The sequence below is a fragment of the Quercus robur genome, chromosome 6, assembly GCF_932294415.1.
Source record: "Quercus robur chromosome 6, dhQueRobu3.1, whole genome shotgun sequence".
Classification (NCBI taxonomy): domain Eukaryota; kingdom Viridiplantae; phylum Streptophyta; class Magnoliopsida; order Fagales; family Fagaceae; genus Quercus; species Quercus robur.
In genome coordinates, this window is record NC_065539.1 from 9009903 (window position 1) to 9081991 (window position 72089).

Sequence of the window (72089 nt, forward strand, 5' to 3'; positions counted from 1 at the left end):
TGTTTACTCAAGAAAATATCATACTCAAATGATGTTGAATTTCATTTGATAATGGAATCACTTAGATGTATTCCATGCTCTCTTGCAATTTAATTATGGTCATTGAGTTGTTCTGTTACAGGTCCCTTATTTGTCGATTAGAAGAAGTAGATCCTAGGATGTTGAGTCATGAAGAGAAGCTAGCATTCTGGATTAACATACACAATGCGTTGGTGATGCATGTAATGATTCTTATCAGTAGATATATTAACTGTACAGTGTTAATTCCTGCCTATATCTTTATTTCCGATGCAAATGAAATTTAATCAGCTTTTTGCTTTCCGATAGGCATATTTGGCTTATGGGATTCCACAAAACAATGTAAAGAGAGTTTTTCTACTCTTAAAGGTGGGATGTTCCTCATTGTTCCTTTAGGAGAATAGCTAATGTTTTACGTGGTTATTTGTCTTCTTACACTTTTCCACTATCCAGGCAGCATATAACATTGGGGGTCACATCATCAGTGCAGACACTATACAGAGTTCTGTCCTAGGTTGCAGAATGTCTCGTCCTGGGCAGGTGTGCCTAAGCCTTTTCTTTTTTAAAAGTTATCTTGAGGGTATATGAGATTAGTGTTGATATCTTTAGTAAAATTTATGCATTTAAAGTTATGTGAAATGATGTTGGGCTTAAATTCAATTACTGGCCTTGAAAGTGTTAGAACAATAGTTAAGTAATTAAATTCACTCTTTCCCATTAGCTTAAACTTTTGCTATAAGCGGTAGTTTAACATGGTGTTAGGGATGGTGATCCTTAGTTCTAATTCTTTCTCCACTCCACCTCCCATTTAAAGTTAAAAAATTCTAATAATGATTTAAGTGATTAAATTTATCATTTCCGATTAGTCCATATCAGAAAGTTTTTCTTTGGTAGACACAAGACCATCTCTTGCTGCACAGCAGAAAATTTTAAGCCTATCCTCTTATTTACTCTTACTCTTCTCAGTAGGAGGTCAAACTTATGATTCCCAAAGACACATTATCAATTTTTTTTTTTTGACTTAATTATCTAAATTAATTCTCACTAGAAACAACAAAGCTATTTTTTCCTTTTAGTTTGTTATTTACCTGGTGAGCCTCATCCAAATTCATGTTTCTAGTGGGGCTGATAAAAGCTTGTTTCTGTGTGTAGTGGCTTCGCTTGTTACTTTCTCAAAGGACGAAATTCAAGCCTGGAGATGAACGGCAAGCATATGCAATTGACAATCCAGAACCCCTATTGCACTTTGCGCTCTGTTCGGGAAGCCATTCTGATCCAGCGGTACTTCTTTATTCTTTATCTGTTTTTAGCTTCATTTATTATCCCATGGCTGCTTAAAAATGCAGTGTAGAGACTCTGCATTAATGTCTAATATTGGTTGAGAATGCTCTTCTGAAATGGTAGAACAGTCTTACCATTAAAAAAGAAAAATAGAAGAAGAAAAAAGAATTGATGAAAGTAATTATATTACAAGACTCATTTCCCTTTGATGGGGTAAATCCATTGAGACTTACTATTACATTTACATGCAATATCTTTTCTATTCATACTGCTTGACAGTATTATAGGAGACTAATATTCAGAAACCGGTTTAATTTATGGCTCACTTCTTCACTTTCCCAGTTTGTTAACTCAAGTCTTTGTTCTTCACATACGTTTTGTCTTGAAATTGAGTTCCTACAAAATATAGGTGATACATATTCACCGCAGGAATTGGCTTCAAAAGAGTTTCATAACTTCATAAGAGTCAAGCAAGTTTGTTGTGTTTAATAAAGCTAAATGTGCTGATCCATTAAGTTAATTCCTAGCAGTCAAGTTATATTGCGGTTGTAGGAAGCTAACGTTTTGGAGATATCTTCAAATGCTTATGATGGAAGTCTTTCACTGTTCAGTTTCTCTTTAATATGTGCTATGATGGAGCAAGAGGGCAATTTTGCTAATGCGGCTAGCAAGCAACAAAAGGAAGTGAAAAAAAAAAATGTAAATTTAAAAAATTTATGGAGGAGGGATCCGTCAGATTGGTGTAAAACCAGTAAAAACTAGTTTTTGTAGGATTTGTAATTAGAAAAATCTGCTATTTGATTTCATTTCCTTGTTCTGTTATATTTGCCAAAATGAAAATCCCTTTCAGATATTTCTGAAAATTAGTTTAATTTATACAAATTTATAGGAGTTTATAGATTGGATTGCAATTGACAATAGATTGATTTGATATTTGAATTACACGATGGGTATGAAGAAAGTATTTGATCCAACAGAAGGTTTAGAACAAATATGGATCCTAAAAGAAGTTATATAGTGGTGTAAAACTAGGCAAGCTAGATGTAAATATAATTCCTAACTCATAAACAGCTCAAAGAAAGAAATTCAAACAGGATGAAAGATATAACCTTAAAGAGTAACATGTCTTGGTACCTGATGGGATATATTTTAATCTTTTATTCTTTTGGTCTTGTTCAGGTTCGAGTGTACACGCCCAAGAGAGTATTTCAAGAGCTGGAATCTGCAAAAGAAGAGTACATTCGAGCTACCTTTGGTGTACGTAAGGATCATATAATCCTTTTACCGAAAATCGTTCAGTCATTCGTGAAGGATTCCGATTTGTGTCCAGCTGGAGTGATGGAGATGATCCAACAGTCTTTGCCTGAATCTCTGAAGAAGAGTCTTAAGAAATGTCAGCTAGGAAAATCTCGCAAGAGCATCGAATACGTTCCTCACAACTTTGCCTTCCGGTATTTAATTTCTAAAGAGCTCGTAAAATGACTGCTTGCATTGGCCGCTAGTTAATACTTGAGATAGATTGCATTGCTCCTAGGAGTTTTATACTAGGAGAGTCTATATTTTTTTTTGTACAAAGTAGGATATGAAGCCGGAAAAGGGAGGATAGGAGAGTGATCTATGGCATTTTGTACTCATTATGTGATATCCATGTTGCTATGTTTCCCTACAGAAAGTATCTATTGTTGCTGTAGTGTTGTGAAAATTCAAGAATCTGCATTGAGCTATGTAAATAAATCTGTTGCATTCTCAATCTAGAATACTCTAATTACTCTCTAACCATGATTGCTCTCTACTCTGCATTTTATAAAATTTAGCCTTGATAACTAACTCACTTGACAGATTGGTTCATAAAATAGGTGCTTAAATGTACATACATGTGACCACCTGCAAAAAAAATGTGGTGATTAATCGCCCACAATAAAGCTTGCTTCACTTAAATTGCTGACAGTGCCAGCCTTATTATGAGGACAATCTTTATTATGCATGGTGTTAGAAAACAGAAAACCTAACCAAGATCTAGGGGGGTGCCAATAGCAAAAAAGATCAAAGCAAACACTAAGAAGGTTGCAGATTCACGAATTTTTTTCCAGTGGGTGTTTGTTGTGAGGGGGGGGGGGGGGGGTTTTCGCTAAACCTATTGCTCAAGCACCTATTTATCCACTTGCTTAGGCAACTGTGCCTCAAACTTCCTCCTCCAGTATGTCTGCCAAGTCCGAAGAGAAGTTTAGCCCAGAAAAGTTTAGGGGGCTGTTTGGATTTTGATTTTCTATAACTCATAACTCAAAAATGGTAGGACTCATGGCTGAGAAGTTTGTTTGGATTTTCATAACTTTGTTTTCAGTTTTTGTTTCCATCACTCAATTCTCTGATTTTTGAGTGATGAGTTATGAAAACTGAAAACACATTTTAGCTGTTTTCAGTTTCCATAACTCTATTTTCAATGACATTTTCGTAAATATATTGACATGGTAGCCCCCATTTACTGTATCCTGTCTCATCCTTCAAACTATCTCTCTATTTTTTTTTTTCCTCTTCCTCTTCTCTTCCCAAGCCTCTCTCTTCTCTCCATACCCATTTGCCATTAGCACAGCCCATCCTTCAAACCATCTCTTTTCCTGTAACTCATCACGATTTTTTTTTCTTCGTTGTAAGCTTTTTTTTTTTTTTTTTTTTTTTTTTCTCAGCTCTACAGTTCTTTATTTCTTTTTCTTTTTTTTTTTTTTTTAAATATTTTTGGTCTGAAGCTACACTTCATGACTAGGTAAGGATGGGTTTGGATGTGGATTTGGGGTTTCAAAAACCCACATGAATGAGTTTCAAAATACCCATTCCTTGAACACAGCAGTTGGGGTTTCGACGTGGTGTCCCAGCCGAGACCGTGGACGAAGATCTTGTAGTGGGTCGGGTCCTCATCCGCCACCTTTCAGATCTGATCCGCCACATCACGGTGCTTATCCACTTGTCGTCACTGTATCGGTTATGTATTGGCTCGTTGTCTCATCGTCGCGCGGTTGAGGTGGAGGTGGAATTAGCTGTCTGATTGGCCACATTTTATTGTTGTTGTTGCTGTTTTTGTTATTGTGGTTGAAGCTGGGTTCAGGTTTGTGTTTTGGGAGAGTAACAAGGGTGAAGGAGGGGAAATGAGAAAAGAGAAAATGGTGGGGCCCACAAAACAGCATTGCTCTGACCAAATGATAGGTATAGGGTCCACAAACAGTTGAAAAATATTGAGTGATGACAAGTGAGTGATGGTGCCAAATGAGGTGGGGTATTTTAAGTGATGAGTGATGAGTAATGAGTGATGAGTGATGAAAATTGAATGATGAGTGATGAGTGATGAAAAAAAAAATCCAAACAAGGCCTTATTCTCCATGGACTTAAGAAAAAAGATTTGATTTCCTTATTGAAGCAGTCCCTTCAGGATGATGAAGAAAGATGATTCAAATGACGAGTCCATGGCATCCTCCAAAGCCTTTTTTGCTAATGATGATAACCCCTATTATCCCTATGATGAGACTTTGTTTGGGCATGACCCAATTGCTACTCCAAATTTAGCTGGGTCTAATTTCCTGCTTCAGCTCTATAATTGCAAAAATACTATTGTTAGTACATACAGAAAAAATTGCTAAAGTCATTGCTTATATCACTACTGTCGGCATATACTGATGAAATTGCTGAAGCCATTTTTTACATCACTACTATTGACATGTACTGACAAAGCTGTTGAAGACCTGCTGTCAATAGTAAAAGAGTCAAATTTACTATTCATTATGATAGTTTTTAGACCCCTTAAACAATTGATTAAACCTAGGTAATTAGCCAAGTTGTTACTTAATCCAATTAAACAAGTCTAGGTTATCTCAATAATAAAAATCAAATCATGCAAAGCAGCGGAAAATAAATAACACACGATATGATCACCCAGGAAACCAAATCGGTAAAAACCTAGGGAGGATTTGACTTAGCTATCCTCAAGGTAAACTTAAATCCACTATCAGAAAGAATCGAAGTTCATACAAAAGGACTTACAAGCACCCCCGCTCGACTTCCTAATGCTACCAACCAGTAGAACTTACTGACACGACCACGTGCAAGCTTCGAATCCACGAACTTCTTCTTTCTTTGGATTCCCACCAGCTACAAGCACCCCCGCTTGTGTATTCTTTAAGTTTTAATGGCAGCAACTGTTTTGATCATCAAGGTGTAGAGAATATCTCCTCCTTGAAAACCCTAAGTTTGTGTAAAGGAAAACTCCTCTAGATCTCACAAGAGATTTACACAAACCGCAATATGAGCAACACTAAAACGTGGCTAGGGTTTGCTTTTTATACTTAGGACAAATAAGAAACCCTAAAAACGTTTTAAAACAACTAGGGCTGAGTTGGAAAATTCTGCAGAAAAGCAATCTGCCCGACGTTCGATCGGTCGAGCCTAAGCTTCGATCGATCGAGCCAGGCTGAAAGCCACACTGCTTTCTGCTTTACACTCGATTCCAACTTTACATCGACATAAAACTTTGAGCTAGCTTTAAATACTTCTAAACACATTGTTTTGATCATGGTTTGCCAACAATACAAATTAGAGTTCTAAATACATAAAGTGCTACACTTTAGAACCTAACACATTATTCAAATAGTGCCTAATTTTTCCTATAAAAGCGCTGCTTCCCTTCAGTTATATTCAGAACTTAATTTTTAGCTTTCATATTCTCTCTAACTTCTCCTTACCTTCCCAGTTATCTAATCTTGTAATCTTCCTTCTTTCCTGCTTGAAAAAACTTGTTTATACCTCTATTTCTTGTAAGTGCCGACAATAGTGATGTAAGCAATGGCTTTAGCAATTTCGTGTATATATATATATATATATATAAATTTCATCAAGTCAGTTTTATGTAATTCAAGATAAATATTTTCTTTCATTAAAAATCATGTGCAATATAACGCCTGTATTATTAAAACCAATTTCTTTCATTCAAGTTATGTAGATCAACAACCAATTTCTTTCATTCAAGTTTTAATGCATTTTCCTTTCAACCAAAAAAAAAAAAAATGCTACAAATTCTAAACTAATATAATAATTTAAACTTAATGTAATATGTTACATGTGTTCCATAGAATGGGAGTGTACATTTTTTTTTTTAATATTCTCCATTTATATATAAAAAATATTATAATTCTGTAGTTTTAATTTTTTTTTATTAAATTAAGTTTTTCATATATCACTATGTAGTGTTATTATTGAATCTAGAATACATTATATGTTCCATTACATAAAATTTTTAAATAACACATGTACTATTTAACGAACAATTTTTATATTATATTCTTATAAAATAATTATATTATGCTTTCCTATGTTACTTTTATATGCCTAGACATATCCAATATAATATGAGAGAAATACAATAATAACAATATACAAAATGAAAAAATAAAATAAAAATTTATGGATGATAAAGTAGGACATGTCCCAAAATTTTAACCATAAAGTTATTGCATATTTTTCTTCTAATGGGGAATAAAACATCCATGCATTTGTGTACCCCTAACTCTCTAAATACAAATTTCTCAAAATGTAAAAGAAAACAAATTCTCTAAATACAAAATAAAAAAGAGTTTGTTTTTGAAAAGTAAAAGGATATTTTATTAAAGAGATATTTTATATAATTTTAAAAGCGTATGTTTTAAATATTATTTGTAAGGACACACTTTAGGTCCATAGCCCAAAAAATAAATGAGCTTAGATTCGAAAAGCCCAATACAATGAATTTGTAGAGAGTGGGTTGGAAACTGAGTTTTAATGAATTAGACAACAAGTAAAGTGGATTCAGATGACAAGAAAATGAAGATAGACTGGTTTAATCTAAAGAAAATCATCCTTGGCATAGTCCGAAGAGATCAGTTCATATATATTTCTCTCAAGTTTGATTACAAGTTCAATTTTTAATTGCTATAGTGTTTTTCTCTTAATTTCTCGATCACCTCCTTTTTGGGTCTTTTTTCTATTTCATACTATCCTCCTCCTTCATCTTTACCCTCCACGTGTAGACTAAATTGTTGGTATTGATCCTTGTCCCATTAGCACCTTCTTGAAGTCTTTGAGGAGTAGCTGTAAGGCTGAAAGATACTGTTTAGGTATCACTTCTTCATTAATACGGCTAGAGAGTTAGCTGCAGAACATTTAATACGGTAGTAGCAGTTTTCCCTTTAGATATTTCATGGCCTCCCTTTGTCTTGTTCCTTCTTGATACTTATCCTCATCAGTGGCATCGTCCGGAATGTTACTTTTGATTTCAGACCACATCTTCTAACCTCGGCTTTGCCTAGGTGAGGAAGCATTCATCCTCGGATCACTTCCCCGGAACATAATGCCTAAATCCCTTGCTTTATTTATTAGTGCTAACCTCTATCCCATGTTTATCCATCCTCGGACTTATGAGGTGTCTTCGGATTGGGCCCCCGGCCCAATACATTCTATTGGGCCTAATATCCCTACAATAACCCCTCGAAATTCCCCTCTTTTGCTCCTCGAGCAAAAAGAAGGATTTTGATATCGCCACAACCATTCTGCCCTTATCATACATTAATCCTGATTGCGCAGATGCCTTTTTAACTGCCCAAGGCCCGCTCCTGATGCTTCGGCATACGAGACGCACCCTCATTAATTTTTTATAGCTCCATGTTTCCTTTGTTCTACGGCGTGAGGCAGATCCAACGGCTAAGGATTTTGTTGGAACTCGAGTGGGAATTTTCCCACTTGTAACTTTCTTTTTGATATAAATGCTGCCCAAATCAATCATTCATCTCACTTTAGCATTCATACGTTGAACCTTTGCACCCATAAATTGAACCCTTGCAGTCATAAATACCAAGAGCTTGTCCAAGGAAAGTTTCCCATTTCACGTAAGTCTTCATAAATCTTTTTATTTATCTTTTCCTCTACTTTTCTTTTTTGTCTTTTTCTCCTCGGCTCTTCTTCCTTCTCTTTATCTTCTTAGTATCTCCAAAACTCTCTTAGAAATGGGTAGATTCGCCTATTTGGTAGACTCCGCGGAGAATATGGAGAATTTTAGAGCTCAGTATAGGATTCTATCAAGAGTGTCAATTAGATATTGTAAGGAAGGGGAGTGGCATAAGAGAAGGCAGGAGGGAGAGGTGGTAATCCTGATGATTGCCTTTGTAGAGGGAGGGATGAGAATCCCTATGGGCACTGTCACTAGGGATTACCTTAGGGCTCACAGGTTAGTTTCCATCCAATGTGCCCTGAACATGTTTAGGATCTTGCGGAGTATAGATGCCCTTAATGAGAAAATGGGCTTAGGGCTTACCCACCATGATGTTAACTAGGTTTACAACCTCCATCATCTAAAAGGGCAAGGGTATTACCTAAAGTCTAGGTACCCTGAGGTTAGGCTCATCCAATGCCTCCCTGATTCCAACAAAGGTCTAAATAAGGATTTCCTAATCATCTAAGGGGAGTGGCACGATGGCCTCCTCTGCCCGACGAGAGAGGGGACACCAGGTGGGGCTTTAGGTCTAGGTTGATCATTTCAAAATCATCTCCTTCGCCTTTTCTTTTGTTTGTATTTGTATATGAGTTTTTCTTTGACTCGCTCTATTTTTTGCTAATGATGTTTTTCTATTTTTTCCAATGGTTTTGCAGATAAGAACGATATTGTGCCCAATTTCAACCTCGTCAATCAGCCGAGCCTAGACAAAATACTAAAGGCCGAGGTGTTCATCCATAGTGATGATCAGCTCAGAGCAGCACACCTCATCCTCAGCTATACCCCCATCTCCAAAAGCTACCAGGTACCAAAGCGCGTCATCAAAGCAAAGGACCCTCGTCTACATCGAATAAGTATTGTTGCTCTGGGTTTTCTTACCACTGGTCCTATCCCAAAAGGCATGCTCACCACCGATCCTATACCAGAAGGCATACCAAAGGTAGCCCTGCCACTACAGTATACAACCGGAGAGAACACTCCTTCTCATCCTGCCATCACAAAGGAAGAAGAAGTAAAGGAAGAAGAAGTGGTTGAAGTGTCTGACTCTGAAGACGAGTTCGAAGTCTTTAATCAACTTTTGTCCCCAGAAGCCCCAACTGGTGACCTCGACCATCCTTTCTAAGCCCAATCCAGTCAACACCGAGGAGTTACTCCCATACCATACGATATGGGAATCCAATGTAAGCCAAGGTCCACCTTGCAAGAATTACTGGAGTCCTAACTAGGGGGGAACGCGCCTGGGAAGGCAGCCCAGACTAGGCTTCCCACCCCTTCACCCATTTAGCCCCTTCGACTAGAATCCGTTGATCTCAAAAGGAAAAGGGAGCAGAAGGGTAAGAAGGTGGTGGAAGGAGGAAAAACCCACCCCTTCCAAGACGGTGAGGCCCAAAGAAGGGCCAAACAAGCTAGAGTGAGGCAAATAGGCACTAACCAGAGGAGTGATTCTCAAGTCACACCTTCGTTCTGGACCCCCACTCCAAGCTGGTTGGAGCTCCTCTGCCCGCCAATGCCGCAATCAGGGACTTTCGAGGAGGGAAGGCCAGCTATGTGGCTGACGTGGTGGAGCAGGCACTGTTACTCCCTGAAGACATGGCCGATCTAAGGTCCCTGAGGAGGCATGAGGTCTTCCTTAGTCTGAAAAGGGACCTCGCGATGGTAAGTCTTTCAATTTGCCCTTTTTTTTACAAGTTTCTTCCCCTTTCTTCCCTTTACTATTCCCCTTTCTTCACCTTTACCATGTTTCTTTCCTCGACAGGCCGTTCAAGCCGCATTTCGGGCAGAGGAGATAACAAATTTTTGCCACCGCCAGATGAAGGAAGAAGAAAGGAGGAGCAATGCCGCGGTGGAGGCCTTTAATCTAGCCGAAAAAAGAATAAGTGAAATGAAAAATAAACTGTCCAAGGTAGAAAGGGACAAAAAGAGTGCAGAGGCCACCTTGGACAATGTTGAAAGGCAGGCTGAAGGTCAGCAGGTGCTACTTCGTCAAGCTGAGGATCAGTTGGTTGCCTCCAAAGGGCAGACCACCGCCTTAAAGAAGAAATTGGAGGAGGCCGAGAAGGCAAGGGACCTAGCCGAGCAAGAAGGCTATGATGTGGGGGTAGCAGAGACCGAAGAGGCTCTCAAGGCTGAGGTCTCGGGGGTATGTAGAAACTACTGCCTCTAAGTGTGGAATAAGGCCCTTAACCAGGTTGGGATTGAGGCCTTTTCTGCACTTAGGAAAGCAGAGAGTGTATACTACCCTTCTGCTATCTGCGCACTAGGCCCAGCCAGTTCCAAGGCTGACACCTCCTCCGAGGTGGTAGAACTTAGGAAGGGCAGCCCGGCCAAGGCCCCTCCTTCTTCTGGCAGCCAGTCTGAGAAGACTCAACAACAAGGGGTTACTAAAAAAGAAGTTGATATTAACAAGAGAGTGGCCCTTGATGCCACCAAGCCTTCAACTGTTCCTCACGATCCACCTAAAGAGAAAGAGGTGCCTTCTACAATGGAGATAGTTCTAGCAACTCTCCCATTGCCTACCTAGGGCGACCTCAAAAGCAAAGACTCAGGATCTTCAGAGGCAACACTCTCCCAAACTACCAAGGGTCCACCAAAAGAGAAAATTGTAATAAAGAAGAAGTAGTTTAGAGTAATAGTTTTTAGTTTTTTATTTTATTTTTAATATCCAGAACTTGTAATTCAGTTTGATCTTTTGTAAGCAATTTGGCCTTTTTCTAAGGCTAGGATCAATGATAATTATGAGTTTTTCCTTCATATTTATGATATTGATATTGATCTAACCATAGTTTTTGTTCTATTTAACACTTAACTGACATGGAAATAAGATATAGCTCCATTTAGTTATCTGCATAAGTGATAGCACAGTTATTGCATCCCACATGATTAGCAACAGAATTAGTTAAACCTGCTAAGTCCATAATCCTAGCAAAGTGTAACCTTAATCTCAAAAACATACATAATTGCAGAGCATTTGTTCATATCAGGCTCCACTTAGTTTTCCATTTATCAATAAGTCTAAGGAATTGGGGATGATAATCAATGTTCAGACTAAATCATAGACATACTTTCAAATGCTTTAAGTGATGCTCATGAGTGTTCATTTGATCATGTTATTATAACAAAGATTTTTGCCACTTAGCATGGCCGGTTCTACTTGATACTTAGATAAATAACAGAAAGTATGAACTTGCCCAATGTATATGGTCCAAGGAACTAAGTATAACTAGGGTTCTGTTTAACATTTAGAAAATTAGCTTAAAATACCAATTTACCCAAGGTATATGGTTCGAGGAGCCAGGCATGACTAAGGTTCTGTTTGATACTTATGAAAATAATAGGAAGTATTAATTTACTCAAAGCTTGTGGTTCGAGGAGCTAGACATAAATAAGGTTCAGTTTAATACTTAGATAGATGTCAAGAAGTATTAATTTATCCAAAGCATGTGGTCTGAGGAGCCAAGCATAGCTAAGGTTCTGTTTAACACTTAGAAAAATAGCTTAAAATATCAATTTACCCTACGTATGTGGTCCGAGGAGCCAGGTATGACTAAGGTTCTGTTTGATACTTAGGAAAATAGCCTAAAGTATCAATTTACTCAAGGTATGTGGTTCGGGGAGTCAGGCATGATTAAGGTTCTATTTGATACTTAGGAGAAAAATTTTAAATATAAATTTACCTAAGGTATGTGATCCAAGGAGTTAGGCATGACCAAGATTCTGTTTGATACTTAGGAAAATAATAGAAAGTATTAATTTACCCAAAGCATGTGGTCTGAGGAGTCAGGCATAGTTAAGGTTCTATTTAACATTTAGAAAAATAGCTTAAAATATCAATTTACCCTAGGTATGTGGTCCGAGAATCTAGGCATGACCAAGATTCTGTTTGATACTTAGGAAAATAGCCTAAAGTATTAATTTACCTAAGGTATGTGGTTCGGGGAGCCAGGCATGACCAAGGGTTTGTTTGATACTTAGGAGAATAGCTTTAAATATCAATTTACCCAAGGTATGTAGTCCGAGGAGTCAGGCATAACCAATGTTCTGTTTGATACTTAGGAGAATAGCTTTAAATATCAATTTACCCAAGGTATGTGATTCGAGAAGCCAGACATGACCAATGTTTTGTTTGATACTTAGGAAAATAATAGGAAGTATTAATTTACTCAAAACATGTGGTCCGAGGAGCCAGACATAGATAAGGTTCTATTTAACACTTGGATAGATGTCAGAAAGTATTAATTTACTTAAAGCATGTGGTCTGAGGAGCCAGGCATAGCTAAGGTTCTATTTAACACTTAAAAAAATAGCTTAAAATATCAATTTACCCAAGGTATGTAGTCTGAGGAGTCAGGCATGACCAAGGTTCTGTTTGATATTCAAACAAATAGTAGGACGCATGACGCATAATATAATAAACCCAAATATGGTAAAGAAAGCTTTCATTAATAATAATATCTTCTCAGGTTGTTTACATTCTAGGGGCGTGGTACAACCTTTTCATCTAGATCTTCAAGATAATATGTGCCTATTCCAGCCACTGATGTGATATGATATAGCCCTTCTTAGTTGGGCCCGAACTTTTTCCCATGTTGGGTTCTTTGTAGTATCTAAAATCTTTCTTAATACCAAGTCTCCAGGTCCTAATGGCCTTAGCTTCACGTTGACATCATACCCTTACTTGAGCTTGTGTTGATAATAGGACAATTGGACCATGACATTTTCTCTTCTTTCTTCAATTAAGTCTAAGCTCTTCCCTAACAACCCATCATTGTTGCTCGGAGTGAAAAAACTTGTTTTCAATGTTGGGAATCCAGTCTCCATAGGAATAACAGCCTCGACACCATAAGTCCTTAAAAATGGTGTCTCCCCTATTGACCTACGAGGCGTATGATATGTCCAAAGGATGTGTGACAACTTTTCCACCCATTTTTCCTTTGCATCGTCTAATCTCTTCTTGAGTCCACTCACTGTAACCTTGTTGATAGCCTTGGCCTGTCCATTCCCTTGTAGGTAAGCTGGGGTGGAATACCTATTCATAATTCCCAGATCATAACAATACCTCTTGAAGGTTTTGCTATTAAAGTAAAGACTGTTATCAGAGATGAGGGTGTGAGGGATCCCAAACCAAGTGACAATATTTTTCCAAACAAATCTCTTGGCATCCATGTCCTTGATATTCGCCAATGGTTCATTTTCAACCTATATGGTGAAGTAATTCTTGCTGACTAGCAACCACCTCTTATTCCCTGCTGCCTTAGGGAAAGGTCCAACAATATCCAAACCCCATTGAGCAAAGAGCCAAGGGCTGGACATAGGATTTAGGACTCCTTCTAGTTTATGAATGTTTTGGGCAAATCTTTGGCATTGGTTACACTTCTTCACATATTCTTGTGCTTCCTTTTGCATGTTCGGCCACCAATATCTCTGTGTAGGGGCTCTGTGAGACAAAGATCTGTTTCCTGTGCGGCTTCTACAAATCCCTTCATATAACTTTTCTAGAAGTAGCTCTGATGCCTTAGGGTGTATGCATTGGCAACACAGCAAGTACGGCCCAGAAAAAGAGTGCTTATAATACTTTTGGTCCTCGGACAGCCAAAACTGAGGAGCCTTTCTTCGCACCTTGTCAGCCTCTGACTTCTCTTTGGGTAAGATATCCTCCTTAAGGAACAATATTATAGAGTCCATCCAGCTAGGTCTCACCCTAATTTGATGGATATAGACTACCTCATTCTTCATCTCAGTAGGCTTACACAGATCTTCAACAAGGATAACCCGAGGCAGACTCTGTGCTGAGGAGGTTGCGAGCGTGGCCAGAGAATTGGCATGGGTATTTCCACTTCTAGGAATGTGTTGTAAATTGAAAGACTCAAACCCTGACTGTAAACGCCTAACTTGACTTAAGTACTCTTGCATTCTTACGTCCCTGGCCTTCAACTCTCCCTGAACTTAGCCCACAACCAGTCTTGAATTTGAGAATATCTCCACTACTTTTCCACTCATTTTCTGAACCATGGTCATTCCTACCAACAGAGTTTTATACTCAGTTTCATTGTTTGTGGCCGAAAAGCCCAATTTCAAGTATTTCTCAATTATGATCCTCTCCGGAGATATTAGAACTAGCCCCACTCCAGATCCTCTGTGATTCGCTGCACCATCAACGTATACCCTCTAGGACAAAGGTTCTTGTAAGAAGACTAACCCAACCGATTTTCCATCCATGTCCTGCTTCTTAATTCTCTCTTCTAATGGGGATTTAGCAAACTTGGCTACCAAATCAGCAAGGACTCAACCCTTGACAAAGGTGCGAGGCATGTACTTGATATCAAAAGCCCCTAAGATCGTACTCCACCTGGCAATCCTCCTTGTATAATCAACACTTCGGAGTAGAGATCTGAGCGGAAGTTGGGTTAGGACAACAATTGTGTGTGATTGGAAGTTGTGGGGGAGCTTACGTGTAACCTGCACCACTGCCAAAATGGCATTCTCCAGTGGTAGATAATGGACCTCAGCCTCATGTAGTGACTTGCTCACGTAGTAAACTGGCCTATGCACACCACTATCAACCCGTACCAGCACCAAGCTCACCGAGTGGAAGGTCACTGCAATATAAGCAAACAAAACCTCATCCACCTTGGGTCTGGACATAATAGGTGGTCGAGAAAGGTATTCCCTCAACTGCTAGAAGGCCAAGACACACTCCTCGGTCCATTCAAATCCCTTCCACTTATTCAACAACTGAAAGAAAGGCCTACACTTGTTTGCTGACCGAGAGATGAATCGGTTTAAGGCAGCAATCATTCCTATCGACTTCTAGACCTCTTTGGGGTTCCGAGATGGCTGTAAATTGTTAATTGCTCTAATTTGGTTAGGATTGACTTCAATTCCACGGTGAGTAACCATGTATCCCAAGAACTTCACTGATCCGACACTACAAGAGCATTTAGAAGTATTAAGTCGCAGCTTGTGTCTCCTCAAGATCTTAAAGATATTCTCAAGGTCGTTAACATGCTCGGATTCTAACTTACTCTTGACCACCACGTCGCCTATATAAATCTCAATGTTTTTTCTAGCTGTGGCTCAAATATTCTGGTCATCATCCTCTGGTAGGTAGCCCCCGCATTCTTTAAACCAAAAGGCATCACTTTGTAGTGGTAATTTTTAGTGGGAATGACAAAAGTTGTCTTCTCTTGATCACTCAAAGCCAATGGTATTTGATGGTATCCCTGGAAGGCATCCAAAAAGCTCATCCAATGATGGCCTATAGTTGCATCCACTAGCTGATCAATCCGAGGCATGAGGAAAGGGTCCTTTGGTTAGGCATTGTTCAAGTCTGTGAAATCCACACATACTCGCCACTTTCCACTTTTCTTCTTTACTACTATTGTATTGGCCAACCATTCAGGGTAGAAAACTTCCTTAATAGCCTTAACCTGCTTAAGCTTGTTCACCTCTTCCTTGATAACATCAAAATGTTTTTTAGATGAGTGCCGAGATGGTTGCTTCTTAGGGAGGATAGTTAGGTTGACATTCGGATGATGGAAAATGAAATCTGGATCCACCCCAGGAGATTTATAAACATTCCATGCAAACACATCAACGTTCTCTCTAAGAAACACTATCAACATTCTCTCTAAGAAACACTATCAACTTTTCCTTCTCTTGAGGAGGCAGCTGAATTCCGACCTAAAAGAATTTCTCTAGATCACCATCTATAACAATTTCTTCCAGCTTCTCACACTTTGCCCATTTCGACACCGCATCCATAGAGAGGACCGAAATCCTTGATTGCTATGAGCCCCCCTCAGCAGAAGCCGATGACTCAGCTTCAGGCTGGTGCATAATTGCAGCCACCAGGCACTGCCTAGCCATGGATTGACTCCTAACAAGCTCTTCAATCTGGTTCTTGGACGGATATTTTACCTTCAAATGCAGGGTGGAAGAAACAGCCCTCAGGGCATGGAGCTAGGGTCTTCCACAATGGCCGTGTAGGGAGAATAAACATCCACTACAATGAAGTCCACCTCCACTATCTCTGAACCTGCTTGCACGGGCAGTCTAATCTGATCCTTTGGAATGACAACTTTTCCATTAAAACTTACCAAAGATGAATCATAGGATGTCAAATCCTTAGGCTTTAGGTTTAGCCCTTTGTATAGGTCAGGGTACATAATCTCTGTACCACTACCCTAATCCACTAGGACTCTCTTTACATCATACCCTCCTATCCTGAGCGTGACCACTTAAGCATCATCGTGTGGCTGTATGGTTCCAACCTTGTCCTCATTCGAAAAGCTCAACGTCGGTTGGACCTCCACTTTAGCCCTCTTCGGCTCAGGATTAGGGTCCTCGGTGGGTGGCTGAGCTACATACATCACCTTGGAGGGCTACGAGCTAGTTCTCCTAGGAGCAGCAAAGATGACATTAATTGTACCCAAATGGGACCTTGAAGAAGCGTTCCTCTAAGCCCTTGACCCTGCTTGGTCTTCGTGCCCATTGGGCCGATACAAAAACTATTTCAAACTTCCATCTTTGACCAATTGCTCTAGGTGATTCCATAGAGTTCTATAGTCCTCGGTGGTGTGTCCTCGTTCTTGGTGGTACTGGCAATGAAGACTTTGGTTGAGCCTCATGAGGTCTTCTCCCATCTTGTTTGGCTATTTGAAGTATGACTTATTCTTGATTTTCTCCAAGACTTGATATACTGGCTCTCGAAACACCGTGTACTGGCTCTCGAAACACCGTGTTAACCACCTGAGGAGATATAGACCTAGATTGCCCAGCAAAATCCCTTCGGGGTCTGTTATTATTGTAGCGGACCAACCTGAAATCCCTCATCTCCTGAGGGATAACCTTACCCTTCCTCTTGCCTTGTTGTTGGTCCTTTTCGACTCGCTTATACTTATCAATTTGATCCATGAGTTGACGTACATTGCTAGCAGGTTTCCTAGTCAAGGACTTCCTCAAACCATGCTTGGCAGGTAGGCCGACCTTGAAAGTCCTTATGGCCACATCATCAAAATCACCATCTATCTCATTGAACATTTTCCAGTATCTATCTAAGTACGTTTTCAGGGTTTCCCCTTCTTTCATGGATATAGACAATAAGGAATCTAAGGGCCGAGGAACCCTACTGCACGTAATAAAGCAAGATCCAAACGCCCGAGTGAGTTCTTTGAAGGAATCAATGGAACTTGCTCTTAGGCCATCAAACCACCTCATTGCCACAGGCCCCAAACTGGATGTGAATACTTTACACATCAGAGCCTTATTCTTAGAATGCATTGCCATCCTCTGGTTGAAGTGGCTTACATGCTCCACAGGGTCTATTCGACCATTGTACATGGCGAACGTGGGCTAAGTGAACCACCGAGGGAGTTTTCCTCCCTCAATTCTTTGTGTGAAAGGTGATCTGGAAATTTGGTTGAGCGCTTTGCTCATTGCATAATTTCCCAAGCCTCTGGAAGATGAGCTCCTATTTCTGCCCTCAATGTGATAGTCCTTATCATACGAGAATGACTCACTAGGAGGTATCCTTGACCTAGGTCTATAACTACAATCCTCCTCATCGTCAAAAGAGAAGTCAGAGTTAGAGGGAGTTTGCCTTCATCGTTCGTGGCACAGCTTTCTCTTCAAATGATCAATCTCCAGTTGTAGGGCTTTGGTATCCTTCTCATGAGAAAGGTGGCTCCCATTTCGGGATTAACTCCTACTAGTAGGTGTGGTATGCACACTAACCTCCTGATTCCTTCTGCGCTTAAGATTAACAAAATGATCTTGATGTTGGGACCCCATAGATTCCTCCAAATTTGGACCTGAACCTACCATGGTTGGACGTAAAAATCACTACAGCACTAGAATTTCCCACAGACAGCGCCAATTGTAAGGATGCAATTTAGGTCTCTAGCTCAAAGAATAAATGAACTTAGGCCCAAAAAGCCCAATACAATGATTTTGTAGAGAGTGTGTTGGAAAATTGGGATTTAATGAATCAGACAAAAAGTAAAGTGGATTCAGATGACAAGAAAATGAAGATAGACTGGTTTAATCTAAAGAAAATCGTCCTCGGCATAGTTCGAGAATATCAGTTTTTATATATTTCTCTCAAGTTTGATTACAAGTTCAATTCTTGATTACTACAGTATTTTTCTCTTAATTTCTTGATCACCTCCCCTTAGGGTCTTTTTTCCATTTTATACTATTCTCCTCCTTCATCTTTCCTCTCCACGTGTAGACTAGATTGCCGGTGTTGATCCTTGTCCCATCAACATCTTCTTGAAATCTTCGAGAAATAGATGTAAGGCTGAAAGATACTATTCAGGTATCACTTCTTCATTAATGCGGTCAGAGAGTTAACTGCAAAACATTTAATGCAGTAGTAGTAGCTTTCCCTTTAGATATTTCATGACCTCCCTTTGTCTTGTTCCTTATTAATACTTATTCTCATCAATGCAATCGTCCGGAACGTTGCTCTTGATTTCAGACTGCATCTTCTGACCTCAGCTTTGCCTAGGCGAGGAAGCATTCATCCTCGAATCACTTCCTTGGAACATAACACCTAAATCCCTTTATTTATTAGTGTTGACCTCTATCCCATGTCTATTCATCCTTGAACTGAGCCCCCGGCCCAATACATTCTACCGGGCCTAATATCCCTATATTATTAAACTTAAGTGAGTTATAAATGGCACCAAAAAAAAAGAATATTAAAAGAAGAAAAAATGAGTCATTAATACTTTTTATTTTATTTTATGAACATTAGTACTTTAAAAATGGGTGTTTGTAATTTTGTATAAAATTTTAAAATATTAAGAAAAAATTTACTAAAATATTCACCTAATAAAAAAAAATTGTACAAAAATTGAAGGGGAAGGGGAAGGACTAAGACTAGGTTCACGAACTTGTTACAGTTATATTATGATGGCTCACAAGAGTTACAAAGATATCGTTACCCTATACATCATTCTATTACTTACTTTATTTGTGTGTGGGAAATTACAATAATTTAAAGTGTATTCAAATAAAAAAAAAATATCTCCAATGATTAACATCTACTATAATATTAGTGAGATCTATGTTGGCACACAAAAGTACGAGGCTGAAGTCGTGGGTGCGAACTATATTCCCATCAATGATTTTGTTTAAAAACCATTGGTATCTGATGTCGGTCGCTTGAAAGAGAACGAATTGGATGTGATATCTGTATAGGATGTGATGATATACAGGGTGCACATGTATAGAGAGGTCACAGTGGCGGCGCCACATAGAGGTCAGGGTGGTCCCAGGACCACCCTGACCTGAAAAAAAAAAAAATTATATGTAATAATTAAACATTTTTTTATTTATCTACCCTTAAAAAAAAAAATAGGAACACCCTCAAAAAAATTAGGAACACCCTCAAAATTTTTTTATGCCAATAAAATTAAAGAGAGATGCTATGTCCACAATATTTTTACAATATTTTCATAACAAATCACAGATGGTTAGTTGTTATTAGTTCAAATTTGAACCTAGCACTAAGATTATTTTTTTATGACAACAATAATAACCAGTAAAAACCTATCACTTAGGATTTGTTGTAAAAATGTTATGAAAATGCCATGGACATATCATTTCTCAAAATTAAATTTTGGTGGATTATTTGTTACATTTCGGCCGGTACCAGTTTTTAGAAGAAAAAAAGAAAAATCCCTAAACGGACAAACTCATCAGCACAGCATGTCATTACTTGCGTCAAATGCCTAAAAAACAAATCCAACCATCGCAAAGGTCGCCCCTACTTCTTCTTCTTCCTTTTCTTCTTCTTCTTATTGTACTATTTTTGGTTGTTGTTTTTTATTATTTAATTACATATTTATGTTTTAATATTATAAAACAGTAATTGTTATGTAATAACTAAATGATCTAAGTGTCAAAAAAGAAAAACTAAATGATTTGTTTTATTTGAGGTTTACTTATTTGGATCAATAATTTTATGTTGTATAAGAAAATATAAATATAAATATATATTATTTTTAATATTTTTTAGAAACCCCGAAATACCCTGAAATGGTACGTCGAAATAGATCAGTATCAAAATATTCCGTTCTACTAAACAAATCGAAACAATGTCCAAAACAGTATTCATAACATTGCTTTCAAGCAAAAAGAAAAAGCTAAAAAAAAAAATTGAACTAAAATCTAAAAAAGAAAAAATTGTAATAGAGAATCTAAAGAAAAAAAAATTGTAACAGAGTAATCCCACCCAGGAACACCCTAAAAAATATTCCTAGAGTCGCCACTGAGAGGTCACCCACTACTTATGCGGGATCTATGATGCTTCATAGATGAGAGTTAACATGTGGCCTAGTTTAGTATCAATGTGTTATGCTAATTTATAGTTTGTCACCTATTGTTATTTTATGATGAAGTGGGAGATGTTGGAATTAGAGGGGTGGAATCACACATAACATTGGTGCACCTTCTCACATTAGATTTCCTACTTTGTCTCTTAGATCCGTTTGGTTGGAGGAATAGAAAAGTGGAAGAATAGAAATGAGGAAGGAATAGAAAAGTAGAAGGATAGATTGTAGAAGAAATTTAGGGTATGTTTGACATTTGTTTTTTCCCCTTATTTTTTGTTTTCAAAAACAATTTTTTAATTTTGAAACTAAAAAACTTATTTGGTAACTCAAAATGGACTGAAAATAGATCCGTTTGGTTGGAAAGATAGAAAAGTGGAAGAATAGAAATGAGGAATGAATAGAAAAGTAGAAGGACAGATTGTAGAAGAAATTTAGGGTATGTTTGACATTTGCTTTTTCCCCTTATTTTTTGTTTTCAAAAACAATTTTTTATTTTTGAAACTAAAAAACTTATTTGGTAACTCAAAATGGACTGAAAATAAAAATTGTTTTCAAAACTCAATTTGTGAAGAAAATTGAAAATTTACAAAATGCTGTTTTTAGTTTTTAGTTTTCAAAAGTTAAAGAAAAAATTAATTTAATTTAATGAATCTATCTCATTTAATAAGTTAGCATTAGAGTTCAAATCCTAATAACAACATATTTTAGTATTTTTTATTTCCTTTCTTCAAAAAATTATTTTTTTAATTTCAACTAACCAAACATGTTTTTGATTTCAAAAATGCAAAAAAATTTTTTTTTTCTTTATATTCCCAAAAGCAAGTTTTTAAAAATAGAAAATAAAAATTGTTACCAAACATAACCTTAGTTTTCTTTCATATATTTGGTTGAGAGGGTAGAAAAGTGGAGGGAAGAAAGTTTTTTTGTTTGGTTGAGAAAAAAGAAATGAGATGATAGAAAATAAATTTGTATAAATTTACCATTATGTCTCAATTTGGTAAAACAAATAATAATAATAATACATTACATCTTTATTAAAAAATTATTTATGAATGATTACTTCATTTAAATAAATTTAAAAAGGGGATAAGAAGTTCAAGAACCCAAAATTTTTTTCTCAAAGAAAAAAAAAACCAAAACTGTTGAGAAAAGAAAGAATGAGCACAAAAGAAAAGAATTAAAAAAAAAAAAAAAAGAAGAAGAAGAAGAAGAAGAAAAAAAAAAAAGAAGGATAAGCATGAAAGAAAAAAAAATTGAAGAAAAGTACTAAAGAATAAAACAAAACCAAGAAGGACAGAAGAAGACAAATAAAGAAAGAAGAAAAAGACAGAAAGGTTCAGAATAAAATATCGACATTGAGCTGGGACAATTTCGTCCAAAACATAGGCGCTGGTTTTCACTTGAGTTTTTCTGATACACATTTTTTATCATTTTTTCTTCCCAATCTATCCTTCCTATTTCACCCCAATCAAATGGGCTCTTAGAGAAGTGGTGATAACTTTTTATGTAAGTTAGTGAAAATATGACTTGTTAGAAATGAAGATAAATTAGGAAAAGTGTCAACCGAAATATACTGCAATACACTTCCCAATTTCAGCCTTTTGTTATGTGGCCTTCAAGAATAAAATTCAGCCCTTAATGCTATATCACTCCTTTAATTACATTTCATTGCTTTAGCACATCTCTTAGACTCATGATTGTCAAAGTTCCGATTTGGATCTTACGATATTACGATATTACGATCCTATCTGCTTAGAATGATCTGAATCTTTCAAGGATATTTGTGATTGTACGATTCTGACAATCTCAAACGATCCTAATTTCTTGTAATCTTTTTCAACTTGACAAAAGACCCAATTAGACCCAAATGAAAGATAACATCTTAATAGACTAAGTTTTGCTATTTTAATGTAGAGAAATAAAGTGTCGATTGAACCCAAATGAAAAATAACATCCCAATAGTGTCATGTTTTTATATTTTTAGCATCTTTAAATGATGTTTACAAATGAATTTAATGATGTATAGTAATTACATCAAATGAATGCAATTTTTTGGTGTTTTTTTTCTTTTTTAAATATTAACATACCAATTTTTTTTCCTCAAATAATATAGGATTTTACAATTTACGATCCATAATCTTACGTAGGATCTCAATTTTGACAACCTTGCTTAAACCCAACCAACCTATTAAATATAAATGAAAGCTTTGTTGTAAAGAGATATATAGTATTCAATAGCAAAACTAGTAATTGTATCTTTCGGCAATATGAAAGAGTGGATGACCACTTGAGATATATATTAAATACATACTCTCATGTTCATATCTATTGTTCTCGTCCCTTATTTCATTTATATTAATAATAGCTCTACATCGGTTTATATTTGTTGATGGTTACAACTCTTCTAAAGAGTGCAACTATCAACTATATATGAAAGGGTGTCTATAAATAGATCCCAGGTCTTTGAGGGCATTTCATCATTTTTTTTTCCCTTTTAGTAATAGAGAAACTCTCTCCATTTGATTTCTGGCCTCATGAATTCAATCATGGGAACACCTTTTCCTTTTTTGGTTGGGGATCACACACTTGTTTTCAGTAACTGAATCCTGTGAAACCCAAAAAAAGGAAGAAGAAAAAAAAGAACATTGTTTGAGATATAGTAATTTTTTTCAAAATTTTTTACTTTTAAGTTGGAAGTTATGATTAAAACATCACTTTTATATAAGTCTATTAGTGAAACAATATAAATTTTACATCAATTGCAACAAAAGTAAGTTAACAATTGTGAAAAAGTGTAAAAAAAATTGAATGTGCTAGACCTACTCAACAGAAAATGAGGTTTGTTCTTGCCCCGTGAGGGTTTGTTCTAGATACAAACAATTATTATCATATCATCTGCCCGTGTGTGATGGCCCGGCTACTGGATTCAATTATTATCTGTACCTGTGTCTGATGGCTGGCAGTCTAATGAGGACAGCATGGTTTTTTGTTTACATTTGTCGGTGAAGTTATATATGTACAACAAAATGTCAATTTGTTAAGGCTCATTTATAGTCACACAAAGTTTGTGCACTAGTGTCGTATAACTCAAATTCATGAATAAACAACATTTCAGCGATTTCATTCTACTTAAATCACAATCCAAACAAAAACAGTGAAGAAAGATTTTTTGAGCAATTGTTATCAGTGCTAACAGATCAAAGATTTATTTGACATAGCTAGAGGTTACACAAAAGAACAAGAACAAGAAGAAGAAAAAAAGGGTCTAAATACTCTAATAAGGGCTCTCCCCTATTATATTCCCAGGAGGATCATAGAAACAAATGGTTAAACTAGAGGAGTCTGCACACGAAGCTTGAGCACAACCCAACTGCAAAGAATTCTTCCACACCACTTGAGTGTAAACACCACACCTGTGATCCGGCAAGCAAGAGTTGTCAGTGTGATTATAGTACTTCTTCTCTCCCACCCATGTATCAACCACCATGCGCGGTGTCACGGCTTGACCACTAGCCCACATCTGGTTTGCACCGTACTTGCTGCTGCTCAAGTTTGCAAATTTGCAACCCATTTTGTTCCTTTGGTACCTCACAAGTCTGCTTGTGGCATTGGCTAGCTGCTCGCTCCAACTCAGAGGACCAACCCCAACTTCTGCTCTTGCTTGGTTGTGTCCATCCAGGTACTCTTTGGCTGCTGCACTAGGCTGCTGTGAAGGTCCTGAACCTTGTGCTGAACCTTGACATATGGCTAGAGCCATGAGTACAACTACAAGCAAAGCACAGGCCATGTTTTTTTTGGATCTAAAATGTGGTTATCAATGGTGGAGTTCAATTTATTTAAAGTATTTAAAGACATGCTTGATGCATTGGCTAGGTAGGTGGATATGGATCATGATAATTTTACTAGTTTGTCCTTGGTTTTTAAGGAAATTCATTATGGGATGAAGGGTTATTTGGTCAAAAATAGATATGGACATAGGCATGGGAGTTGAGAGTCAAAGGGTTGGGACAGTGCTAACCCATATTTGGGGTGCGGATATTCTGGGTTTTGGTGCTATATTATTGATGAAATCGGTAGGATTTATTATTTCCTGCATCAGAAGCACGATAGATTGTTGACTTTTATCAATAAAAAAAGAGTCAGCCCCATGTGACATGCATTTATAATTTTTGCATGCACAAAATAATGCGTGCGAGTGTGGACTGAAGGTTACGTTTTGTTTGTTTTATGGTTCGTGCTGGACTAATAAAGGTCTTAACTTAAGTATAACACGTTAAAAATAGAGTAATTTTGGGCCCAAAATGAGCTGAAGTTAGGCCCAAAATGAGCTGAAGTTAGGTCCGGCCTTGTGGTTGCAATTGGCTGTGCTAGCGAGATTTCGCTGTAATAACATCATCACCTATAAATGCAATGCTTAGGTGAATTTTTTTTTTTTTTTTTTTAAATTTCCTCCTCTTTTTTAAAAGTTGACAAGAATATAGTAGATCATTTTTTTTTTTTTTTTTTTTGGCTGAATAAGAACTTTATTGCTCAACCCGAACAAGGGGAGAAACAAAAGAACGGGGCCAAATTCCATCTCTATCTGAAGCCCGCAAAATCGAAGAAGGCAGATAACAGATGGAAACCGGCCCTGTCCAACTTACAAGGGCTGCCCATTGGGCCAAAAGGTGGGTAGACACATTGCCCTCTCTACAAACAAAAGAAAATTTTACATTGTTAAAAAACTTTACAAAATACAGAATATCATCACATAAAGCTTTAATGCTCCAATGGGGATCAACATCAGCATTACGAATTGGCTCAATAACATTCCAAGCATCGCCTTCTAGAATGATATTCTCATAACCTTCATTAGCAGCAAGTATCATGGCACTCCAAGCTGCTCTAGCTTCCCCCACCAATGGACTACTGGAAATGAAGTGGTCAGACCAAGCTTTCAAGGTATTACCCATAGAATCTCTGCTAACCACTGCTATTGTGGTTTTTTCTTCCCTACATGCAGCATCAAAGTTCAATTTAATCCAATTGGGAGGAGGCGGTGACCAGGATACATCTTTTTCTTTCCTAACTGACTGCACCTTCCAAGCTTGCTTGTGTTCTTGAAAAACCCGTAGGATCTGTCTTGCAAGCTCTGTTGGATTACTATTAATCCCTTCCACTCTTGCCTTATTTCTTGCCCACCATAATTGATCACAAGATATTGCTGCATATAACTGAAACTCCCAAGCCAAATCATCATCTAGACCAAGTTTAGAGCTGGGATAAATAATAGCTTTGATCCAGTCCACAATCGAAACGTTTGCTAAATTGTGGGTGACAAGAGGCCAAGGAGCCATAAGCCAAATCTGGGCAGCCCACTCACAATGCAGAAAAAGATGCTCCAATGATTCAGGGGCATTACTACATAAAGGGCAGTCCAAAGAAGGAAGGGCAAACCGATTATTAAGGACAGAGCAAGTGGGGAGAATATTCCAGCTCATTTTCCACAAAAGATTCTTGAGTCTAGCATTAATTTTGAGTTTCCACAACTCTTTCCAATCTTTACTTGACATATGGGGATGCTTGGAATAACTAGAGCATCTAATGGCCTTATAAGCTGACTTCACTGAGAATTCACCTGAATGAGAAAGACACCAATAGATTTGATCTTGTTGGATATGGATAGGGAGATGAATGTTTAGAATATTTGTCACCGATGAGGGTTCAAATAAGGTAGACAACTTACCTCTGTCCCATTGTCTAGTGTCTCTGTCAAGTAAGTCAGCAACCAGATGAACATCCATAGAGACTCCACATCTAACCTTTGGAATAAAGTCAGATTCATTGGGAACCCACGGGTCTTCCAATATCCAAGTGTTAAGACCATTGCTGATCCGGTGACACATCCCTTTTTTGATTACCTCCCTGCACTGGAAGATGCTGTGAGCAGCCCATGAAGCTCCTCTAGGAGTGTGCATTTTCATAAAGTTTCTATTTCGAACATACTTTTTCTTAGCCAGAAGCCTAGGCCGAGAAAGATATAATGCTTGAGTGGCTTTTGTTAATCCTTGATAAGTTACTTGACTCACTTGGAAATCCTAAAAATCCTAATTTTATATGCTACATGTTCATTGCTTTCTCTGACTTTTTGAGTTTATATCATATTTTTTATTAGGTGACTTACTTTTCATTGATGTTCACACTTCACATGTAATTCAAGAATATCTAGTAATTGCTCATAGTTTTGACATAATTCATTATAATAATTTTTTTTTTCACCAAGAAGGTAGAACCCTAACCAACTCAAACTTTGAACTTTACCTTAAAAAATGGTTAAGAGATTAAGACTACTTATTCACTTGAGCCAGTTCTTCTGTTATATTTTTTTCCCTCAAAAAAATCATTTATCCCTTAATTTTGAAATTTTAGGGGATCTGTATCTAATGTGGGGCTTGCAATCTAAGAAAAATAAAAGGAAATAAGAGTTCGTTTATTTGTATGGGGAAAAGAGTTAGACTTTAGGTTTTCAATGGAGAATTTATCAATATAACCATTAAGATTCTTTAATTGCTCAAGTTCATATTAGGTAAAAATGGCATTTATTTAAATTGGTTAAATGCGGTCAACTTGTCTTAACAAGAATAATTAATCGGATAATTTTAATTAGATTGCAAGATAAGAAAGTCAAACAGGAAGGAGTTTATTTATTAATTGTGTCGAGTTGACTCACTTTAATATGAATCCATTTACACCAAATACTAACTTGTAGAAAACTGTTTTTTTGTTTGCAAGTTGTGTTAAATATTACCATCCTCAAATTATAATTGACTATAAAGTTTGAGGCATGGTTGCCCTTAATCAAACGGGAAAAGTGCCCTAAAAAATTTCTTAAATAAACAACAATTTTTCGAAAGAACCAGGGGATTATATGAATCAAAAGAAGCAAATGGGCCCAGTCTATCTTTCCCCTCTTGGTTGTATACATATATCCAAGAGGCCAAGACATAGATAGCAAGACAAAACCCAGCTGGCTACAAAATTTGACTGCCTACGTCAAAATAAAATAAAAAATCTCAACGCACAAAAGTAACTGTTTGATGTTAGCAATGAGGTCTTGAATTCATCAATGCACACCTACGAAGTCCTCCTTCAGAGCTTTGATAATATTAAGACCACGTCATGTTTAATAGACTGTAATAAACATTTTAATATAATAGATATTCCTATGATATAACTATTCGATTATTTAGTTATGTTTTTATTATAATGAATAGTTATTTTTTATGAATAGCCATTCTTCAAAATAAGAAATAATTATTCTTTATAAAAAAAAAGTACTGAATATCTAATCCTTCACCTTATGTAATAAATTTTTTTTAAAATTTCCTAAAAAGTCATTAGTTGCCACTTCTTCAAAATAAAAGAAAATAAATTTTCTTTGTTGTTAATTATTAGCTCTATTTTAAACATCCTAAAAAAAGTGTATTTTAGGAAATTTGACTTAAAAATGATTTAATTACACATTCTTTTTATACTCTACTAAATTGTGGATGCATATTTAGGATTTTATTTTTAAATGATCAACAAACTAATAAATAGTAATACTTATTACATTCCAACTTAATATATTCCTTGTAATACTTATTCCTATTTCCATGTAATAATCATTATAGTATACCAAATGTGCCCTAAGTGGGTCTCTTTCTAAACACACACATACCTATGAGGCCAGGGGCGGAGGGAGGGGGGGGGGCAGGTGCCCCCCCTGAACTTCCGAAATTTTTACTAATAATGGCAGTATATTGCATTGAAATGTACTATTTGCCCCTCTACACAAAAGCCAAAAAACTTTTCCTTAACTAGAACTCTGAGACTACTATAACTCTAATATAGAACTATGGGTCCCACCTAGTAACCATTAAAAAAAAAAAAAAAAAAAAAACCCTATGCTAATGATATATGCCTATACGGAATAGGAACCACAGCAGCCTAATACTAATAGAACTCAAAAAAAAAAAGTGTATATATGGTACGGTATAAATCATGCCTCCCATATTAAAAAAAAAAAAAAAAAGTTTTTGAATGTTTTTAAAATTAAGTAAAGGGAGGAAAATAATTAGCTTTTTAAAAAAAGAAATTTTAAATTTGGTAATTCATTTGGTTAAATATTTCTATGCTCTATTCTTTCTCCATATTTCTCTAATTTAGAGAAATTAAAAATGAGGGGTTAGAAGTAATTAAAATCCCTCCAAATCCCTCTCTTTTCTCTCTTAAAAAAATTCAAATAAGGTAATTTATCTTACTTTCCCTCGCTTTACTCTACTCCCCTCTATTCAAACAAACAATTAGAGTTTCTGTTGAGTTTTTAAAAGCATTCAAGTTGAGTTTTTTAAAGAATTCAAGTCATTGAGTCACGTTTATATAGTCACAGGTATATTGCATACTCTTAATATTCACGTTTAAATTTTTTTAGATTAGTTTTTGACTTTCAATCTTGTCTTTTAATCTTGCCCCCCTTGACCTAAATTCTTGGCTCCGCCACTGTATGAGGCTATGACCATTCAGCATGGCTAAATTGAATTCTAGCCATGCAATTCTAGTTTCAGTCCATACGGGGACACCAGGGGCTTCAATGTTTGTATGCACTTGAAGCAAAACTCCATCACCTTTACAAACACAAGTTGCATCAAAATTCCACTTAAACCATCCTAGTTCGGATGGGATCCGCAGAAACTGCTTGGCAGGACTAGAGTTAACTATTTTCCAAGCTTTAAAATGATCTTCATAACTTCTATTGATCATGATGTATAATTGTATTAGATTTTGTAAAAATTATCTCTATCGTTTTCATCGAGTCCTGATCCTCTCTATTAAGTGAAATGAAGAGAGTCCATTTCATAGTTCACAATATAGTACTATTACATTATTTAAAATTGGCACTAAATATATGTTAAAATTTAAAATATTTAATCGGGACTATGAAATCGACCCATTTCAAATGGAAGATGATCATGATCCATACAGATAGAACATTGAAATTATACTTCCAAAAAAAAGACAAAGCAAAAGGAAAATACAATCATGCAAACTCCCAATTCCAAGTATATTAAGAATCCATTTGGATACTGATGAAAAGTGCGTGCCTGCGTTTCACTTTTTTTTTTTTTTAAAGAGCATTTTATGTGCATTGTTCACAAAACCCACAAACCTCTCAGCAAAACTTTCATTAAAAATGGGTCTCATGACACTATTTACACATTTAAAAATTATTTTGCTACAGTATTTTCAGTTTTCAGTGTAATAAGCGGTATCCAAATACACTCAAACTATGAATGTTTACGCAGAAGCGCAAGTTGCAAATTTGAGGCGTGCCCATGTGGAAATTCAGATTGGGTGTACCAATGGATTTCGATTTGGGCAGTTTCTGGAGTAAACCATTAGGTATTGGGTACACTTTCACAATCACGACATTTCATACATACATTTCCTGCCACAAGGTGAAGTGAACCTTTGGTGTTAACAGCATACAAACATGTGACTGTGGCTCAAATGTCATCAAGACAAGACTCAAGAGGTGTCCCACGAACGTCGGTGGCCTCCCTAATCCATTGGTTTGGAATTTGGATAGGCCCTTGATATTGAATATTAATATTATTTTTCAGAATCTAAACCCTTTGCTTATGCAAAAATTTGCAAGCTACACAATTACATCACATAAACAGATAAACCGCCTCTTTCACACAGACAAGTTCTGGATTGATTACTACCATGATTGGCGTGCATGGTATATAGTTGCTATTGCATTACCAATTGCACCTATTCTCAAATCTCACCCACATTGCAATTTCTAGTGTTTCCAATATAATGGTGCTTTTAATTTCTTAGTACTACAGCAGCATAAATCCTAGAACTAGATACTCAGAGTTGTTGCACTTGCACTATTGGCTATAGTCAGGTAAATTTTGGGTCTAGTGCTCCTTGGCCTTGCAGACACATAACAAGTGTTTGACATCTATCCATATCTTGACGGGTTTAATACACAAAGAACAATGGACCCAAGTCACCCAAGGCACTAACTATCCTGTTTGCAATTAAAATGTACTAAAAAATACGCTGTACCATACTGTATTATATAAAAGCAGCAGCAGGTGCACCAAATTTTATATGAAATCCAACAGTCCAACTAGCTATAGCTATACCTCCCTCACATTTCTATGGACTAGTAAAACTTTCTTCGGAGAAAGTGATGTGACTAAACAAATCAAATGCGTTCACTGACTCTCTAAACCAACCTTGGCAATGCCACATTCGTATTGACAATTAAAAATAGAGAACAAAAGAGCCTTGATTTGAAGTACCTGGTTAGATTTTCTGGGAAAATGAAGTTCTAATAATAAGGAGTAATTGATTGAGGAAAAGTCAAAGGTCAACATCGTTGGCACTAAGAGCAGAGCTGGCTTTTATAGCAAAAGTACACAAGTCAGGGAGTGAGAGAGGCTGATGGGCCCGAGACAATGGCATGAGGAAGTAAATATGGCCTGGTTGTAGGTCCTCATCGTCGGGCACTTGGGGTGCGCACGTGCCAATGGATAAGGACTCGGAGCTGCAGAGGAAGCAGTTTGGGTTCTGGGAAGTGACTGCTTTGGCTTGGATTGGTTGCTTCAATTCTTGGACCCAACCATCCATGTCCATGTGAATCACCTTTGTTGTCTTGCTCTTGTTCTTGGTGGATGATAACTCATCCTCTTGTTTGTTGCAGTCTGCTTGTACTTGTTTTCCTTGTCCACCAATACTGCTTTTACTTGTCTTTGTTTTTGGAGATGAAACACAGCCACCCATGTCTATCACTATGATTCTCAGCTGTGTGTGTGTGGCTGTGAGAGTTTTGAGGTTTTGGATAGAGTTGTGGTTTAGCTGGGTGTGGGGGCTCATATTTTTATTGAAATAAATTCTGTAGGTTCAATTAAATTTGTGGGTTATGATCTTTACTGGGGGAGTTTATATTTGCCGAAATTTGTGGTCAAGCCTCTGGAACAGACTTGTTTGTACTTTTGGCCAATAGAAGGAATTTGTTGACAAAAGGAAACAAAGATATAATTTTACAAGTTTAGAAATTAAGGAATTAAGATTCTTTAGGACACTCAATTGAATTGAATGAAGTTTCTCAAAAAAAAAAAAAAAAAAAAAAAATTGAATTGAATGAAGGCTGCAGTAGAAATAATAATCAGGTAATGGAATAATTATTTTTATCCATAAGTTTGGTAGTAAAGTATTATTTGCACCATATGGAAAGATTTAAATATTTTTTTATAAAAAATAATAGTTTTAAAAGTGGTTACACCTATTAGTACTAAGAAATAAGTGTAATGTGGGTTCCAGTTAACTTAACTGATAAAGTTTTTTATGGTTACATAAAAAATCTGGGGCAATTCTCGCCTACACCAAAAATCGATTGATCTCTTGGTTTGATAATAAAAAACTATCATCAGGAGCGAATGCCATAGGTTGAAACTTAAAAAAAAAAAAAAAAAGTGTAATAACTAATAACTATGAAATTTTTATTATCTTATATTCAAATTGATCGAATTTTGTTACATTATGAATACTTCAATATATATCAGAAGGGCAGAGCGAAATTTTTTTTTTCAGGGGGCCAAGTTAAATATTAAAAAAAAAAAATTATTAAGGAACTATCCTAAACCATAATAAATACACAATGTATATAACTTGTGTTTTGGACTAATTCAAAAGAATTGAGGAGTTAAAAGGCCTAAATTCTAAAATATGAGGGAGGCCAATTACTACATTTTTCTATAATTTGTAATTTTTTATGATTTGAATAATATATATAATTGAAAATTGAAAAAGATAGGGGCTTGGACCCCCTAGCTTTGCCTATGGATATAGTCAATATTTGTTTAAATATTAATAATGTGATGAAATTTTTTACTGATTTATTTTGTTTAAATTATTTAACTTACATTAAAAAATTTGTAACTGTATCTAAAATCTAAAAAACAAGCTAAGTTATTTATAATTTTAATCTTGACCAACAGGCATTATGATCTAGTTGTAACTTTCATGGAATTTTAAATTCTAAGTCCATATTTGATAGTAGGAGAGAAAATATAAAAGAAATTTCTACACATATATGGCCAAGACTTTTTCCCCCATGAATCTACACGTAGCCAAAGTTGGGTCTTCCTTCACTCAATAACTAGGTAAACTAAATTATCAAGTTTGGAGAATGTCAATTCTTTTTGACTAAAATGCTTTTTTGCATTTGTCTTCTTTGTTGTATTTATATTCCCAAAATACCAAAACCGTGTTGCATGATGTGTACATCGTTACTTTGGGAGGACATCCATTTGTAACCAAAATAAAATTGACACGACACTCGTGTTAAAAACCTAATGCAACCAGATTTTTTGTATATTAAAAAATATATATTTGAATAGAATTGGAAAAATTAGATTTGGCCTTCTTTGCAAATGCTAGAAACTGAGTTTTGTAAATTTTGGGAGCACTATGTAATGTATGCCCCTACATTTCAATCTTTTGAAGAAAATGCGATAAATCTTTTGAACTATTTTTAGGATTCACATCTCGAACAGCTCTTTTGTGCCGTTCTCTTTTTCTATAATTGCGGGACAGATGGCCTCACGTTCTCATTTGGACCGACACCACCGCCCATTCACGTCAGCAATATTAATTAAAAAAATAGTAAACGTAGAAGATTGAAGTTTTTGTTGAGGATCTTAAACCATCTTCTTTTCTTTTTTGTTTTTGTTTTTTTTGTTTTTTGTTTTTTTTTTTCTTTTTTTGATAAGAAGACTTAAACTTATTATTAAGAGTATAATGAACTTATTACATCATGGATAAGAGCTTGCTCTAAAAAGCAAGGATTCTCTTCAATCTAAGCAGTGAAGTCAGCAACATTTGAAGTATGTTTTGCTAGTAGATGGGCAGGTCTATTACCTTGTCTCCTAACATGAGAAAATTGAACCCCACGGAAATCCTTACATAGGTCCTGTATCCCTTGTACTACTGCAGCAACAGAGGGAGGTGGAATAGATGCTTCGCATAAGGCCTGGTGGATAACAAGTGAGTCCCCTTCTACAATAAAATCTTGAATGCCGATGTCCTTTGCAAACAATAACCCAGCTTCATAAGCCATAGCCTCTGCCTCAACAGCCCCCAATGGAGCTTTTATCTTCTTGCTCAGTGCAGCCTCAAGCTGACCCATGTCATCGCGGATAATCACACCAACACCTGCTGTTTTTTGACCCTTGAAAACCGCCCCATCAACATTCACTTTGAACCCGTGTACTGGTGGTGGCACCTATAACGCTTTGACCTCATCCTGTGTTGTCGTGGTCCCCATGCACTCATTGGCTGCCTTGTACTCCTCCAAATATAGAGAAGCGCAATTCACTAGCTCCTTACCATTCCTTTTCTTCCCACCATTTCGGACTTCATTCCTGTTATGCCACAAAGCCCATGCAATGCAAACAACCTTTGTTGTCACGTCCTCATCAAAGTGTTCCCCCACCACCATGTCCCACAACATGTCCTAGAATGAAAGCACTCCTTTATGACACGGCTTCATCACTATTTTCGAGCAAGACCATACCTCTTGGGCTCTTGGGCACGTCCAAAACAAATGGCCAGTCGTCTCAAACTCCATCTTGCACTCATCACAAAACTGATCTTTTACCACGTTACGACGCATTAGGTTGACCTTCGTAGGGAGAATATCTCTGCATGCCCACCATGCAAAATGGCGAACTTTGTGTGGCAAAGATAAATCCCAGATTCTCTTCCAAAACAGCCGTAGTTGAGTCCTATCTGAACTTGTTCCTTAGTCGGCAGATTTGGACAGTTGCAAAGCCACCCTATAAGCACTCCTTACACTAAACTTTCCATTAGGTTCCTCTGCCCATATCAACTTATCTGCAGGAAGACGAGAGCTAAGCGGGATTCCTTTTATAACATCGGCTTCATGGGGTAAAAATAATGCATCAAGGACGTCTGTCTTCCAGCTTGCTATAGCTTGATCAATCAGCTCACTTACCCTTGTATCTTGGTGCAAAAATTGTCTAGGTGAGGCAACTCTGTATGTGGAAGGTGAGGGTAGCCATTTATCACTCCAGATTCGGATATTGGTACCATTACCAACTCTCCACTGTATACCCTCTCTAACCAAATTTTGGGCAACCATGATACTACGCCAAGAAAAGGACGGGTTGTTGCCAAGGGATGCCTCAACGAACTCACACTTCGGAAAATATTTCGCCTTAAGAACCCTGTAAGCCAAAGAATCTTGTTTTGTTTGAAGCCTCCAACCCTGCTTAGCTATGAGAGCCAAATTAAATTGTTTAAGTTGCTTGAAACCCATCCCTCCATTACTTTTTGGCTCACACATTTTCTCCTAACTAAGCCATGCTATCTTCTTGTCTTCTTCCTTCTGGCCCCACCAAAAATTCCTTATCATGCTTGTCAATTCATCACATAGTGCATCCGGCAATTTGAAGCAACTCATTGTGTATGTAGGTATAGCTTGTGCCACTGCCTTGATTAGCACCTCCCAACCCGCCTTAGACAACATCTTTTCCTTCCAACCCATCAACTTTTTACAAAGCTTCTCCTTTATCTCATTGAAAGTGTTTCTTTTTTTCCTCCCCACCAACGAAGGCAATCCCAAATATTTCTCATGTTGCTTTATGACTTGGGCACCAAATCTTCGCTAAATCTCCTCTTGGATCGCATTTGGAGTGTTGCTACTGAAAAATAATGATGTCTTGGCCCTATTTAATTGTTTTCCAGAAGCTTGCTCATAAACTTTCAAGATGCTTTGGAGAACATCACAATCTGCCAGAGAGGCCTTGCAAAAAATCAAGCTGTCATATGCAAAGAAGAGGTGTGATAATTTTGGGTCACCACGAAAAACCGCAATTCCTTCCATCTCCCCATTTGCCACTGCAGCTTTAATCATTTATGAGAGTCCTTCTGCACATAAAATAAACAGATAATGCGATAAGGGGTCTCCTTGACGGATTCCCCTCGATGGGATAATATTACCCCTAGGGCTCCCATTAATCTTTATAGAGTAAGTGACAGTAGTAACACATTGCATAATAAGATTCCTCCACTTTTCATCAAAACCCAATTTTTCCATTATTTTTTCTAAACACACCCATTCCACCCTATCATAGGCCTTCTTATGTCAAGCTTCAAAGCCATCTCCCCAACCTTACCCCCTTTTTTCTGACTAATATGATGCATAGTCTCAAAAGCCACAAGTACATTATCAGTAATTAATCTACCATGCACAAAGGCACTTTGAGTGTCACTAATAATGGAAGGTAGGATTTTCTTTAACCTATTGGCAATGGTTTTAGAGGCAAGCTTATACAATACATTGCACAAGCTAATGGGCCTATAATCAGTAACCTTTTTAGGACTCTTTACTTTAGGGATTAAAACAATGTGGGTTTTATTGAAATCAGGAGGACAAATACCATTGTTAAGGAAATCCAATACCGTTGCTATGACCACCTCACCACATATCGACCAAAAGTGCTAGAAGAATAAAGGAGGCATGCCATCTGGACCTGACGCCTTCAAAGGGTACATCTGCTTTAAAGCCACTTTGAACTCTGCTGCACTGAAGTCTTTGGTAAGTAATTGGTTCATGGAATTCGTCATCTTTGGTTGGACTGTTTGGACCATCTCTGAAAACTCTGTTGGTTGACTCGTAGTGAACAATTCCTTATAATAGTCCACTAACACTTCCTCCACCTTACCATCATCTACATGCCACACCTCATTTGCATCCATGATACCCTCTATGGAATTCTTCTTATGCCTGGTCGAGGCTTTTGCATGAAAAAAGCTTGTGTTTCTAACCCTTGATTGGAGGCAGTTAAGCCTTGACCGTTGCCTCCACATGTCAGCCTCTTTTTCCAACCAGCAATTTAGTTCGACACGAGTTCTTTTTAGCTCTTGGTTGATCGCAGGAGATGGAGGTTGGAGTTCAATCCATTCAAGCCGTTTTTGCACCTTAGCTACCCTTCTTCCAACATGCCTTAACTCCATCTTATTCCATGTTTCCAATCTGGACTGACATTTTTCTAAGCAACTCCCTAGCATACACCCTGAGCTTGTCAACTTTCCTTCCTCCCTTGCATTCTGTACTACCTCTTCACACCTTTGGTTTCTCAACCACATTGCTTCAAATCTAAAAATTTTCTGAGTCTTCTTATTCCTCAGCTTTCGCACCAATCGAAGAGCCAGAGGCGAATGGTTTGAAACCGAGGATGTAAGATGAAAGAGTTTTTCCTCAGGGAATATATTAATCCACCCCTGAGTTGCCATTGCTCTGTCCAACCGCTCCCGAATCTGCATCCCATCCGCACGCTGGTATATCCACGTAAACTTTGGGCCAATGAAACCCAAATCCCAAAGACCATAGAAGTTAATGGCTTCAATAAAATTCTTCATCTGCTGCCTTGGTCTATCGCTACCCCCCTCCTTCTCCAAAGCGCCTGTTATTTCGTTAAAATCACCAATTGTGAGCCAAGGTAAGGTAGAGGTACCTTTCAAGTGTTTAAGTTTTGCCCACGACTCGGGCCATTTAGTTGTATCTGGATTGCCATAAAACCCTGTGAGATGCCACCACCCTATCCCAGCTCCACCGTCTACTAAAGCATCAATATGAGTTTGAGAGTACGTCTGGACCTCCACTGTTACCCCTTCCTTTCAAAGCAAAGCTAAGCCACCACTCTTCCCTTCACTTGGTACTATCAGGCCATGTTTCATATTACAATTATCCTTAATATTGCTCATCCCCTCTCTGCTCAACTTCGTCTCCATAAGGAAGACGATAATGGGATCTTCGTTATTAATCACCTTCTCCAAGGCTTTAACTGACTGGAGGTTCCCAAGCCCTCGACAATTCCAACTTATAAGACTCATTGGTCTCGGCGGAGTTGCTCAGTAGCCTCCGCCAATTTGGAGTGTGTTGCCAGAAGAATGCTTAAATTTTTTGTTTCCACGTCCAACCTCTACTTTTTTTCGATGCACGTACTCTCAGTAATGCGACCATCATGTTTTCTCTTTGGGCCACCTTCCGACTCTAACACCTCCATCCTATCCTGAACTTTTGGACCCACATGAAGTCTAGTCCAACTTCCAAGTTTCGAGCCTTCCTTAGTCTCCCATTTATTTTCTCCATTTCCTATAGCTGGCCCATGTTGGTGTTTATCATTGTTTTTACCCTTCCCCGTACTTCTTTTGGGCCCATTTTTATTTGCTTTTCCTTCCACAGGAACACCAACTCGGCCCATTTCAAACTTAACTTCCGTAGGGGATATTCCAGAATTTCGAGATGTCAACTCATCTTCCTCCTTTTTCAAGATTTGTATGGGAGATCCCAGATCTTTAGTTATGCTTCCGTTACTCCCAAAATTAAGATCCTCACCAATTATAGCTACTGATGATTCTGAATTATCAGCTTTTGAATTTGAAAAAACCGGCTCCGGGATTTGATTTAGTGCGCCAGCTGTGTCAGTTTCAGGCACGTGTCCATCTTCTATCCGACCCCCGTCGTTGCTCATCTCCGCCATCATCGTCGGCTTTACAGGAATAGACTGAAGCTTTTCGGCGGCACTTGAAATAGCAACCCTAGCCAGATCGGTGACATTTAAGGTGACTGGTTGTTGGGTCAGACAGCAGTCTGCTGTACCCCTTAGCGGATTCCGGTGAGAACCCAGACTTTCGAAACCTTGCACTTTGATGATGCCGAAAATAATACCACCAGTGAGTCAGTTCGGTTGACAAAGTCGTCAAGGTCGCTTGATACTCGTCCCTTGAGAGCATTCATCATAACCTCCATTTGTTCCTTCATGGCTTGCATCTCCGCGATAACAAGTGGCGGAGTGGTTTCTGTGAGGGAGGGGATGCTTGTGTTCTGTCGTTCTGGTTTGCTCGGGGCGTTGCTGGCCTGGGGTCCTTCCTGGTTTCTTCTGTCGGCGCTGGTTCCTTCTTGATCTGCTCCTTGGTTGTTGGGAGCTGCATTTTTCTGTTTCAGTTGCTCTTCTAGGTCGTGGTTTTGTTTGGTGAGGCGCTCCACGGCAGTGGCGAGTGTCCTCACCTGTCTTTCAAGCGCAGTCGTAGGGGCTTCTTCTTCTTGAACGTCGTTGGTGGTCGCCATTGAGCGAGTGAGTACCATGTAACTCTTTTGTCTAGGAAGCGAGAATGTGCTACGACTTCCCACAGACGGCGCCAACTGATGATGCCGAAAATAATACCACCAGTGAGTCACACGTTCCTCGTACGATCGCAAATGGAACCTGCACAACGAAAAGGAATAACCTAGCAGAGAGTACCGGTGTGGTACCGGCCAAACACCCTCCGAAGGTCAAGTTAGAACTATTCTCACTGCTCTAAAGTGCTAGAGGGTAAATTAGGCGTACCTTGGTTTGTGAGGGTGCTTGGGTTTTTATAGTAGCGAGGGCTGCCCCTCTTTTCCTTGGAGTAGAAGTCTTTTCCTTATAGGAGTTCTTTTGGGCGTATTTTGCAGGATTCTTTCCATATAGGAGTCCTCAGATTTCGTGAGGCGTGGGGAGCAAGTTGTTTATTTATACACGCAAACGTGGCGATCACGCATTCCATGGCTGACGCCGTCAGTATACGTTGTTTCGTCAGGTCCGGCACCGTCAGCTTCAGGATGTCCAGCGTCACGGCACTTTACATGTGTAGTTTCTTCACTCTATTTCACCGTCAGCCCTTCAGGAATGCTGACAGTAAAAACCATCCCGTCACCCATGTCCAAAACTTGTCCCGTCACTTTTGTCCACTTATTTTATCCTCATCACACTTCAACTATCGTTTTCCTCATCGGATTAAACTGGGGAGCTTTGAGCCACGGGCCATACTGTTGTTCCTCTTCCGTAAGTTTACCTTTACTACTGAGCCACACTTCACACTCTTTATCGTCGTGCGAGAGGTGGCCGCACCGGTAGCAAATATTTGGCAGCCGTTCGTACATAAACGACACCTACCCTTCTATTTCGTGATCCCAAGTGATCATTCTACCCCTACACAGTGGCTTTGTAACGTCCACTGCTACACGGACCCGCATGAAGTTACCGCCTCTCATTTCTGCAACGTCCTTTGGTTTCGCAACGACACCCAAAGACTCCCCAAGGCTGACCGCAGCTTCCACCGTCATTAAAGAAAATGGCAGATTATGAATCTGAACCTAGAAGTTTGCTTTGTCAAAACTGAGTTCTTGGACCGGCACAGACCCATCAAACCGTTGCAAGGCTACCAAGTGTCTATCAAAGACCCATGGTTCCCCTTGAAGGACCTTCTCTATATCGGTCTCCAACTCAAACTCGAACAGGAGAATACTGTCACCCACCTGGCTAACCTCAAACTTACGCTTTGTACGCCATATTGGTCTAAACGTCCTTGCCACAGCCTCTATGTTAACTGGTCTCCGTGTGAAGAACTTCACAGCAAGCACATGCTGTAGTTGTTTTTTATCCTTTGATAAGTCACATTTCTTTCCTTCCACTTCAGATAATGACAACTTCTTCCACCGTGAAGCCAAATCTTCCATGTCGCACCAGTGATGGTCACCACACTACCCTCCACACGAAACACCAGACAAAATAGAGCCCTCCTAGTAATATAGATTACTAGAGGGAACGGTACGTCCTTCTCACAGAGAAGGGAAATCTATGCTACAGAGAGAGGATTATGAATCTGAACCTAGAAGTTTGCTTTGTCAAAACTGAGTTCTTGGACCGGCACAGACCCATCAAACCGTTGCAAGGCTACCAAGTGTCTATCAAAGACCCATGGTTCCCCTTGAAGGACCTTCTCTATATCGGTCTCCAACTCAAACTCGAACAGGAGAATACTGTCACCCACCTGGCTAACCTCAAACTTACGCTTTGTACGCCATATTGGTCTAAACGTCCTTGCCACAGCCTCTATGTTAACTGGTCTCCGTGTGAAGAACTTCACAGCAAGCACATGCTGTAGTTGTTTTTTATCCTTTGATAAGTCACATTTCTTTCCTTCCACTTCAGATAATGACAACTTCTTCCACCGTGAAGCCAAATCTTCCATGTCGCACCAGTGATGGTCACCACACTACCCTCCACACGAAACACCAGACAAAATAGAGCCCTCCTAGTAATATAGATTACTAGAGGGAACGGTACGTCCTTCTCACAGAGAAGGGAAATCTATGCTACAGAGAGAGGAGAAGGAAACCAACCCGCCTCACTAAGAATTGGAGATTTTATGATGACTTAAATTTTTTTTTTTTTTTTTTGATTGGATACCATCTTAAATTTTATTATTGTTTTAACGGATGTACTTTACATTACTTTTATGTGAAATAGAAAAAATTATCAAAAATTAATTTTTTATTTCTCATAAAAATTCTCCTAAATTAGTTTATTAATAAATATTCTTATGACATCATATTATATATATATATATATATATATATATATAATCTTTTTTGGGAGGGGAAGGTGGGATTAAACTCATGAGTTGTGACTTTGCAAAAAGGAAAAGGGGAATATGCCATCATTAAAAAAACAATCAAATGAATAAATAAACATTACTTTTAAGTTAGGCTTGTTAGCAAGTGCTCTTAGAGCATTCGTTAACTTTTCCCTTTTAAATTATAGTTAAAAGTTATAGTATTCTTAACATTGCTCAAAGTTGAACCCATCCCAATGACATGATGACATGAATAGAGTGAGGATTATTGTTTTTTTTTTGGGGGGTGGGGGGTGGGGGGGATTATACTAAGAGTACAAAACTCTAATTTTTGTGGGGTGAGAAAGGTAATGGTACGTACTATGTAGCCTTATCCCTAGTTTTAAATATATATGCTTTAAAAAAAAAAAAAAAAAGTCTAGTTAACGGTGCTCTTAGGTATTTGTTAATAGACCAATTTAAAATAGTTTTAGTCCCACTTTTATGAAAAATATAAAAAATTGTCAAAACAATTAATTGCATTTTATTTTTTCATAAATAGTTTTTAAAAATATTTTATAAATCAATGTCTTAGGACATCCCAATTAATAGAAATAATTATTAATTTTTTTATTAAATTAAATTATAAGGTTGGGTCAAATTCTGTGTAATCGGTAGTATATCTTCCAAATTGTCCACACTAACAATTAAAAAAAAAAGAGTGAATGTACATTTGCTCGAAACAGTTCTCCAATAATTGTTTTAGCATGAATTGATCCAGAACAGGGACAGACCCAGGAGGGGGCCTGGGCCCCCCCGGTCCAAAAAAAAAATAAATTGTCAGCTATAACCCACTGACCTAGGCTTACTATTGACCAACTGACCCACTAGACCAACCGATCTACCCAGTGACTGACTCAGAGTTCACGCACGCCTCTCACATCGGCCTCTACTGTCTCTAGCCTCCATCCTGAATCCGATCTGCTCCAAGTGTGTGTGTTTTTTCTTTTTCTTTTTTCTTTTTTCTCTCCTTCAAGTTCAAAACCTAACATTTATTTTGATATGATTTTTCTCTCTCTACTCCATATGTTTTATAATGTTTGTGATTTGTGAATCTGTTATGTGATTGTGGTTTTTTTTAGCTGGGGTTATTGTGAATTAAATTTGAATATGTGAATAAAGATTGTGTTTGTGAGTCTCTATTTTATTTGTTTTTGCAGTGTCTGAGACAGTGAAAACTGAGTTGAGTTGTGATTTTTGAATAAAATTAAATTATAGAGAGAGAGTTTGTAGAGAACATATAATACCGTTCGATATTTGGGACTTTGACTATGTGCAAAAATAGGTAAAGGTAAAAAAAGTAGTGCATTATAAAATTGGGGTAGTGGGTGATTGACAAAGATAAAGAGACATAAACAAATACATAATATGATAAAAATGTCACACAAATGTAACAAAATAAAATTTTGACTTCGCTCATATTGCTAACTCATAATGCTATAAGTAATATCTTTAAATTAGATAAATTTATAATTGAAAACTAGTAAATCTATAAATTGAGAAATATTAAATTTATAATTAATGCATCATGCATATTACCTGGATTCTAGCCTTTGCCTTTACTTAGTAACAACAATTAATGCTTTTGTGAAATAATATATGTAAGGGCTAATTACAACTTACTCACCTGTGGTTTGGCTTAAATTTAAGTTGCCTACCTGTGATTCGAAATTTGACATTTTACCCACCTAAGGTTAGCTCAGTTAGGGTTCCGTGTTACCCACCTCTATTAAAAATGAGGCTAAATATATATTTTTCTCTCTTTTACATCTCTCTCCTCTTAAAACATTAAAAAAACAAAAAAAACAAAAAACATGAAAGAATAAGGAAAAACAAGATAAAAAAGTGAGGGTTTTATAAAAATTATGAACAAACATTACCACCACCACCATAGAAGCTTTTGTCAAGAATCATCTCTAGCAAAAACTGTTGGGTTAAAATGAATTAACCCCTTGCAAATTAATTAATTACCTAAGTTAATTAATTAGTCAAATTACCAATTATACTAAATGCAACGGAAAATAAATTTGACAGAGGTGATTTGTTTATGAATGGGGAAAACCACCGAGACAAAACCCCACCGGGTGAATTTAAGGTTACCACTCATGAGAATCCACTATTATCAATCACAAGCATTTACAAGTATAAGAAATCTTACCAAACCTTGTGGCCTATCCCGAAATACCAACCTACAGTTGAACCCTTACCCCAATACCCAATTGGACTTGTATTGTAGCGGCAATCTCTTCGTTCAATGCACGAATCCTAGTACTTGACTAAACAATGATGCACGGATCTCAGTACGTGACTAATTCACCAACTTGAAGAAGATGTTGATTGCAAAGTTCTTCAGTTTATCAACAATGAAGATCAGGAAGCTCATTGGTCACAAAACCCTTGACATAAAGACGCAGTAACTTCTACAGAGAGAATAATGAACTAGGTCACTTTTTGCATTTGGTCACACAATGCATGTATTGTTCTTGCATCACATTGTGACGACCCTTAAAATAATCCTTATATATGTCTAGGGTTGTGAGAAAAGAAACCCTATACAAATACATAGGAATATGCGTGTAATCAGATTTGAAAAGTCTAATTTCGTAATTCTCGACATATACAATTTGTGTCGAGCTTCAACATTAAATCTCAATAGAAAGGATTCTGTCGAGACTTTTGTCGAGTTTTAATGAACAACACTTCCTTCACTTGTTTCTTGGTTAGACTTGCATGGCTTCAATACTTAACTTGAATACTTGTTTCTTAAATTGCTAAACCTATTCTAGATCTACCCAGTTACAAGTAAAGTGCGTTTTGTCAAAAGATTAGCCAATTACATAAACATGTCCCTAACAAAAACAAATTCCTTCATCCATTTCTAAGCAACCAATGAAGCCATAGCATCTAACGCTAAAATCAAACCAAAAAAAACCCACACACAGAAAAAAAAAAAAAAAAATCAAGTTTATAAGGATTATATCAGAATTGGGACATCCCACCCTTCAATCTATATATTCCACTAATAAATAATAAACTTTAGCACTAACCAATTTCATTGCCTTTGTTTTCCTTTTGTCTTCTAATTAAAGGAATTAATCGAATCTCAATTTTGTTACGAATTTATGCCACATGTTGTACGTGCATTTTTTGGTATAAAAAAAATTCAAAACCCTAGCTTCTGTTACGTATAGAAGCTTGATTTTTTTTTTGGTATTTTTTGATTTGATTTAAGTTTTAGATGCTATGGCTTCATTGGTCGCTTAGAAATGGATGAAGGAATTTGTTTTTGCTAGAGATAATTCTTGACATAAGCTTTTATGATGGTGGTAATGTTTGTTCATAATTTTTACAAAACTCTCACTTTTTTATTTTGTTTTTTCTTATTCTTTTATGTTTTGAGAGGAGAGAGATATGAAAGAGAGCAAAAATACATATTTAGCCTCATTTTTAAAAGAGGTGGGTAACGGAACCCTAACTAAGCTAACTTCAAGTGGGTAAAGTACCAAATTTCAAATCACGGGTAAACAACTTAAATTTCGACTAAACCACAGATGAGTTAGTTGTAATTAGCCCTATATGTAATTCTTATTTGATTTGTAGATTATGGGAAAATGAACTACTTAGTAACTTTTTTTTTAAATTTTTTTCCACTTATACTTCGATCCCCTTAACTTGAAATTCTGTCTGTCCTTGATCCAAGAGCAGATTGATTAAAAAATTATGGTAAATCATTGATTCATCTGTGTCTAATGTTAATGTATAATTCATTTCTACTGTATCGAAAATTTATGACGTTCAACAAATTATATCCAATGTGACATTCAACTTTTCTCTTTTAAAAAATATTCTAGCATCTAGGGCCCAAGGCTCACACTGTCACACATACCTCCGTCCCTGCATCCTGGGGAGTCGACTGTCGAGCCGGTTCAATCAATATAGACTGTAGTAGCAGCAGATATTGGTGGAGTGACCCTCAGCTTTTCTTAATCCCTTCCCTATGGACCAATGTTGTCCCCAAAGCTTGGAAATGAGCCACCTTGATTTTTAATTTTTTCATGTTATCATTTTTGTTGACTCTCAGAAGTCAAAAAGATGACCCCCAATCTATCTCTTATATATATATATATATATATATATATATATATATATATTTTTTTTTTTTTTTTTCCCCTACAAGTTCACACTTTTTTACTTCTCAAACTCTTTCAAAATTGACCCATATATGTTCACACGCAATATAGATCAAGTTCACACTTTTTTTTTGGGCAAATTCATACTGTAAATTAAATCCATGATATGTATTGTCCTGTAATACTACTAGTCTTGAGTCCCTACCTAAATAATTGTTCTACGTCTGCCACCAAATGCATGAACACCACCTCCTCCCCGAATATCATGATATTACTGTTTTCCTTAATGATTATCCTCTCTAATCAGTTTTCCTTATTGTTATTACTCTACAATATTCTAATTCCAGACTGGTGATACTGCTATAATCACATGTGTTATGACCTTATTGTTATTACCCTTCTTTACTTAGGGGGGAAAATGTGTTATAACCCAATGGCTGGTTTTCTCTTTTTGAGTTGGATTTATTTGCTATTTACATTTGAAAAAGTTAACCGATATTTTAAAAAGAAAATTATGAAAAAAGAAGATAGATAATTTTTATACTTATTTGATATAAAAATTAAAACTTTCATAAAATAGTTTATTAATAAATATTTTGAGGCCATTCAATAATTAAATCCATTTACTAATATTTTTTTATATGAATATCTTCTTAAGTTTGGAGCACCCAGTGCAATGACAGGTGGATTCAAAGAGCTCAGCTTCCGAGGAATTATAAGTCACCAATAGCACGCTGAAAAATGAGTGGGACCTGTGACTAAAGTTGGCCATAGGGTATAGAGTATAGACAAAACTATTAATCCGAGATGAAAATGATATTTGCTTTGATTGTCCATAGATATTATTGGAGGACCACACCATACAACCAATGTAGAAAAGCCAGAAAGCTTCCCTCGTCTTCCCATACCCAAAGGGTAAGCACTTCTCTTTTCATCTAATCACTGGAAATTATACTAGGGAAGGACAGAACACCCAAAGTTATTCTGAGACTTACAAGTATATATATAGAGGGAAATGCTTAAAGGAATTCGTTAAGAATCCAGTTAAAGAAAATTTTTATGGTAAAAGAAAAAAAAAAACAATTAATGTTTTAACAGTTTTTTTCATTTCTCATAAAAGTGATGTCAAAACTTTCCTAAAATGGATTCTTAACGAGTGTCCTTAGGGGCACTCGTTAGCATGACCCATATATATATATATACACACATATTAATCGAACTCAATGTGCTGTGCAGTGCAGTGCAGTGTTGGATAATTGAGCTCTAATGTGAATGCATGTAAACTTTTAATTTTCAGTCTTTGGAAGAGAAGAGTGTGTATTTTTAGTGGATTCCCTGGTCCATAATGTACTTTCAGTCTTGGACCATTCAACTTTGGAAGACAAGTAAATATTTTTATATTAATGGATTATTATGGAATCTGAGCTTTTTTTTTCTTTTTTTTAAAAAAGTAAATAAAGATTGTATTAAAAAACTAAGAATTAGAGACATGCAATAATGGTTCAATTGGTACAAGAACAATTAAACAAAAGAATGTCCTCATGTGTTACTGTCCACTCCCTTGTTAGATGGGTTTGTGATTGTAATATTTGAGAAATTAAAATGTTCTCATGTTCTTGGGAGATCAACCAGTGGGTTGGTCGGAGGCACTCCAACAGTCAAGTTAGTAAAGAGACTAAAAAAACTAGCTCGAAAACAAACTTGCAAATAATTAATAAGATGATGGAGTGCACATTTTGCTCTCTGGTTTGTGGGGGTTTACATAAGGTTCTCCTTGTGGGTGATTGGTCATTCTAGAGTGTCAACCTTACTTGGTTATTCTAGCCAAAGAACCACACTCGAAAATGTGATCAATCAACTAGCTAGCCTCGAGCTCGAAAGAATGTCTTCAAAAATTAAATTGATGTATATGTGCAGACTAGAGGGTAGAATGTTACTCTTTAGTCTTTATTATTAGTACTCGTTTCCAAGTGCAGGACAAGAATTGTCTTGTAAAAAGTTAAATAGACATTATTGTAGTCAATATGTTGTAAATAGTCAATAATCATTATTGTTATTCTTTTGTATTATTGTACTACAAGACTTCATGTGTTGATAGTTTGTATCATTAGTAAAAGACCGCTTCGTAAATAATGACACATAGTATTTCATTCTTATCTTTTAGTTTATCTTTCTTATAAGACAACTTTTATTATAAATAGCTATACACTCTTTTGTAAAGAAAGCAATGAATAATAAACTTTCAGCTTTATGAATAGGACTACATTCGCATATGAGATATTTTAAATTCCAAGCTACTCTAGTAGTTCACACTATTAATAATTTGGAGACAAGTTTACATTCTTTATATTGATGTAATATTTATTAGTTGTCAAAAAATTCAATGTGGAATAGTTAATTTCTCTATTGTTATTAAACAGAAACTTCCCAATGGGTAAGATATTAAGATGCAAATGGGTAGTTAAATACATAGAAAATGTGAAGCCAGCCCGTAAAACAAATTGATTATATTGTATACAGCTTTGAAATGGACAAACTCCAAGTTGCACATAGGATATATATTGATAGTTGGGATTGGTCATTGCTTGGGTCCCGCGCCAATGAGCATAACACTTTCTAATTTTCGGACAGTTCCCCTTGTTTGGATCTAAATTCTTTCCCACTTGTTCATCACTTGCACATTAAGATACCATAAAAACACACATGCCGTTCTATTCACATTTTCCCACAGCTAAGGTGACTGTTTCTTTCTTTCGGCCTTGCAATCAACATCGGATTCCACCAGCTGGCTTTCATCATGAGCCGGACCTATAAATTTTAAATTACCTTAAAGGCTTCAAACCTATTGGAACCAACAAGGGACCCCTATAATAATATCTGAGATGGTCAATTTTGACTACTGTAACATGCATACATTTATTAGTAAGTGATGAACAACCAATTCTATGATCTAGGCAGGAAATTAAAATTGTTTGGGTAGAAAATTTAAGTTTGAAAGTTGCTCAAGTGGTCATGGTTCACTCTTACAATGTTCTATGTTTAAATCCCGCAATAAAAAAAATTAGAAATGCTTGGAGAAATAACTTCATTCTCTCAGCTCATAATCACTGGTATCTTCAATGAGATTAGTGTACATTTATAACTCATCCAAAGCTCTGACGGTTAAAGTTAATGTTCGACAAGTGAAGTGAAATATTATTATGGTCACGACCAAGTATCCCGACCAAAAATTAATTTTGATTAGTATTATATATTACAAATGCATATCTGATCTTCTTCCTTTTTTTGATCAAATGCACGGCATGCAGTTGTTGTCAAAGCTGTCGCCATCTATTTACTTAATTTCTTTTACACGGTTTACGCATTCCCACATATCTGACTCTATTAATTACAGTGTTACGTGTGTATTATATATTAGAACTCCAAAAGAGGAATGTTTCGAAAGTCACAACTTATAAATGATCCAATCCATTCCATAAATAATGAAATTAGTTGTTTGATAAGTATATATATTCCTGGACCCCCATTGGATACATTGTGAACTCATCACATCCTAATAAGTTCGATCATAACAGCTGTGCCTGTACAATACAAAACTGCAAAGCATTTAACTCAAAAACCCAACATCTATTCCACAAAACCACTCAATTATTACCCTCTATTTCTTTCTCAAAAAAAAAAAAAAAAAAAATCATTACCCTCTATTCTCTCTCTCTCTCTCTAAAGTGTAAACCAACCCTTAAAAATACAGCCAAGCAAATTCATGGACCCAAAAACCAACCACTTGAAAAGTAAACATGACCCATCACATTCACATATATCATCGTCACCGTCAACTTGTTTTTTTGACTGAACAAGGTAACCGTCAACTTGTTAACCCGACGTTAACCCATCATTTTTTCATGATGTCTGTACAAGCCTCAATCTACCTATGAGGCTATGACCCATTATCATCATTATTGGTATAATCATTGTAGCTTCATAGGACTTTTACAGCTGTTAAAAGAGTCCCTTGGCCGCCTTCTTAAACTATAATCCAAATCGGGTGAAGCTTGAGCGCAAAAACACTACTTGATTCGGTCTAAATCTAATAACCCCTTTAACACGTTGTTTAAACTTTAAACTTGCCAAACCCCACATTGTATTTGTACCATTCCGCGGAAAAATGACATACTTTTTTTAACATACAGTATGCAATACGAGACAAATAAACTTGCCTCCACATGGATGGTGGGAAAAAGAAAACAAAATTATTACTCTATGCATTACATCCAAAAGTACAAACAAAACTTAGAAATTGAAATCTTTGGCCCTCTCGTTATTGACACACACATCAAACGTATTTTTGTTAATGTCTATATCTTGCCCAGTCTATCCACCCATGAAATTTCAGAAATGAAAACGATGTTTAATTGTTTATCGTCCTATTCTTTGTTATTCTTATTCACTCTTATCCTGTAACACATTATTTTACACACACAAAGAGGATTTCGTACGCAGCTTCCTCCGTTATAGTCTATTGTTTACTTCATTCTCGACTAGCTAGAGTTTAATTTGAAAGAAAAATTTTCAAAATTATTGTCGTTATCATTATAGCTAATAGCTATGTTCATGTAAATGGCTCCATCAACCTAAACAAGGGTAAAATTGTAACAAGACCCTTAGATGGGTTTGAAAATGGGTACAGTGCCACACACTCATCACATACTTTTTTTTTTTTTTTTTTAATTTGAACCCAGATCATTGCAGTATTTACAAAACTAACCCCAGAATAATATACCCCACTACTCAGGTATTGCACTCAACATTGCTGTAAAGTTTCTACTACTACGACCACTCCTTCCTCTCCTTAACCCATCTCCGGCAACAACGATACTCCTCGGAGACTTGACCTCTCCGCCGGAAAACACCGGTTTCCGGCGATACCTACATTTCTCACCCCCAGTTCCTTTCATCAAAGCAGAATTAGCTTTAACAGCCAATGCAGCCATTTCCTCAGCCTGCAAAGGGTACTGTAGCTTACTCAACGGCAAAGCGAAATAAAGCTGACCCAGTTGAAGCTCGTCCTCGTCGTTCACGGCCGAAACGACGTCGTCAAAGTCCATCTCGTCGGAGTTACAAATGAAACACGACGGGTTTTTCTGTAACACGTAGGAAACCTTAACTGGGTACGAGAATTCCTGCAGCCGACCGTCTTGTAAGATCAGCTTTGCCGTTGCCACGTTGGTCGAATCAGACGAACTGCAAATACCCATTTGAAAATTTTGAATTATATACACTGCACTCAAAGTCTCAACTCAGGAAAAAATTCTCATATATATATATATATATATATATATTCTGAGTACTGGGTTTTGAAAGAAGTAGGCGGTGGAGGTGAATAGAGAAAGGAGCTTGCTAAGAGTGGAAGAGAAAGTTGTGGCTATATAGTAGAGAAAGAAGTAGTGGGGGGTGCTTTGAAATTTGTACCAGGGTTGACACGTCAGAGTTGTCGTTTTGTGTAAGGCAGAAATACAATTTTTCGATCAATGGGGTAGTAGTACTTGCCAGGCTGTGAGTTTGGTGGTGACAGGTTGTATGCACTTTGGCATTGGTCATATTTATGATTTAAGTCATTAGGTTTAAAGCCATTAAAAAGATAAGATTCTAGCCTCACTTTTCAAGATGATACGTATTACGGAGTCAGGGACTGGGCTCTCTGTATTGTCTCTGGATTTTCATTCTGAAAATATGGGTCATCATATTTAATTTATCTGTTTAATTTATTTATTATTTTGTAAAATACTTTTACTAGTTTACTGCAAAATATTTGCAAAGGTCGGGTTTGATTTGATGTAAAATGCTTTGCGAGTGTAAAATTTTTTTTAGGTGAAAATATTTTTGTTTTGAAAAATATGCAGGAAGATAGATTCCAGTGTTTGGCTTGCACATAAATTTATTATTGAAAAATATGAATCTACACTAGAAAATACGCCAGATGCTCTCTCTATCTGTCTCTCTCTCAAACTAAAAAAATAAAAGTGTAATTCGGATGAAGGTAAAATAGAAGTGTAAAAGATTTTACATTGAAAAGCCCCCAATTTTATGGTTAAAACTGAAATTGATTTCAGTTTGACTGTATTTTCTGATTCTTCCAAACATTCTGTCAGATGTAAAATATTTTCTATATATGTTATTAACTCAAAACAAACACAGTCTTATAAGTTTATATTTGTAAACTTATAGATTGTTGTGTCACAAAATACAAAGGAGTAATTCCGACATTCATTTCTAATTTTATTGAAATTCACAAATTATATTAATTAATAGGTTATTTAATAAACCTTATGTAATAAACTTATAATATTTTTAACATTTTTGTAACTAATGTTTATTGTGAACAATAGAATTCTATTTATTTGAAATTGTTTCATGGTTTATACTTCATATTAAATATTAGTAAAAATTTAAAGGGTATATTATATGTCATGCTATTTAAAATGGCACACTGTCATATGATCATATCTAAGAATTGCAAATCTTAACCATAAATGGATTTTCTTCATTTCAAGGGAAAGTAAGAGGATTTTTTTTTTTTGGAGAATAAAAAGGAAGAGGATTTTGTTCCTTTACGTCAAGAATTTTTTTTTTTTTTGGGTACAGTTATATTATATTCATTGACCTTGGTAATAAGAATGGAGAAAGTTGTAGGAAGTACACGAGAGGATTAAGTGTACTTTTTTTTTTTTTTTAAAATGATATCATTTAGGGAAATTTACAATTATGACTTACATTTATCATACTTTATACTCAAGGAATATTAAAGGTAAAATAGAAAGTATATAAACTTGAATCACTTTCCCTTAAAATTCTCCAAAATTGGTAAGAGTTTTATAGTTTAACTGACATTATTTGTTGTCTTTAGAGAGACGTTTAGAATTCAAATTTTCCCACCCCAAATTTAAAAATAAATACCCTCCAAAATTGGAGGAATATTATTTAATTTTTATTTATTAAAAAAATATTGAAACTCCTCCTCAACAGTTAAATTATTATTTTTCTTTTAAAAAAATTTAAATTAGAGAAAATTAAATCTCAATTGTCAATAATCTTGTAACTTAATAATATAATTTACCTTCCTTTTTTTTAATAAAATCTAAGTTTAAATCACTATTGACTCTAAGTTGTGTTTATTACACACACTTTAGTGTACACGTAATACACACCACTACATTTTACAAGGAATATCGTGAATTAAAGCACAAGATTTCTTGTAAAATGCAGTCGGATGTACACTTAGCTGCGTGCACTTTTAATTTTTCAATAGCCATTCTAGTGTTGTTATAACTCTTAAGTTACCACTATCAAATTATGAAAAGTAAAGGATAAAAATAAAAAATTCCAAATCCATCCCCCTTGGCTCTTTCCTCTCATACTCAAATATTGGGGAAAGTACTGGACTGCTGGGAAGTGAGGCCATGGAAAGTGGGACAATTTGCTAAAGATTTCACCCTTTTTTGTGTAAGGGTTAAAGGTTTCACGTGAAGAACTGTAGGATGGAATTCATGGGGTCATTACCCAATAACCATTACCTTTTTTTTTTTTTTTTTTCGATAGAAGACTTACAATACTTAACCACACAAAAGAGCCTAACTCTTGTGGGAATAAGCAAGGCTTATAAAGAACACACGCACACTTTGTTTAGTCGATGTGGGAAGCAGACACAACACACAGGCGGACAAACAACACTCACACCAAAGCCACAAGGCAGTAGTTTTTTCGATAGAAGACTTACAATAACCATTACCTTGAATAGTACTGGATCTTCCATTTATGGCATGAGATATAGAGTAATAAAGTGAAGTGTTATAACTTATAATGAAATGGGAAAAAACTTTTGGCAAATTCAGAAAAGCTTATTATGGTAGGCCATCGAGCTTCCAGTGATACAGGCATGAAATTAAAAGAGCTTGAATTTTTGTACGAGATTAGAGGAAAGTTGAAGATTTACTATTTGCTGCTTGGCACTTGTCGCGTTTTGATTGGAACGTAAACTTTTGTGCTCTCTTTTTTGACACGGTGTTTCAAATTTGCTATCATTATATTTCCATGAACAATTAATAATTAAAAACAAAAGTACTTTTCGGCATTTTACATGAGTTTTATTTGCTAATATATATAACTAATTGACATCATGATTTAGAGTTTTACTTTAGCCTTATTTGCACAAGTTTATATGCCGACTCATTGGAAACTCTGCATCTGGCTTAGGATTCAGTGAATTCAAAACACTATAAACTGTGCGGTTTGGTTTCTTAGATCAAACAGCAATGACGGATTATGCATAAAATAAAATAAAAATCGCTTTTCGCAAAATTTTCCAAAGCCAAATTGAAATAACACTTAGGAAAAGATGAAGGATAAGGAGTATTTGACTATAAACTATAAAGGTCCCTATGACCAATTCTATGGCGAGTGAGAGACTATATAGTGTATAGGGTGTCATCACGTAATAATAAGCTAGGAGGCAATTTTTTCCTAACAATAGATGTAGTTGGTCCTAATAAATTGACAAGTAGTTACCTTATACACAGGTATCATAATGTGGGAAAATTACTAAACTTTGAACTGAGGATTTCACCGCAATCATGAGAGAGAGAGAGGTAACAATCGATTTAACCTTAAGAGGTTGGTCTAATAGTTTCATGGGCGGCTCCACTTAAAGCTGCCCATGATACTCAAAACACTTAGGTCCCGTTTGATACGTCCACTCAAACACATGTTTTCAGTTTTTAAATAATATTTTACGTATTTTCACACACTTTTTTACTCACACGTATTTTCACAAAAGTTTTTAAACACATGGTTTCAGTTTTTAAGTGCATATACCAAACATTTCCTTAATTGCATAGATTAATAAAACACAAATAGTATTATCATTTTTAAGGTCTATTAAATCTAATGCACATGTTTTGTACATAAAATATTTGTACCTAAGCTTCAACATTTTCCTCTACTCACTTATTTGTTTCAGGCTTCCCAATTTTTTTTCAACTTCAAGAAGAAAGAATGATAAATAAATTAGTTACACGACACTATTAATTAAGGTATATATAATACTCCACTTAATAAAAGTTTTAGATAGAAATAAGAATTAATTGAATAATATTAAACTTAACACCATAATCGTTCAAGGATTTTTTTTTCTGCCTTTTTTGGGTTAAATATGATAGAATTTAAGACTTTAATTTCATAATAATTACTTTTTATTATCAAATCCACACACCCTGTTTTGTTTTTTTGGTTTTAGTGGTAAGTTATAAAACTTTAACCTTAAGATGACAATGACATACACCAAATGTTTCTCACTGTTTTTTGTTGGTTTAAAATATTATGCTTCTTTTTTTTATGGTAGAAATATTATACTTTTACTTACTTTTAATTATTATACTTTTTTTTGTAGAAATTATTATATTTTCTATATGGTCATACTGCCTCGACAAATGAAATCCACCACTTTCTAAAACAATCGTATAGACCATAATTGAAAAGCAGACACGCATTGTGCTGTTCATCATAATAAACTACTCTTGTTCATCTATATGGTCAATTTTTAGGTTTCAAGGGTATTTTGGTAATTTTCAAGTTTCAACGGTGTTTTAGTAAGTTTTTAGGTTTCGGAGATATTTCAGTCATTTTTTAGGTTTAGGAGTTATTTCGGTCATTTTTTAGGTTTCGGGGGTATTTTGGTAATTTTCAAGTTTCTGGGTATTTCAGTCAAATTTTAGGTTTCGGGGGTATTTCGGTCATTTTTTAGGTTTAGGGGGTATTTTTGATAATTTTTGGGTTTCGGGGGTATTTTGGACATTTTTAGGTTTCGTGGGTATTTAGTCATTTTTTAGGTTTCGGGGGTATTTTGTCATTTTTTTAGATTTAGGGGGTATTTTGGTAATTTTAAGTGGTTTTTGAGCATATTTGGTAATTTTGGGGGTATATTGGTCATTTTAGAGATTTAATGGGTATTTGCTCATTTTAGAGATTTTGAGATATTTTGGTCATTTTAGTGGTTTTTGAGCATAATTGGTGATTTTAGAGAATCAGGAGTATTTTGGCCATTTTAGAGGTTTCATGGGTATTTTGCTCATTTTAGAGATTTTGAGAATATTTTGGTCTTTTTAGTGATTTTCGAGCATATTTGGTGATTTTATAAAAATTGGGTTTGGGTAGGGTATGGATATCCATGGGTAAACAAACTGGGTAACAATTGGGTATGGATACTAATTGGGTAAGGTAATTGGATATCCATGGATAAATTAATTGGGTTGGGTATGGGTATACCCTACCCATACCCTACCCATGGCCATCCCTACACACACACACAAGGAAAAAAAAAAAAAAAAAAATTCCCGTTTACGGTACCCGATAAGTTAACGAAATTCGAGGGTCCTCCATCACCAAAGGTGACCTTTACACAGTTGCATAAATTGAAAACGTGGAGTATAAAGAAACAACCAAAAATCCTTGTCCATATACTTAATGCCAAACTGGAAAAGGGCAAAAGGAAAAAAAGAAGAAGAAGAGAATTATGCAAGCACAATAGTACAATACCCATCTATATGAGAGAGAGAGAGAGAGAGAGAGAGAGAGAGAGAGAGAGAGAGAGAGAGAGAGAGAGAGAGAGAGAGGGAGGGAGGTAACAATCGGTAAGTGAAAATGAGGTTGAATGTTCTTCATGATATATATCTCATGTATGTGATTCTAACCACACTTCTCTCTCCCTTATTATCTATCTATTAGAATAAGATGGTAGTGAAATTAATTTACCCTTAGGATAGAGCCAATGAATTTTTCAAATTCAATTTTCAAAATCTCACAAAATTTCCCCTTGAATTTGGTTACTATTGATAAGAGTTTCTATTACCATTTAATGGGTATGAGTGGATCTTGACTCGTTATAATTTATAACTAATAATTAAATTTAAATTTTAGTTTTTGCTCTTGCCAGATAAAGGAATACTAATATTAATAATGCATTTAACTTTAAGAGATTGGTCTAATAGTTTCATGGGCAGCTCCACTTGAAGCCTGGGGATTCATTTGAACCCTTTGAAATGACAATATATATATATATATATATATATATTGTGGGGAGTAAAAGAATTCCCGTCCAAACCTTAGGCCCAATAATTAACTGAGCCAAGCCTATATGCTTAAAGGAGTTCCAGAGGGCAACAGGTTGTGAGAAAGAGGAAGCTGACCCATCCTCTACACCCAAGAAAGGAGAATACCACGAGAAAACTCTTCTAATGGAGAAAGAAAGGGACAAGCCTTATTTGAGGCAAAGTGCACGGATGATCCACATGTAACTCCCTGATGGTGCCTAAGACCGCAGAAAACTTCCGGAACATGTAAGAAGGTTAAAGATCTTTGCTTCCACATTAATGATGGGGTTCTTACCTAACCATTGCTGCATTAAATACAAGTAAGATAGTCTGAACAGTACAAACAACCCCCCAAAAGTCAGAATTCCAAGATAAGGGTGGGAGGAAACTGATAAAATTAAAAGAAATATCTTTGAGACTCTGGCAGGCTACAGGACAGTTATAGTGATAAGAGCAAGAATTGAAACTATAAAAGGGAGAGGAGAGGCAAAAGGAATGGGGAGCTGAAAAAAGAAGAGAAAAAGGAAGAGAGGGAAGAAAAATCAGAGAGAGAGAGAGAGAGTAAAGTTAACACTGTGGGAATGCGAGAGTTATATATTGTATTATTCAACGTGAAATTGTAATATTTGAGTTTAGAGAAATCGATTGCTTGAGTTTCCCATTGTGGAGTGTTTTTCCTTTATTGTTTACTTATATGTTGGTTGTTTGAATAGTTTGAGGGTGAATTCGTGAAGAACTGAGAACTCCCCAGGGACCAGTTTTTATGCCCCATATATATATATATATATATATATATATAATTTAAAAAAAAAAATTTTACCTCCTAAAATAAAATTTTGAATACATTGACCCAAAATTTATTTTAAGCTCAGCTAAAACAAACTTGAATATGATTCTCTTAACAATGTCTTAATCTTTTTAAACACACACACAAAACCCAACAAAAAACAAATTTGATCTAAAATCTAGAAAAAAAAATCCAATAACAAAAGTAGAAATTGTTAATCTTAAAGCTTAGAAAAAGCACTTTTAGATCTTAAAAAATTTGAAATAAATCAATCAAATGAGATATCAGTGGATGAATTATTAGTTGGCTATGTACATTGAAAGAGATGTGGATTGTAGGATTTATAATAAAGATATCATGCAATGATTTTAAAATATGAAACCTCGTAAAGCAATTGTAAAACTTCATGTATTTGGGCATTTGTATTTTTTTTTTTGTGATGTCAATATATTCAAGTTCTCTATTATTTTAAATTTTGTATAATTTATGTTTCTTATTAACCTCTCTAGAATATAACTTTGGACCCGCTACTGAATAGTTTCCAAACATAATTAGCTTCATGAGAGTTTGGTTTAAAATTTATAGCCAACATCTTGGGACCATCTTCAAGATATTTCGTTTTATAATTACTTGATATATGTCGAGTGGGAGGACTGCACACATTCAGAGGAAAGGAAAAATACTGGAAGGCTTTTGAACACCCATGTTAACAACATATATGCTGATAAGTGTCATTCAATTCAGCACAACACAAGTTTTTTTGAGTATGAACATTCAGAGTAAAAAAGAAAAAAAATTGTGTAATATACAAAAGGAATCTATTCATACATGTATCAGGGGTCGACTCGACATGCATAAATTAATTTTGCAATATATTGAACTCGAATCATGTTCAAATTTAATTTGATATTAATAGTTGTAAATTAGCACATAGTTTTTTATTTCTTTGGACAAAAGCTTCGGGTGTCTCTTGGTGCAATATATTAGGTTTTTCAATGAAATTCAAATACTTAATTGCATAAACTGATAAAACACAAATAATATTATCATTTTTAAGGTCAATTAAATCTAATGCACATGTTTAGTACATAAAATATTGTACTTAAGCTTTATCATTTTTCTCTACTCACTTAATTATTTCTTTCAGGCTTCCCAATTTTTTTTCAACTTCAAGAAGAAAGAACGATAAATAAATTAGTTACATGACACTATTAATTAAGGTATATAATACTCTACTTAATAAAAGTTTTAGATAAAAATAAGAATTAATTGAATAATATTAAACTTAACACCATAATCGTTCAAGGATTTTTTTTGTCTTTTTTTGGGTTAAATATGATAGAATTTAAGACTTCAATTTCATAATAATTACTTTTTATTATCAAATCCACACACCCTGTTTTGTTTTTTGTTTTAGTGGTAAGTTATAAAACTTTAACCTTAAGATGACAATGACATACACCAAATGTTTCTCACTGTTTTTTGTCGGTTTTACAATATTATACTTTTTTATTTTTGGGTAGAAATATTATACTGTTACTTACCTATTAATTATTATTATTATTTTTTGATGGGTACCTATTAATTATTATACTTTTGTTTTTTTGGGTAGAAATTATTATATTTTCTATAAAGTCATACTGCCTCGACAAATCCACCACTTTCTAAAACCATCGTATAGAATCTATAGACCATAATAGAAAAGCAGACATACATTGTGCTGTTCATCATGATAAACTACTCTTGTTTACCAAAATAAAATAAAAAATTACCCGTTTATGGTACCCGATAAGTTAATGAAATTCGAGGGTCCTCCATCACCAAAGGTGACGTTTACATCAGAATGACCAGATGCATAAATTGAAAACGTGGAGTATAAAGAAACAACCAAAAATCCTTGTCCATATAGTTAATGCCAAACTGGAAAAGGGCAAAAAGAAAAAAGAAGAGGAGAATTATGACAAGAATAGTACAATACCCATCTACAGACATTCAAATATGGTGAAATCATGAACTGGGGCTTTAAAGTTTAAACAGAGGGTGACAAAATATAGTACAATGGTGTGGTTTTGAAGAAAATGGAGGGTATATATAAATTTATCTTCAAACAGTAGCTATACATATATTGGTGATGAATCATGAAAGGAAAGAGAGAGACGTGGCATGGTTGACGAGCAGTGCATGGTGCTTCGCTGCAATGCATGAAGAAGGCCACGTGTGTAAGAAAGCTTTTATGTATATATATATGTGTGTGTGTGTGTGTTTGTGTGTGGCTGAGAAGCGAAGGTGCTTGGAAATGTGAAAAATTCTCCCAACAATCCGACAAGAACTGGCGTAATGTGATCTGAGTATGCTGGGTCGTAGAACCCCACCCCAAAACCTTGCATTGTCCATGTATTATTCTTGCCCCCATTTCTTTTTATTATAAGAAATACCATTTCATGCTCTATGCTTAATTTGCCTTCACTATACTCTTTCTTCTCTCTTGTTGTACTTATTTTATTCATTCTTCTGTCTAGATTACAAGTCTTTGCACCATAGAATATATCATTTTTCTTTTGTTTTGGTCGTTTATTCTCTCTACAACATGTGCATGAGTAACTCGGTTGGGTCTGAATTTTTTAAGATTTAATTACAAATTTGATCTGTCGACTCTCTTACCTATAATGTGAGAGTCAATGCAAATATTTGACCGGAATATGATAAAACACTCTGATTTTGAGCTATATATAATATCTTAATTTATAGCAGGTGAAAGATAATGAAATCAGGAATATATGTATATAAAATTGAGGAAGAACATGCCATGTTATCATATGACTCTTAAATAGCGGTGTATCAGTTATATTTCATATGGCATGGTCCAAGGAATAAGTAACGAATAAGCCTTTTAGTTTTTAAAAATTTTTTTTTTTTTGAGAAGGAGTTTTTTTTTTTTAATTTTAATTACAAGAAAAGGGAATGGAGTCGACCAACCTTAGCAAGATATATAAACAATCTAAATGAGATATTAATGTATCCTTACCTTAAAGCCATCCATAATTAACCACAGAGGGTCAAATTTAGGAAGAGGGAAAGGTCGACAAAACCCATTATTTGATGATTAATAAAATTATTCAGGATGTATATTTAGTCACATGATGTATTTAGTGAATTATATGATTTGTTAAAATAATTTATAAATACATATATATATATATATATATATATATACACGTACGTACATATAGGATTATGAGATGCTACTTAATAGGTTAGAGGAAATCTCATCAAGTCAATTTAGAGGAAAATTTTGTCCAAAAGTTGTTTATTCAACATTGTTTTCAATATTTTTCTTATCCCAGTCATTCAAATCAAACCCTAAAAGCTTACTCTTTTGAAGTTGTTTATTCCTTCATATTAATATATGTCACCTAACAAGACAAGACCAACCCCAACCCTTTCCTTGAAGCTTCTTCACCTCTACTCTCTTCCCACCCAACTCTTAACACTCGTGCATATAGTAGATGCAATCATGATTTTTTTACAAAAAGAAAAGGCACCAAAAAAGAAGAAGGCTTCGCACGTAAACTTTTATTTTGGGGGATTCTCTCTCTCTCTCTCTTTTTCTTACAAAAGCTGTAAAGCATCTCTTTAATGGATACATATAAATACCATTTCCTATCTTTTGCGGATTCCCCCTGCCCGCACCTGTTTTTTTTCGTGGGTTTCTCAGCTCCTTCCTATGTTTCCTTTTTCCTTTTTTTTTTTTTTTTTAAATATAATAATTTAATTTATTGACACATATAGGCAATCTGTGTATGTGTGCCAGACCATTAAAAAAAAATTTATATATCGTGATACAAATTTTTTTACAACTTTTTGTATATAAATGTTGAGTAACCTGTTCTAATATTGCTAAAAAAATATCAATTTTCATTCCAAAAAAAAAAAATTGCTCAAAGAAAATTATGTGTATGCATGTATAGTGCTTGTGCATGTGATTTTCTTCCCCTAAAATAAATATTCTATAGATTATTTCTATCAGTGATTCAGTGTACTGTAAATAGTACTGGGAAAGAAATCTGTGTAATGCTTTTGCAGTTTTAGTCTCATCCATAATTTTCTATTTTATTTCAGTGGACAATACTTTTTAACCAAATTTAAAATTTTAAAAAAAAAATCTTTCAAAAAGAAATGAATAAGAGGAAAAAAAAATCTAAAAGAAAGAGATGTTACGAAGCCGTGGAAATTTCGTACATGAAAGCCTTTATCTTAAAAGTGCATTATAATATTGAAGGATTTGATGTTTATTGGCTAAATCAATTGGACTGTGAAGCCTCATTATTGGCAACTCAAACAATAAACCCCACCAACCGGATACGCAAAATTATGTAGGTTATAGAGTATTAGACAAACCTTGAAGAGAATCTGATCTAATAGATTTGCAATTTATACAAAATCTTTCATGTTGGACAATACAAAATCTTCTATTGTTCGTTGCATCGTGCACATTCATATACGCATTTAGTCCTGTTTGGAACCGTTTTTAAAAAAATGCATAAAAAATCTCTACAAAACTATTTTTTGAGCTAATAAACAATTTTTTTTTTAATATATGTTTGGATATATTATCGGAAATCATTTTTAGAAGACAATAACCGCAAAACTTGTTGGGAATAAATTACTCCAAAAATTGATTTAAAAATATTTATAATACTCTAAAAACATTTCTTTAGTCTACCCACTAAATTTGTCAGTTGAGTTCTAATCGCTATTCTTATCCATTGGAATGAGGTATTTCAATCCCAATCTATTCCAACATACCATTTTGGGATAAACGCTAAAATGTGAGTAATAACTTCATGTTTTCTTTGGGAATTCCAAGACACACAAACCCAAACTTTATTTATCCAAATCATGACAAACATCACTTAAATAAGAACTAATCAATATAAATTCAATGAGAAAACAAAAATGAGTGAGAAATTTTACCTAAGAAGATAGGTTTTATTTTATTTTATTTTATTATTATTATTATTTTTTTTTTAAGTTGGAGGCTTAATTTTAATTAGTGGGGGGGGGGGGGGGGGTGTTAAAGAAAGTTTTTTAAGGAAGTAATAAGTTTCATGCATCTATCAAAAAAAAAAAAAAAAAAAAGTGCATGGTAACCATGAGCCCTTCCTAAAGGTCTTTCATTCAGACGTTTTTGCATTCCCATTTCGTTTTTTTTTTTTTTTTTTTTTTTTTTTGAGATCCAAAGTCCCAAATTCAGGAATTTAGTTTAAGGCTTTATCGACCTCCATTTTAAGTGTTCTTGATACCATGATTGGAGAGCTTACGCTGCTTAACCCTCCACTTATTCCAATTTTTTGCAATGTGGACTAATGGTCAAAAATTATATTTCAGATGTTGTTTGGGTGCTTCAAAATTTGGAATATTTCATATGTATGATTTCTTTTCATTTTGCACGATCGATTTCTGGCAAAAAAAAAAAAAAAAAAAAAAATCTAATGAAGTTGTTTGAACTAAATTGTTGAGGACTATGTGTAGTTTCTTAAAGTCGCCACTTTCTGAATCATCTATGCATGGTTTGCAACAACTTTGCATGCAAAGTCAGTATCTCAAGTTGATTTCTTGCACCAAACTTGAATTTTCCAACAAATCTTTCTTTTATGGACTTGGTTCGTGACTTCCTAACCTCAATTTGTCTCAAACAATGTACCATCTGAAAAAATTCTAGTGCCAATTTTGTTAATAATACTAAGTTTGAAGCTTAACTCTTCATGTTTTGGCCCAAATTCTTACTCTTTGTATTTTCGTGAAGTATTTATAAACAATTCCTTCATTTACAACCCTGTCATGACCCATGTATGTGAGACTTGCGCCTTAACAATCTGGGCCTTGATATCTTTAACGGCTAGTATAGGTTTATGGTTCTCTGGGGTTAATGGTGTGGGGATTGTGTGAAGGATATAAGCCTTAGAGGATTTAGTTGGGTTCTTGGAACTTGGGAAATTAGAAATATTAACCATGTAGAATATGGACTCTATCTATGCTATAGTTTTAAAAGGCAGGGAATTCATTCTCTCCCAAATGATGTTTTGGTGCTTCCACTCGTTCATCTATCTCACTGAATCTATTTTTGTCCAGTTGTTTGTGATTGATAGTTAGCTCTCTTTATATGTTAAGAGCCAATAAGAATTATCAGATTCTTATAGCTTAGAGGAAACAACCACAGAGATTGATGGCATTCTGAAAATATGCTGTTTTTTAACCGTTGATTATCGGATACTATGATACCCGTTGCCTTTTAAGTACAATTTGGCCAATTTTATAAGTAGACTTAGCAGTTAGCACACACTGTGAAACCTTATGACCATGCTCCTTCAACCAAGAGTTAACAAGTACCACGAAAATCTCCAAATTAAACCTATAGTTTATCGCAATTTCTTTTATTGAGTATTGATCAACTGAATGACAGGACAATCTATACGTCATGACAAAAGACATAACTTCTCTGTAATGCCCTAAGCAGCCTTCCAAATAATCATCAGCTAGTGACCAAACTGGGTTAACTATATATAGAAATCTGCAATGCAAAAGACAAATCAGAGTACTCTCTTGTTCAAACATATACGGTGGTGTTCTTTCCTGAGTATCTAATTAGAAGAATGGTTCTTGTGACATTTTAACAATTAATAGAGAGAGAGAGAGAGAGAGAGAGAGAGAGAGAGAGAGAGAGAGAGTCTTAGAGTTTGAATTTACTTTCTCATAACTTATTGATACAACAAAAAAATTTGGGCACAGCACTAGATTTCCTCTACATCCAAATACGCACTTGAAAGGTTGCGTGAATATCCTGAAGACTTCAAATGATCTGTTAATTGATCAAGTATGGAGTATATACTACTTGAAATTTCATGTCTCTTGTCATCAACCAAAAATTCATTAACACAGCTATCAATTTCAATGAAGCTAATTGCTCTACACTTTTTGATCCCATGGTAATTCATTAGTTTCCTAATCTTCTTCACATCTTCCCATCTTTCAGCTTCAGAGTATATGTTTGAGAGAAGCACATACAGGCCCGAACTATTTGGCTCCATCTCCAGCAATTGCTTTAGGATTTGCTTCCCGACCTCTATATTGCCATAGGTCCTACAAGCACCAAGCAAGGCACCCCAGACCACAACATCAGGCTTCATTGGCATTCCTCCTATCAGCCAAATTGCTTCTTTTAAGAGCCCTCCTCGCCCAAGCAGATCAACCATGCAAGCATAGTGCTCAATTTCATGTGAAAGCCCGTAAACAGAACTCATTTTGTCAAAGTAAAATCTCCCTAAGTCAACAAGACCACTGTGACTACAAGCCGAAAGCAGTCCTGTGAAAGTAATCACATCAGGCCAAACTCCATAGGCTTGCATGTTTTCAAAGAGATCAATAGCTTCTGAGCCACATCCATGCAGTGCCAGGGCCCCAATCATAACATTCCAGGACACTAGATTCTGTTCTGGCATCTTGTAAAAGATATCAATGGCAATTCTAAGGGCGCCACATTTTGCATACATGTCTATGAGGGAGTTAAATAGAGAAACACTAGGTATTAAATTGTTACTGCACATGTAATCATGGATTTCCATTCCCATGACTAGATCACCAATTTGGCTGCAGGCAGAAAGAACACTAACTAAGGTAGCCTCATCAGGCACCACACTCAAATCACACATCTTGCGGAACAAGTCTAAAGCTTCTGTGCAACTACCTTCACGGACATAAGCTGAAATCATTGAATTCCAAGAAACCACGTTTTTCACCGGCATGCTATCAAAAATTTGCTGAGCAGATTCAGTTAGCCCATGTTTAGCATAGGCATTAACCATGGAAGTCCATGAGACCACATTTTTATCAGGCATTTGATCAAAGACCATTTTGGCAGAATGCAAATGCCCACATTTAGCATACATATCTACAAGAGCATTTCTCACGATTAAATCAACCTTAATTCCTGTAATCTCAATATAAAGATGCACACACCTTCCCATATCCAAATCACCAACTTGTGAACAAACTGAAAGCAAACTAACTAAGGTGAACTCATCAAGCTCCACTCCTAATTCTCTCATCTCCCGAAACAATAAAAATGCTTCCTTGCAACAACCCATTTTAGAATACCCACCAATCATCAAATTCCACGAGACCAAAGTCCTATCCGAAATTTCATCAAACAATTGCCGTGCGCATTGACTTGACCCACAAACAATATATACATTTATAAGGGCATTTTGCACACAAACCTGATACCCAATCCCTAGTTTAATGGCCTGACCATGAACAATCACAGCTTCCCAATACGCCAATCTGTGAGTGCAAGCCTTTAGAAGAAAAGGAAAAGTAAACTCGTTTGGTGAAAGGCCCGAACCAATCATCTTGCGGTATAGCAAAATTGCCTTTATTGGGTCATCACCATTTGAGTAACCCCTTATCAAACTGTTGTACATAAACTTATTTGGTTCAGGCATTTTGTCAAACACAAGGCGGGCATATTCAATATCTCCAGTGTCAGCAAGGGCAGAAAAAGAAACTAGTTTTCCGAGCGTGAGATTTTCGTTGCTTAAGCCATGGAGGATGATTTGGGCATGGAGTAGCTTGAGTTCTCTCATGGAAGAGCATTTCTCTAGGAGTTGGTGGAGGTTTTGGTGAGTGGGGGACTTGAATTTGTGGGTGAAAGTAGTGGATAGTGTGTGGAAATAGAAGAGGGAATTCTTAAGGCGGGAACCAACGGTCCAATATTTGAGAGTAAAGGACATTATAGTTGGGCATTAGGTAATTTGGGTTTGAACTTATAGAAAGGCCTGGCAAGGGCAACCGTTTTTTGAAATTTAAAGTGGGATGGGGAAAACTACGCCGTTTTGGTGAAAAGTCTGTTTGACTTGCTGACCTTTTTATGTGATGGGTTGGATTTTATTTTTATTTTTTTTGGACAGAGGAAATATTTGGATTTTGTTTTAAAAAATGCTAGAACCACAATAAAGTTCACAACTTTTGCAAGTTGTAATTGTAAGTGGTGAAAAAAAAAATGGTAGGTTTATATGAGTCTATACTTCTATCACTTAAGCACCTACAATTCACCATTGTGGTAAAAATTGTGTAAACAATTGTTTTCTTTAGTATTATTCTTTTGTATCAGCGCATAGTACATGAAAAGTATGGTTTTCCAGAAGATTGGCTTATATCATTTCATTTCCCACTAAAAATAAAGCACAAGATATCTCTTTGGAAGAGATTCTTGAACTTTAATGAGCTATGCTAATTGTGTGGTTAGTGTTACTTTCTTGTTCTCACAAATAACTATGGGTGTCTCATCAACATCTCCTCTAGTTTCAAATGTGCTGGAAGGAATTAAGAGTATATAGAATGGAAAAATGATTTCTTTCAATTTTGTTTCTGGTTATAATAGATTAATATCTTATCTTTTGTGAGACACCACAAAGTTGAGTCTTTTGGCTGAATATTGTAGAAAATCATGTTTATTTGTGATATGGGTATTGTTTAAAGTTATTTGGGAATCTGAGGAAAGAGAGTGAATTTCGGTAACGGTGTTGCTGAAATTCTAACAAAAGTATAAGAGAGAAAAGATAAGTGATGTAATGGGAGGAAGGAGAAAAAATTTGAATTTCGATAATCTCATTACCGAAATTCTTGCTGCCCAATACTCTGCCCGCTAGGTGAAGTACCCGAAGTGTTAGGTGGAGTGCTCGAAAGGGAAACCAATTGTGGCAACCAAGTTGCCGAAAATGGGAGGAAAAAAAAAGAAAGAGAATTGTGGCAACCAAGTTGCTGAAAACTTGGGGAGAAATTTAATAGTAATTTAGGCAATGAAGTTGCCAAAAATGAGGGGAAAAAAAAGAAAGATTTAGGCCGAAAATTGAAGGGAAAACAAATTGTGCAATGAAATTGCCGAAATGGGAGGAAAAAAAATAGTAACAGTTGATTTGTGGCAATGTTGTTGCCGAAATGGAAGGAAAAAAAAATTGTGGCAATTGATTTGTGGCAATGGAATTGCTGAAATGGGAGGAAAAAAAAAAAAGAATTATGGCAATGAAGTTGCCGAAAATTGGAGGAGAGAGAGAGAGAGAGAGAATTGTCCAAATAAAAAAATAAAAAAAAAATATATATATATATATATATATATATATTTAGAGAAGTCAATCATCTCACCTCTTCCTCCTAATTCTTATTCTCCAAGTACTTCGGAATATATTCTTTGATCATTCCCAATAAAACCTAAGCTACTGATATGAATCTATGTCATGGATTTTGTGGGTATTTAGGTTTTTCGCCTTAGGCCAAGGGTTTTGCCTTGTAACCTTGTCGGCTTGACACCTTTGTCCCACATCGAAAGAAACTCCCCCCACTTTCTGCCTTATAAGCTTGTGAAGCAAGGGAGTAGTGTACCCTTAGAACCAACTAAGGGTACACTACTCCCTTGCTTCACAAGCTTATAAGGCAGAAAGTGGGGGGAGTTTCTTTCGATGTGGGACAAAGGTGTCAAGCCGACAAGGTTACAAGGCAAAGCCCTTGGCCTGAGGTGAAAATCTTAAGTACCCACAGATTCTTTTTTGTCTTTTCATTTCTCTCCTCGTTATAAAAGCTAGGCACCATCGCTAAAACATTGCATCTCCAACATTTTTCAAATTGCTTCACTTACCTCCGATTGTTCAGTGCTATATTACTCTTCTGCTTTGCTTTAGTGTGTACAACTAAGGATTGTAAGTTTTGGGTTAATATGAGTTTTTTTTCTTTGCTTATTAACTTACAGTTCTAGAAATTAACAGATATATTATTATTGTATAAATATATGCTTTGTAAATATTAGAAACTAATACATTGTAAAATATTATGTATTGTTATAGTTAATATTGTTTGTATGACTATGATTTTGATTGTTGTTGTTGTTATTCAAATTTTAGATTAATGAATTTGTTATGGTTGGGACTACAAGCATTTTTAGTTATATTTGAAATTTACCATAATAAATTGTAATAGTCACCATACCTGAATTTGATTATTTTATAGTTGATAACTTATAATTAGCCTATGACTTAGGTGCTTCTCAAAAAAAAAAAAAAAAAAAAAGAAGATTATTCTTTTATGCTAGGAATACTTTATTTTCACTCATTGTAGGATATTGCTTTGTATAGCAAATCTCAAGTAACTTGTTGATATCATTATAAATACAATATCTTGAACTCTTTTAAAGGTCAAATTGATTCACATAAACTTTTCAGTATTGTTGTTATTTTGCGTTTATTTATTATTATCTAATTGGGTTTTTATTTTATTTTTTTGTTACAAGTATCACACTATAATTCTCACTCTTTCAATTGGTATCACAATTGTGGTAAGCATCTTGACTTTCTAATTAAATTTATGTATGTGTTTTGTTAATTTTGAAATTATTTAATACTATTTATTGTTATTATTATATGACCACAAAAATTGTAATAAATTGTATTATTGTGATATTTTTATAATCAATTTTACTTTGTTATTATCAATTATTACATCTATTACTTGGACAAAATATATTGCATAATATGTTTGTTGGTTCATAATAAAGATATGTATGTGTATTATTATTATTATTGTAAGGGTAAAATTCCCAAGTCAAACAACGGGTCTTGGGCCCCATACAGAGTCCAGCTACAACCAAGGAGAAAATGGGGCGCCAAAAAGACTTCCAGCCCAACCCTAATAAGTCCAAACTTATTTAAAAAGACGTTCGAGGAGGAATGTCTCCTCGGACGTGCCAAATATGGGCCCAACGTGCACTCTATCCATAATGAGGAATCATTCCAAACAAATATTGGTAGTAAGGATGAGCCTCACAAAGCAGGGAGAAGAACGAGAGTATAGGATGTCCAGGGGGAGACCACAACTGCCGCATTAAATGCAAGGAAACTACTTTTCTGGCTGCATTAATGTGGAGAGGACAGGCGAACAGTGTTACCTTGGCCACTGCAACTCACAGAAAGGTAGGGTGGATGTCCGATAGGACAGGCACTCAAGTGAAGGTCCAGATGATCAACAAGTGTAAGACTCTTATTACTTTAAGGAGGCTATATAAGAGAAGGGCATCCCCATGAAGAGGGGATCGGAAAAAGGAGAAAAAAGAAGGAGAAATAGAGAGAGGAAAACTATAGCTTTTCATCAGAAATAGAGGTGCAGCCATACGTCTCCTCGGACCGAACATCCAGTGGACATAAAGGAGATATTCTTACGTTCAACCGCTGCATGGCCTAAAAATTAACTATCATTCACCTCGTCAAGCCCTAGTTCTGTAACTCACTCTCTATAAATTCATTGTCTAGGGTTTTTTGGGCCAGAATCACCTACTTGCTGGGCCTAGGCCCCAAACATCGACCCTACAATTGGCGCCGTCTGTGGGGAGAACTTGTTTCTCGACAAGTGAAACTGTAAGAAATGGAAGGATCAGGTCTGCGCCAAACCGGACACGCAGATTCCCAACGGTAGGACAACTTTTTGAATCTCGAACAGGAGAAAGATCAAGACAAGCAGCGAGAAGGCAGTGTGAACACCTCCCACACGAGCAGAAGTCGCTCGAAAGGGAAATATCATGCATCCCATAAGCGAAACGATCACAAGGCTCTACAGCAAGAAATTGATGACTAGAAGAAGAAGCTGCGCCAAGCGCAGCAAAAACGTCCTTCACCCAGCTCGGACACTAGCAGTGATGAGGACAATGAATACAGGCGGAGATCAAGAAGCCCTCCAAGCGAGACTTTTTCCTATGAGGAAGAGCAACCTCGCAAACGCGGCCACAAAAGCCCATCTTACCAAGGCCTGGCCAACGATGCCATGAGCAAGGCCCTGGATTGCATCTCCTAGTCGCCTTTCACGCGTAGAATAAAGGGGGCAGAGCTTCCTCGGCGGTTCCATCAACCAACCTTTGCCATATACAATGGTCGAACAGATCCAGTAGAACATGTAAGCCAGTTTATTCAGAGGATGGCCGTCCATTCCAGGGACGAGGCGTTGATGTGTAAGGTGTTTCCGTCTAGCTTGGGACTTATGGCGATGAGATGGTTTGATGGTCTTAAGCCAAATTCCATAAATTCCTTTAAGCAGCTGACACAGGCTTTTGGTTCCCGCTTCATTACTAGCAGCAGAGTCCCTCGACCCCTAGATTCCCTCCTATCCTTGTCCATGCGAGAAGGCGAGACACTGAAAGCCTATTCAGATAGGTACTGGGAAATGTATAATGAGATAGAGGGAAATTACGATAACGTCGCCATTAGTACATTCAAGAGGGGCCTACCGACAGAGCATGGTTTAAAAAAGTCTCTGACTGGGAAGCCGGTCACTAGTGTGCGCCAACTCATGGACAGAATTGACAAGTACAAAAGGGTCAAGGAAGACTAGCAGACAGGGAAGGGCAAAGCAAAGGTTGTTCCTCAGGAGAGGAGGGACTTCAGGTCGGACCGCATTATCAACAGTAACAAGCCGAGAAGAGATTACTCAGAACAATCTGGATCCACTAGGGCACAGGCAGTCCATGCTGTGTTCCAAGAACCATTACACAAGATCCTAGAGGAGGTAAAGAGCGAGCCGTTCTTTCAATGGCCAAGCAGGATGGCAGGTGACCCTTCGAAGCGTAACCAGAATCTGTATTGCGCGTACCACCAAGAGCCAGGTCACACCACCGATGATTGCAGGAATCTGAAAAACCATTTGGACCAGCTTGTCCGAGAAGGGAAGTTGAGGCATCTATTACATCACCCTGTGGGATGGCAGGAACAGTCAAACACCGAAACCAGACAAAGCACATTGAGGCCACCCATTGACACAATAAATGTCATTCTTGTCGCACCTGGAAGGACCGGTTCCAATCCTTTCAAAGTAATGTCAATGGGTAGGCTCCCGGTTGAGGCGGACGACAGGGAATCCAAGAGGGCTAGAGCAATTGCCACGCCCTTAATCGGATTCTCGGATGAAGACAAACTGGGAACCTTTTAACCCCACGATGATGCCCTAGTCATCACGCTCAGAATTGGAGGTTATGACGTGAAGAGGGCGCTAGTTGATCAAGGCAGCGCCGTGGAAGTAATGTAGCCCGACTTGTATAAAGGATTGAACCTGAAGCCAGAGGACCTGTCGGCATACGACTCCCCTTTGGTCAATTTTGAAGGAAAAATCGTCACCCCGAAAGGCATGATTAGGCTGCCTGTACAAACAGATTCAGACGTGGTGGAGGTGGACTTCATTGTGGTAGACGCATACTCCCCTTATACAGCCATCGTGGCCCGACCGTGGCTTCATGCACTAGGGGTTATGTCATCAACCTTACACCAAAAAGTGAAGTATCCGTCAAGAGGTCGAGTGAAAGAAGTAATAGGGAACCAGGAGATGGCCCGGCAATGCATGGTGTCAGCAATCTCACGACGACCAAATAGTGAACCCTCAACCTCAGCCGAGAACGGCTTATAGCAATTAACGACCTCGGTCCCAGCCTCGGGTAATGGAGGACCAGCCATGGAGGTGTGTTGCGAGGATCTGGAGAAAGTACTTGTCGAATCAGACCCAGAGAGGTTTTTTCAGGTCGGCTCAGAATTACCGCCCCAAGAGAAGTTAACACTAATTGATTTTCTCAGACAGAATGTGGACGTATTTGCTTGGGACACCTACGAGGCCTCTGGGGTTGACCCAGATTTCATCTGCCATCACCTTAATGTTAACCCGGCTGTAACACCTAAGAAACAGCCTCTTCGGCGACCGTCGAAAGAACATGCAGATGCCGTGAGAGAGGAGGCCGTAAAATTGAAGAAAGCGGAGGCTATAAAG

The 72089-nt window shown here is 36.3% G+C and overlaps 5 protein-coding genes across 6 annotated transcripts in view; 1 reads left to right on the plus strand and 4 right to left on the minus strand.

Moving 5' to 3' along the window:
* LOC126732624 (uncharacterized) overlaps positions 1-3075 on the plus strand; it is a 7343-nt gene extending 4268 nt beyond the window's left edge. For both annotated transcript variants that reach the window (XM_050435585.1, XM_050435586.1), the window contains 5 exons: positions 122-221; positions 328-387; positions 472-558; positions 1171-1299; positions 2479-3075. In XM_050435585.1, coding sequence (XP_050291542.1) covers positions 122-221; positions 328-387; positions 472-558; positions 1171-1299; positions 2479-2781 — 679 coding nt within the window. In that variant the 3' untranslated portion in view covers positions 2782-3075. The remainder of the gene's footprint in view (positions 1-121; positions 222-327; positions 388-471; positions 559-1170; positions 1300-2478) is intronic.
* Positions 3076-23739: 20664 nt separating this feature from the next.
* LOC126732625 (STS14 protein) lies at positions 23740-24568 on the minus strand. Its single transcript, XM_050435587.1, has one exon. The coding sequence runs from the start codon at positions 24428-24430 to the stop codon at positions 23918-23920; it is 513 nt and encodes a 170-aa protein (XP_050291544.1). The 5' UTR covers positions 24431-24568; the 3' UTR covers positions 23740-23917.
* Positions 24569-31041: 6473 nt separating this feature from the next.
* On the minus strand, positions 31042-31461 carry LOC126689823 (uncharacterized). The gene has a single exon (XM_050385000.1). The coding sequence runs from the start codon at positions 31459-31461 to the stop codon at positions 31042-31044; it is 420 nt and encodes a 139-aa protein (XP_050240957.1).
* An 18484-nt stretch (positions 31462-49945) lies between these two features.
* LOC126732626 (uncharacterized) lies at positions 49946-50715 on the minus strand. Its single transcript, XM_050435588.1, has one exon. It carries the CDS (start codon positions 50570-50572, stop codon positions 50102-50104), a length of 471 nt encoding a protein of 156 aa, XP_050291545.1. The 5' UTR covers positions 50573-50715; the 3' UTR covers positions 49946-50101.
* A 13133-nt stretch (positions 50716-63848) lies between these two features.
* Positions 63849-66153, minus strand: LOC126732627 (pentatricopeptide repeat-containing protein At2g29760, chloroplastic-like). The gene has a single exon (XM_050435589.1). The coding sequence runs from the start codon at positions 66032-66034 to the stop codon at positions 64037-64039; it is 1998 nt and encodes a 665-aa protein (XP_050291546.1). The 5' UTR covers positions 66035-66153; the 3' UTR covers positions 63849-64036.
* Between the last annotated feature and the right edge of the window lie 5936 nt (positions 66154-72089).

What these genes read in the sequence shown, in the direction of transcription:
- LOC126732627 (XM_050435589.1), bottom strand. Translation starts at nt 66,034, where the DNA reads ATGTCCTTTACTCTCAAATATTGGACCGTTGGTTCCCGCCTTAAGAAT.
- LOC126732625 (XM_050435587.1), bottom strand. Translation starts at nt 24,430, where the DNA reads ATGGCCTGTGCTTTGCTTGTAGTTGTACTCATGGCTCTAGCCATATGT.
- LOC126689823 (XM_050385000.1), bottom strand. Translation starts at nt 31,461, where the DNA reads ATGGGTGGCTGTGTTTCATCTCCAAAAACAAAGACAAGTAAAAGCAGT.
- LOC126732626 (XM_050435588.1), bottom strand. Translation starts at nt 50,572, where the DNA reads ATGGGTATTTGCAGTTCGTCTGATTCGACCAACGTGGCAACGGCAAAG.